This window comes from Anopheles marshallii, chromosome 2 (assembly GCF_943734725.1).
Source record: "Anopheles marshallii chromosome 2, idAnoMarsDA_429_01, whole genome shotgun sequence".
Taxonomy (NCBI): domain Eukaryota; kingdom Metazoa; phylum Arthropoda; class Insecta; order Diptera; family Culicidae; genus Anopheles; species Anopheles marshallii.
Window position 1 is genome coordinate 42,329,271 of NC_071326.1, and position 66,743 is coordinate 42,396,013.

The 66,743-nt window shown below is 43.6% G+C and overlaps 6 protein-coding genes across 6 annotated transcripts; 2 read left to right on the top strand and 4 right to left on the bottom strand.

The window, feature by feature from the left end:
• Window positions 1-3,343: 3,343 nt before the first annotated feature.
• On the bottom strand, window positions 3,344-5,359 carry LOC128708146 (serine/threonine-protein kinase VRK1). The gene is made up of 2 exons (XM_053803107.1): window positions 5,117-5,359; window positions 3,344-5,032 (listed from the first exon to the last, which is right to left on the bottom strand). Exons 1-2 carry the CDS (start codon window positions 5,357-5,359, stop codon window positions 3,344-3,346), a joined length of 1,932 nt encoding a protein of 643 aa, XP_053659082.1.
• A 17,695-nt stretch (window positions 5,360-23,054) lies between these two features.
• LOC128719871 (hatching enzyme 1.2-like) lies at window positions 23,055-24,222 on the bottom strand. Its single transcript, XM_053813511.1, has 4 exons — window positions 24,081-24,222; window positions 23,829-24,008; window positions 23,448-23,759; window positions 23,055-23,392 (listed from the first exon to the last, which is right to left on the bottom strand). The coding sequence occupies exons 1-4, from the start codon at window positions 24,220-24,222 to the stop codon at window positions 23,055-23,057; spliced, it is 972 nt and encodes a 323-aa protein (XP_053669486.1).
• A 90-nt stretch (window positions 24,223-24,312) lies between these two features.
• On the bottom strand, window positions 24,313-25,255 carry LOC128717985 (astacin-like). The gene is made up of 4 exons (XM_053811660.1): window positions 25,195-25,255; window positions 24,979-25,110; window positions 24,748-24,911; window positions 24,313-24,687 (listed from the first exon to the last, which is right to left on the bottom strand). The coding sequence occupies exons 1-4, from the start codon at window positions 25,253-25,255 to the stop codon at window positions 24,313-24,315; spliced, it is 732 nt and encodes a 243-aa protein (XP_053667635.1).
• Window positions 25,256-36,005: 10,750 nt separating this feature from the next.
• LOC128710047 (heterogeneous nuclear ribonucleoprotein 27C) lies at window positions 36,006-37,349 on the bottom strand. The gene has a single exon (XM_053805087.1). It carries the CDS (start codon window positions 37,230-37,232, stop codon window positions 36,006-36,008), a length of 1,227 nt encoding a protein of 408 aa, XP_053661062.1. The 5' UTR covers window positions 37,233-37,349.
• A 1,973-nt stretch (window positions 37,350-39,322) lies between these two features.
• On the top strand, window positions 39,323-44,149 carry LOC128707487 (DNA polymerase alpha catalytic subunit). Its single transcript, XM_053802440.1, has 4 exons — window positions 39,323-39,338; window positions 39,404-39,607; window positions 39,664-43,755; window positions 43,827-44,149. The coding sequence occupies exons 1-4, from the start codon at window positions 39,323-39,325 to the stop codon at window positions 44,147-44,149; spliced, it is 4,635 nt and encodes a 1,544-aa protein (XP_053658415.1).
• A 1,652-nt stretch (window positions 44,150-45,801) lies between these two features.
• LOC128710102 (nucleosome assembly protein 1-like 4) lies at window positions 45,802-47,016 on the top strand. The gene has a single exon (XM_053805144.1). It carries the CDS (start codon window positions 45,802-45,804, stop codon window positions 47,014-47,016), a length of 1,215 nt encoding a protein of 404 aa, XP_053661119.1.
• Window positions 47,017-66,743: the final 19,727 nt, after the last annotated feature.

Genomic DNA, 66,743 nt, shown 5'->3' on the forward strand with positions numbered 1-66,743 from the left:
AAAAAATAAAGAACGGACACCGTACCGTCTTTATGCTCCCCGGGGCCAAATAGAATGAAGTATAGAAATGGCGCGTGATGGCAAAATGGGAGGCTGTTTTCTTGTGCCAAGTGCGTGTTTAAAACGGCCGTTCCGATTCGTTCCAGATGCAGAGCGAATAATCAAAACTCACCTGAAGCGGTGAACGTCCTCCAGGAGTCATTCTGTTCGCTGGGACACGGCAAAAACAGCTTCCCGCGGTTCCGTTTTATGAGCTTGCGTTCCTTCACCTCTCCTCCCTGGTGGGTGGTGAGGGGAGGAATTCAGCCCGATTCACCCAGAATGGTGTGCAAGAATGTTTAATATTACAAAAACTTATCACCAGCAAACGTTCCATCGTACGCCTGACGATACAGAAAGGACGATAAGGATGTAGGATGTAACGGAGCCGCCATATCATCGTCGGTACCGCGCAAAAGTACGCAATGCGTTTTGCCAACCGTGTTACAACGTGGCTGGCCCGGGTACAATTCACCGGAGAGACATACATTATGCTTTATGCACAAATCGGTTCCCATCCACCCACCGCGGCTGATTGGCTTCCCCATGGAGACATCGACTACTAGCTGCCGATAACGAGAAACGAGCATTGTTCGCTGGTTTTTTTTCCCCCGGTTTTGCACAACAGCATCCGGACAAACCCCCCAACACCTAGTCTACACACATACCGATCAAGCTTGACGGGATGAAGCACCGGCAAAGAGTGTAAACGGATTGACGGGACCCTCCGCCATTAGTATCATGTAAAAAGTTTCCACCCTTGGTAAATCCAGCTACGGCAGACGGTGGTGGTGGTGGGGCACGAGTTTTAATCTAGTCCAGAGTTCAGGAATCTCCAAGAGCTGACGACGATATTCCGCGACCCCAAAGAGCCCAACCGTTCTCTCAAGAATCTCTCAGCCGCACTTCCGCCAGCAACCACACGCGAGCCCAAAAGCAGCAGCAGCAGCAATATCCCCTCAAGGCACTCCGACCACGAGGAAGATCCGACATTGGCGCACAAGGATGATACAATCCCTACGGTTTGTTTACGGATACAAACTCTTCGCCCCATGTTTCTGTGGTTTCCCTACCCCAGGGCACTGAGAGGCATATTTTATACGGAGGAAATTAAATACTTCCGCACTTTCATCCCTTTTTTGTGCGCTTTGGTACATTTCCTTAGCTTCCTCAGGGAAAGGCTTCCTGTCGGAAGTGATGGGGCGGTGAGGGAACAGGAACAAATCTCCAGCCGACGATCCTGGTGGTGGAGTGCGAATACTGTTGAGATTATGCTGTGTCAGTTTGCGTTTGTAGTACGATAATGTGATATGGGTTTCGGTATGGCCAAAAGGGACGGGTATTTCCCGCCCTGTCTCCTTGGGGGATTACCGAGGGTAACCAAGGTGGGACAAATTTACTCGCGTTTTACACTTTTACGCACCAATTTCTTGCAATCCGGTATTTAATCCCGACATTCCAGGATGTCCCTTTTTTTGCGTTGGCAGGAGCGCACAGCACACATCAAACCCATCCACCAGTACAACCTGTGTCAAAAAAGCGTTGGCAAAATGGGTTTTATTAAAAGCTTCAGATGCATAAAAAGCCTTTTTTCACCACATCCACATAAAGACTTCTGTAAAGAGGTACGGAATTACTTACAGTTTTGTTCAGGTTACTATAAGATGCTACACCACTGAAAGTATAAAATTATGCATTGTAATCTAAATATTCGGAAAAAACGCCCTCAAAAGGCTCATTAGATAGGCTTCTATTTACCCATCATTTCCTTAATATGAATTAATTTTTCCACTGTTGTTTAACCACTTTGGAGTCGTGTAGTAAAATAATTACAACGAACAATTATGTCCGTTCATTTCCGATTTCTCTACCATGCTCCCCCTTTCCACCAAAAACCCGAACGCTTCACTTAGCGTAACGTTAGGTATTAAATTTTTCCACGTAATCTCATTAACTTGCTGCGCAGGCGGAAGTGAAATTAAAAATTACATTTTATCCCTCCTCAAACGATAACCCGTTTAACAACGTCCTTTCTTCGCATTGAACCCCCCACACAGGGTCTTTTTCCGGTTGCTGGGCCTAGGGATGCTGGCTTGTCATTGTCACCTTTTCTCTATTCTAACCCAATGGGTGCACACTATTAATTCGCTTGCTCCCCGAACAAACACATAAAACAGCAGGAGAGGATAAGGATATTATCCCATTTCCGGGTCACTGATATGGAGATTTTGGTGGTGAAGCGAACTTACCTTTGTCACGCCCGAGGAGCAACAGTTTAGAGGGCGCAAGCGAGAAAAAACCCCACTAGCACCGCACCAGAACGGAGCAGAACGTGTTGTGATTTACTATTATAATTGTTTTTTTTTTCCTCGCCCTGGTCGACATTCCTGGCAGCGGAAGATTCAGTATTAGGGGTATTCAAATTAAACTTATGTTGGAAGGAAGAAAAACTTATCATTTTCAAAGCGTTTAATGGGTATTAAATCGCTCGTGGTGCTGGAAAACAGTGATCGTCACATTTCACACAACTCATGAACGTGCCGTTTCACCAGTTTCTTACAAAAGCTTTTTAGATGGATCATCCTTACTTTTAATACCCTTGCTCTGTAAATGATTATATTTCTTTCTTTTGCAACTCTTTGGTTTAGGCCTGATCCAGCAAAGATGGTCGCATCTGACAATATGTTTATTTTACTTCATGAAACGACGAATTTGTGTTTAAAGGGTGGGGTACATTGTCTGTTTTTGTTAATCGTTCAACATTAATAGTGTCATGTAAAAATACATCAATAACTCATTTGGTAGTTCTAGAATTAAGTTTCCTCTAAGCTAACAGATTCTTCATTTACCAGAATGTTTACCGTTGAAAGAGCGCTAGAATTTTTGCGAACAATAAAACACCGAACTACAATACAGAATTATGAGTGCTTTTCTCGAATCAATTGTTTGGACTTTCGTAATACTAAACAGAACCAACGTTTCTCGTAGGATAAGCTTCCTGGGAGATGCATAATTTCTATGGGAATGATTGTTCCGTGTCTGCGCATTGTTACAGGATATTGCAACGGTTTTCCCAATTCACGCTTGCATGCTTCCTGTCCATAAATATTGAATCACTACTTTTGCAGATCCTCCAGCGAGCTGCGAAGCAAAACAATATTGCTGTTTTGTTCATGATTGTGTATACAAAACAAAGCAACAATTTAATTTATTCTAGCTTGCCCAATCGAATGCCAAATGAACAAATTACAGTAACCGTATACTTACAAAAAGAAGCGAATAAGAGATGGCTTGCTCGGTTAGTTCAATATTCATCAAACAAGTTCCGGGACACGTTGTTCTCCTCAGTAGCGGAAGATATATCGATAACATCCTGCGAAGCTTCCAGCGATTCATCATTTCTGCTTGAGTCCTGCGACATATCATGGCGCGATGCGCTAACAACGACCGTCCCGTTCCGCTTGCTTCTTGTATTGACCGACACATTCGCGTTCAGCGTTAGCTTGATGGTGATTTCCTGGGGAGATTCGGCTGGAGCGGTTCCCGTTCGTTTCTTTCGAGGTGTTTCGATACGTATGTTTATACCCTGCGCTGACGCACTCTGCACGATTGTGTGCGTTTTCTCCTTGCGCCGCGTTCGTTCTTCATCCAAGGTTACCTTTCTGTTATGCCTCCCACGGTTTGGCTCTGACACATCGGTGTCAGGTTTAAGTTTTCGGCTCGCTTTTGACAAAGCACGGGAAAGCTCCTCTTCCTCATCCGGTGTGTTAGGAACGGTGTCCATCAAAGCCATCGTTTTTGGGTTAGGTAGAAGGGGTTTTTTCATTCGTGCTTGTCCAGCAACGGATGCATCGGAACGTTCCATCCTTCGTTTGGATCTTTGTGAGAGCACGGGCGAATCTTCCTCATCCTCTGGTGTGTTTGGCTGTGTATCTGATACAGCGTGCGATCTGTTCACAGTGCGTTGCTTTGTATGCGTCATCAAGGAAGGACTTATGGCGGCTATCTTCTGTTTTCGCTTGGGAGTGCGAGTTCTTGGCGAGTATTCATCATCGTCCGGCGTGTTTGGTACCGTGTCAGCTAGCCCGTTTGAAACGGATGTATCCAGCGTTCTTCGCTTCTTTGTTTTTGTTTTGTTTATCGGTCCCGAAGAATCGTTGACGTTAGATGCACTGGCAATGCTCACTTCAAGCACTCCCGTGTTTGAAGCGCCAAGCGTTTTGAGTGCTTTTTCGAATATTTTACTACAAACCGTATACTTGGGCGTCTCGTTAGATCGCAAACCGTTAATAAACTCCAAAAACGGTTGCAACACTTTCGGCACCGATACATGCTTCCGGAAACTTTGCTTCAGCAAACCAGCCACATCACTCATACGTTCCTCCTTCATCTGCTGCACCTTGTTGCAATCTTTCAACAATTTTTCTTCCTTCCAGGGCAAACACCCGCCGGCCCATTCGATCATGTTGTAGGCCAATATTTCCAAATCACCCCGCATCGTCATTACACCCTGATGGGCGTCACGTGACGTATATTCGATTGTACCGTTGTGTTTCTTCCGCGGATCTGGCTTGAACTGATCTTCCAGCACGATCCGGCTAGCCATACCAAAGTCCACCAAATACAAGCGCTCCCGGCCACGATCACCCATCCCAAACAGAATGTTATCACCCTTCAAGTCCGCATGTACATACTGGTTCGAATGGATGTATTCCAGCACATCCAGCATCTGCATGCCAGCCCGACAAACGGTAGACAACGGCAAACATTTGTTGTTTTGCATGTAAACCGACTGCAAACTAGCGCCAAAGCGTGGAATCACCAGAAACCGATGCTTGACATTGTTCAATGTGTGTGATCCGCTAGCAAGGTAGTAAGGCATGCCGAGGTGTTTTAGCTTGCGCAGTTTCCTGTATCGCTCGATGTCGTCCACCTTGCAGATCTTGCGGTAGAAATGTGTCTCAACGAATAGTGGTCCATTTTCATGCGGTTCCTAGGATGAAAAGAGAGCGCGTGATATACGGAATGTTATGTCTACGATTGTTGTAATGAAACTCTAAACAAGCATAATACTTACGATCTTAACAACGTTAGGATACTCGGCAACCGTTTTCGGTGCAGAATGTGTAAAGCAGAACGCACAGTAGATCTCCCCGAAGCCTCCGGTACCGATCGATGGTCCTATCTTCCACGGTACATTGAACGCATCGGTTAAAATCGTCCCGAGTGGTATCTTTTCCGGCCTGGTGTAAAGATTGTTGGCACGTTTCGGACGTTTTGCACTATCTGCATCGGTCGGGACCGGCTTTCTTCGGGACATGCTTTACGGTTAAACGTTTATACTACCGGTGGATAATATATGGGACAACAAGCCAAACAAAAGCGGCTACCGAACCAATAAACTTCGTTTTTGTGATGCTGAATGGCCGCCAATTTGATGTTGAACTGTTTTGACATTTATGGCAGTTTGAAAGTTGACAGCGTATGTAGCAGCGCCATCGCCTACTGTGGATGCTAGCGACACTAGCCACGTTGAAAAAGATCGTTGGCACCGCGAACAATGCGTGCGCAACTTTAGACAAGTCTCGATGAAGATTTTTATTACGCTTATCTTAATTTAACACACTTTAATCTGAAACGAAAAACAACGAATTCCATTAGGTTGCAGAATAAATTAGTGCCCTATAAAAAATACACAAATAAATAGTGCGTAATGCCAAGCAAAAGCACCTTATTTCTTTCCTCAAAACGGGTTGCAATTGGTATTGGCTCATATTTTTGCACCGTTGCACGTAATCATACTGCTACACAGGAAAGCAACAACTCAAGCTTCGACCAACATAAATCACAACCAATTCTTAACCTCACAGCAACCTTCCCGCTAGAGACGTACACTGGTTGCACTAATAATCTCGTACCGACTCCTACACTAAGCTAGACACATCATACAATAAAGTGCAATTATTTCTCACTCTCCACTCAATTTTACGGCCGATGGTAACGCTAAAGAGTGTGTTTAGCCCAGACTCTTACCCGGTGCTGCACGTCATGGAAAACTAGCTCATGAAAGATGGTCGTTTTCCGGTCACTTTGGAGCTGTTCCAATAGACGAAGAAAATGGACGCTCTGTTGGTGAAGTTTTACTGTTGCCGTATGGTGCTCGGGGAGGTACATCCTTTGCAGCACATGTCTCATTGTGAAATCCAGTGCCAGTAGGAGCGCACCAGACGGTACGTCTTTCGAGTGCATCTATAAAAGAAGGTAATCCTTGAACCTATAAATGAGAAAGTACACTCCATTCCACGTCATTTTTTTTTGTTTTTTCAATGGAATCGCTCGAAGCCCGGCTACTTTAGCACATGGCATGCGATAGACATCAGCGGTGGCAAATCCGCACAGAAAGACGCCTTACGCTCTCGGGGGTTTCAGTTCATCGTAAGAACATTTCAGCAAACGCTTCAGAAGTGTCCCCGCAATGGCGAAGGCCAAGTGTTACCAACGTTGCACCAACCCACCCTACTTCATATCTCGATAGTCGATGTGTTCATAATGGACGTAGTCCGTATGGCCAGTGCGCTACCCCCTTCGGTGTCGTAAAGTTTAATCTTCCAACGATCGTCACTAGCACACTGGTCCAACCAGCGATCTGATCGCCGGTGAAACCAGATGCTCTCCGTTGGCGATTATTTTCCAACGAGTAAAGTGAAATGAAATTGGCAATGAGTAACTTTGAGTCTCTTTTAAAAGCAACGAATCTTTGTAAACTACTCGGTAAGGTACTAGGTTGAAAGGATTATAAAATAAATAAGGCACATGATTTTTACAGCTGTACTCGTTGACAAAAAGATGTTGGCGAGTCTCAACAGCGAACAATAAAATGGACATCATACCAAAATCGTTTGTGATGATGTAGTGCACTGCACATTATTTCATGGAAAATATCCCACATGTTAGAAGGGAGTTTTAGAATTCATTACACTTTACATATTACACACGTTACGCACATTTTATAGCCCCCGTATCGGGAAAATCTACAAAGAACACGATAGAAATGATAAAACTCCGTTTTAACAGCAACTTTTCTGGATTTTCAGCTGGCTCGCCTACGATATCAGTTTTAATGCAGCGAAAAAAGCTCTTTTTCTTATTCGACTTTGCGAGGAGCAGCGATGGGAATCGTACGCGCGTAAAAATGGGATTCTCCCGGAAAAATAATTCCACATCATGCGCTCTTATCGTGTACACTGCACTGGTGCGTAAATTCCAGGCTTCATGAGGTTCTCCCCCCTCATCACCATCGGTCCCATTCCGTACCAACGCTTCCGACGGTTGGTTCCGCCTTTTCCCTGTTTATCGTACGGTTGCCAGAGTTCCGACCATTGCATTCTGCCGCCCCCAAATCTCATTACTTCCGCCACATTAAGCCTTGTGTCATTCCATCATCATGTGCCATATCTTGTTTCTTTCCCCCGCCGGAACAATGCCATTTCTTTTCTACGCCACTATCAACCCAACTGTCGCCGAATGTACCGAGAATCACCCTCTGCATCTGATGAGTTGGCGTTTCTTCTCGATTCCAAGCGATCATCATCCTTCCATTCTTGCAGCTAAATCCGACACCAACCGGAAACGATTTGAACAAACTCCCCAAAAAACACTATGGCAGATTTCGCAGCCGAACTCGAATCAGATTCACAATTCGGTAAGTGCGGTAAGTACCGGGAGGAGGACGGCGAAGGAGCGAAAGAAGCCAGATTTTCGTTCCAGAAGCGGCTTTAGGCTTTGATTTTAATCAAATGCATCAAAACAACCGAACAGAATCTGCCATCTCCATCCGACCGGCTGACGCTGGAATGAATCGATTTAATAAAGGGGACGCGAAAATGAGCCCACTCCCGGTAAGCGAGCGCGTACTTGGTCAACGTTGGAAGCGGATAAAAGTACCATTTAGGGATAGGATAGAGATAACATTATCATCATCATCATCATCAACAGCAACATTCAACATTCCCATCGACAGACGGTGTTAACGCTATGGACAAAACATCCCGTCGTTAGCTGCAATATGAACTGTTGAGGAAGTGGAATTGATAAAACTTCACCAAACACGGTATGATATCCGCCTGTAAGACAAATGTTTTAGTAACCTCTCAGTCTTCAAGCAGAAATATTGTCATTCTTTGGTAGGTAATCCAAATTCTGCCACTGTTGGTGAGACTTTGTTGACAGATGGTTGTGTGTTTGGCCTGATCTGTACTTGACGGCAACCAGGATTATACGTTAACTTGGCAAAGAACTTTTTCCTGTGCTTTATTAATGCGTCCAAAGAACAAAAGTTCTTAGGAAACACGTTGTTACATGCCGTAGTGAAACATTAAATGGAAGACATCGCAACCAGAGCACACATTTACTAACTCTCCGCTGTAGACATCCCCAACTTCAGGTCGTCAATCAAGCAAGATTTGCTTCCATGCTATCAACCTCGATGCCTCGAGAGTAAGTCTGATGAGTTTTTAATTTCGTTGCAACGTTTTCGCAGCACTAGTGGCCATCCATTGGTTATCGGAGGCAGAACCCCCCTCCGCATGGATTAAGCCTATCAATCATTCAAGCGACAGTGCATGTACAAAAAAGTAAACGTCTCCACCGAGACGGTGATGGACGGGTTTCGAAGATTAAAGGATTAGGTCGGCCAAACCAAATGCCAGTTTTATTTTCCACCCGCTTCAGTCGTGGCCGATCGAATAGCAGTTTGGGGATCGAAGAGAAAAACAAAACCCACCAACTAATTGGCAATTCCTTTCAGTGTCTTTGAATGCGGTTCCGTCTACTGATGCCGGGCATAGTCTCGCTCCATGGCTTGATTCCTTCGGATGGCTAGTTTTACGAGCTCCATTAAGCCGTTGACAGGTTAATATAGTAAGACTATCAGTTGGGGTTGATTTTTGAAAACTGGTACATGAAGCACGGTTGGTATGTACCATTTGCCCTTCCAGTATTTTCCGTCCCACCCTCTCTCACACACACACACAATGAAAAGTGTCATTGCTTGTCCATTAGGTTTCCATCACTGAAAGCACCCATTAGGAGCTCCCGTGGGCGCCGTGCCAATCCCGGTACTGTAAAACCGGACCAGAATCCTAGGAATCCTCTTGTCCTTATTTCCTGAAACCGCCACCGAACCGAGTTTTAAGTTGTCTCTCATTACCGGAAGTGTCCTACAGTGGGCACCGTGAAGCGCACAGCATACACAAACCGTAATGTAGTATGGCTGCAGCAATAACCACCGCTAACGCCACAAGCTGGCAACAAGCTACACACCTACACACCCGGTCAGAAGCTAGAAAGGCGACAGGGTGTGGGGACATCATTTTACCACCGAAAGAAACAAATGCTGGGATCCCATTCTACACGCGTCCCCGGGCGTTCCAGTTTCATTTCCTGCGCTATTAGGGTCGTCAGCGTTACCCGGCACGGCAGTGTTAGTGTTGCGCGAAAAACAACTGGGAAGAGGTAAGTGTACACACTAGTCGTCGTTACACTAATGTGGCCCATTTCCTGGCTGCACCATCCCAGGGATGCACAGACTCAGGAAGTGTGTCGAGCGGTTCCGCTTCTCGGTTGGTGCAGTGTTGCTGTGCGGGAGGAGAGGCCCCGTTTGCCAATCCCCTACCCACCCCGGCACACCCACAATCATCAGAGATTATGATGATGGATGTAAGAAAGTTGTGCGAGCAGCCATCAAGAGTGTTGTGGTTTAAGTACGGCCCCCGTTCGCAGTTGACGATGGGTTTTGTGAGGTTTTTTTTTTGTTGTTGTTGTCACTATGTTTTCTTTTCCTCTCTCTAGAACTCCAAATAGCTGAATAGCTCATCAAGTGTGGCAAGAGATCTGCTGAGCACAAGGATGCCCGTGTTGGAAGCTTTGATGTCAGGCAGTACACTTGGAATTTCAATTGCTTATTACTTTAGCTGAAGAACGAACAAGATAATGAGGGTGAAAATAAACACTTTTTTTTTTGCTGAATACTCTATGTTAGCAACACATCAGCATGTTAGCTATCAAACAAATTGCAATGTCTGTTTAAAAGTATTACATTTAGAGTTTAATTTAGCAAACATTACAACGTTGTCGCCCACACAACGACTCCAAACGAAACCAGTTGCGTCAGCCAAAAAGCGAAACCGCCCCCGTCCGCCTGCCTGACACGGTCCTCATTAACCGATGAGGTCGTCTGCTACCGGACGGAGTCAGCAGGTTTTGTTTACCCATCTCTCGAGGACCTTCTCCATTTCCCAGCTGTGAAGAAACCCGGGGTGCATGTTTGCTTTTACCGTATTCATCAAATCGTTGCGCATTTCTAGTGTACTAGGGCCTGACGGGCAAATCAAGAACACTGCCCACGAAGCAGCGCAGCACACGGCCAATATTTGCTTGCCAAAGCGAAAGCGATTTATTAATATACATTCCGTCCGCCCTTCCGGACGGATCGTTGCTGGGAAACGGTGCGGTGAAAGCCAATGTTTGGATGGGGTATGATACGGTTCAAATCCCACTACAAGCCCTCCTCGTGATGATGATGATGATGATGAAAAGGGACATTTTCAATGCAAATATTGATCCATGCCGTCAGCGTTGGTTCCAGCGTTGGGTGGAGATTGTCGATTGATAGACGCAATTTTGGTGAAAATTTCGATAGGGCCGATGCCGCCTGCAAACGTTTCTGATGGATCTGTGGTGGCACTTGCGTGCTATTTTCCAGTTCATTACAATCGATTCAAGTAAAAGCCACCTAATGTAGAAGAATTATTCACAAACCGTAGCAAGGTCAACTGTTGTGCTTGGATTTGTATATGCATTGAGATTCGATTAAATTCGACGAGTAGTCGCATCAATCACGCATTCCAGGGTCTTAGATCGAAGCTCGTCTGTACGAGCGGTCCAGTTGGACTGCATAACTAAGGCAGACTCTGGTATAACATTACCACATGTTAATCATGCCCAACTGCAGTCTATCTGTGACTTCAATTATTGTGATCAATAGCTGAAGAGTCACAGTCCTGCTGCCTATGCTGCCCCACGTTTCGGAATCTATACCCAGACCGGGCATGGTGTTGAATTCATGGAGATGCAACACTCTACTATTTTAGTCTTGCAGAAGAAGCAAATTTTTAAAAAGTTCATCAACTGTTATACCAACCATTATTAGTATAACCCGAAGGACTGTTCCAAGATCCCATCCGGACCAATCCCCCGTACGCAGAATTGACTATCTAGCTGCGAGTAAATCAAAGTCAAAGAAAGCCAGAAAAGGCAGACCTAATCCTCTCGAGGTTGTTGGTCGCAGGTCAGGAAAAGTTTATGAAACTTTTAATGTAAAATATGTAACGACTGACTGCAGTTAGGTCTTTAGGAAGCTGGCTCCTCAACATCTTCATATTGCATAATCTTCCATAAATAATAAACAATCATCAAATAATCATAGTTATATCGATTACGTTCACAATACTATGCACATTGTAACACCGAAAGCACTCAATTCCATTCTTCTTCATTTGTGAAAGACAAACATGCATGTACTAATGGCCGTCGAAAGCCAAATACGCAACGTCAAGCAAACCAAATGGGGATACGTGAATTCGCCAACGACAAACCCCATATAAACACACTCACGATTTTGGTCCATAAATTTTAAAACAAAAGCCCGACCCCATTTTCTTTACTCCCTTATGCGCCCAACTCCGGACAATGTGTCACTACGAATTTTCCTTCGCCGAAAGAGGGGAACATCTACCGATTGCGTGCCTTGGTCTATGGGGGAAAAAGCGTGCCCCAAACTGCAGACACCTTCAACCCTCACCGAACTTTGCGTTGTAGTTAAGTCCGACAGTCGCAGGATTCGTTTCGTTGTCCCGGGGGCACCGAAACACCGTAGAGACATTCGATTCATCTTGTGAAATATTCTTTTGTTTTGCTACGAAATTGAAATAAAAGCAACCGTTCCCATACCACTCCCATCCGAGGTTCTTTGTTTTCCTCGGTCAGCTATGCTAAAGTCACCGTCCCAAACAAACATTTGTCCATCGGTAAGACAGACGTCCGAAGACAAAAAGGCTTGTTTATTTATTCTTTATTTTATGGGCATAAAACCCACGAAATCAAAGTTCGTTGATGCTGCTGTAGGCCCACTTCATTGGGGCGAAAGAAAAACTTCCGAGAAGAAAACTAGTTAAAAATGCATTCACTTCCCACTGATGATTCCGCTTCCAGTGAAAAGCCTGAACCTGAAGTAAAATGAAGTATAAATACAACACTGTAGGTACAGCAGAACAAACATTTACACACTTGTATCTTCGGGGGTGCCTTTTATCATCCAGCCCAAAACTCGATTAAAAACTCTTTTAGGAAACTGCTCCGTGCAGTCCCATGCCAAGTGATATTACAGATCCTTCCCCGAACTCTTTTTGAAAGCTTGATCGGCGAGCCGTAAAGGAAAAGCTTGCCGCAGTGAAGCAAACCATCTCACGCAGGATGAAAAAGGCAAGTGAACCCCCTCATCCTGTCCCGGGCACACAGAAGCACTGTTTTTGTCAGTTTCCAAATGAGCAGTCATGATTTGGCTTTCGGAAAATTGATGCGAGTTTTTCCCGACCCATTAGTTCGGTGGGATGCGGAATTAAACTGCCAAACCAAACACACAAAAAAAAAACAAAGGACAGAATCGCCATCCATTTATCATGATAAGGATCGTAGTTTTTTTATGCGTTATTCTGCACTGTTTCAATCAACAAAAGCTTGCGCGGCACCACCGCTTCCCTCATGCTGTTGCCTTCCTCTGCAACTGAGAACTATTTAGCCCATCAAAGACAGTTAGACTGTTCCCGCGTTTTGGGTATTTATCGTGGTCGACTGTCGGGCAACTTCTTTGCCAATTCCCGCTTTTCCATTAATAACCCTTCTACCCCACTCGGTACGGCCATCGGAGGCAAACGTGAAATGGGAAAAAATAATATTCCACCCCGAAAAGGAACGAAAACACGAAATCCGGACAACAAATCTAACCATCACGAAACTCTACCGTATGGCGGAAAACTTGGCTTTCCCCCTCAACGATTATTCAGCGATATTTCGGTTGGCATTCGTGGGTTTGTTTGTTCGCTAGCTTTTGCAGCCAAAGAATAAAACCCAGAACTTTGGAACCTTGGATTTTTGCAACGGTGGGAAGGGGAGCTCGGAAAACTCGGAAAGAACACAATGAGGCAAGCGATCGGACAACATTTGCATTTGACCGATGGCTACAAAGAACGGCGGTGTAATAAAACAAAGGCAGGAAAAATGCAAACTTTTGCTGCCGGTGCAAAAGTTCCATGATGGAACGAGTTCATACTATCTTCTGGTCGCCGCATGCTTACGAATGCCCAGGTGACACTGCAGCAATGGCAGAAACTATCCTTAAACAGCTTCATTGTGCAAAAAACAACAAAAAAAAAACGCATCCAACAAACATATTAAACTTTGCAACTAGACTCTGAAATGGAAGAAAGAAATTATAACACAAAAAAAACAGCAACCTCATATAGAATGATAAAAAAGCACACACACACACACACACACACAAGTTAGTTTGCTAAAGTAAAATACTGAAAATGGCACTAGGGGTAGAAAATGCCTCCTTACCTGTTCAGCAGATGAATGTGAAAGTCTTTGTGTGTGTGTATGTGTGTTTTTTTTTCATAAACTATACAGTTTAATTTCCTTCGCCAGGTTAACATTCCCTTTCCGACTGGCTGATCACAAACGCCACCCTCGGGTTACAGGGGTTTGCTGCATTGCAGTCGACTGATCGGGGTTGGGGTTTTCTTTCGCAAAGAGTTGCAACGAGTTTACAAAAGAAAGTGGGTGCAAGTTAGAGCTGTTTCACACCTGTGTCTCTGTAGCAGGTATTTGTTAAAGTTTTCCGTTAAACAAAAAAAAACGGAGAATGAAATGATTAACTTGACAAACAATATCGTTGTTTTACTTCCGATTTATCTAGCGCACTCAATAGACCCATTTACCCATTTCCCAGACTGAATCCCAGAGGCCTTAGGAACACTATTGAAATTTTCAGTACGACCTGGTCCTTATCATAATGATAAAAAACCTCCGTTTCATATTTTATTATTATAAAATAGTTTAGTTTTCTGCTTTGCTCCTTTAAACAGTAAGATATCTATCGATTCGTTTCGGTGGATGTTTTGTTTTTTTATTGGATTTTTTTTTCTTTAGAACGCCTGGCCGTATCGACTTATTTTACCACGCAACCGGATAGTCAGTCCTTGCTACGGGGGATTGGCCCGGATGGGATTTTGGTCCGGTCCGTTCGTGGGAAGACCGGCGCCGCTACCATCAGGCCACCGGGCCGCCCCTTTTTTATTGGATTGTTGTAGGAAAAATCGTAAATACAAGTATCATAACCTAATACTCAATAAATAAAATAATATAATTAAATCAAATGCACCAAACATAACTTAAAATGCATGATTTAAGAGAATTCAAAGTCTCAAGTCTTCTCTTTCTTCTTGTAGGCGTATTGACCTACTACTAGGTCTTTCCTGCCATTACCTGCTACGGGGGATTGGTCCGGATGGGATTTCAGATCCGGTCCTGTCGTGTCATTGACCTTTTTTTCGTGTCCTTTCATTAATTGTAGGTCATTACCGAGACACCAATAGACCTCCTGAGGTTGTTGTGCCGATTAAGAAGAAGTCTTCATATAATTTACTAATACCTGTCGTACGCTTATATTAGTAAGTTAATTATTTTTGCGTAATGAAAAATAGAGATGCATTTTCAGTCAAAAATCACCTTTTCAAGCCAAAACAAAAAAAAATCCAAATTAATTTAAATTCATTGGATTCCGAAGTTATTTGATTGGAAAACGACCTGATCGAGATAAACTATTTTTTATGTAGATGCAGTCCCCGAGATACGCTGTTATCCAAAAAAGATTAGAGTATCTTGAACTTCTGCGTATATCGAATCCTGCAATAACGTTTATACTTAAAGTTACTGAGTTTAAAGTTACTGAGACGACTTCCTTCTCTGCACTTTATTTAATCAGCAAATCAGGCGACTTTTGAAAAGAAATAGTTGACAAAAATTACAAACAAATGTTTCATATGGCAAAGGAAAACAATTTCAACTAATTTTTCACCTTTTGCTTGCGCCTTGTGCTACAAATTTCCCAAGCTATCAAACTTCTAAAAACCGCTTTTCTCCAAATTTGTTCCGAAGAGGAACCGTGTATCTCCGGGACAGTCTGTACTTTTAAATGAGTACAAAAACAAATTATGAGTACATAATATTTTCCAAACATATGGAAAATCATGGTACAGTGTTATATTAAATTAATAAAAACAAGTATTTTTGTGTCTATGTCCTCCATTGTCAAAAGTGTTCAGTGGACAACAAAGTATTTTCTTCAGTGGAATAACGATTTATCATATGATTAAACGACTAGCAAAAATCCATTTGTTGTCCCTACGGCTAGCCCTACGGTTGTTCATTGGAAACCGTTTGTTCGATAACCACGATTGGTTTATTGTTCATTCATTACTTTAAAAAAATCTTAAACTTTTACTAACCATGTATACCAAACACTATAACTTAAAATTCACAAGAAAAATATAAAAATAATAACAAATCCTTTAAGGGGAAAATTTTAAGAGTGAAGAACTGCATCGCAACACAGAATCGGACAATTTTATGAGCATTGCATAAAATCGACGAGCACATAAAAGTCAATCACAATCACACGACAGCTAATTTTATTACCGTCAAGAAATCAAACTTCAGTTATTGCTGTAACAGAAATTGCATTCCATTTTCACGCGGACTTCATAAATACTCGTAAACCTTAACTTCCCCGTGTCGCGGTCCGTGTGCTTCTTTAATTCCGAATTATTATTATTGCTCATCTGGAAAATGCCAACAAAAAAAAGTTACTACCACCAGCGAACCCCGTACGGAACAGACTCCCATGTAAATCATTTTCCTTTTTATCGTCACCACTCGCGAGTAAATTGGAATGGCACCACACAAATCCTTCCCGCCCGTCTTTGGACGGATTCCTTTGCTGCTTCGGGCCTCGAAACCAACCGGTATGGATTTTATGGAATGGTTCTTTTAAAGCAATTCGTGCAACCAATAGCGCGCAAGTGGAATGAAATTTTTATCGACACTTCGATTACTGGCCACCTTCCACTTGGTACTATATCGAACCGGATACAGAACCACCGCGACGAAAGACATTTTAAAATGCACCACCAAATAAAATCACCGATTTGAAAGTTGTTGTTTTTTTTTTGTTTGAGCCAACATAAAAGTTGATCCTTTTCCGGTTGGTCGCTCGGATCGAAACCGAAAGAGGAGACTAAAATCTCAACAGCCACACCACTACTGGAAGGTGTTAAAAGCGTTAAAGACACGCGTCCATAAAACTGCATATTGCTCTTCCCAACGGTGAGGTTGGAACAGGCCGAAAGGAAGCAGAGAGGAACAAGGGAAGAAGGGTGAAAACCAATCCCTTTTTACCTCCTCTCAAATCGATCGCAGCCAAGCACAATTGGATGCAATAATGGCGGAAAGCATTGGAAAACCGTTCAGATTTCCATTTCGCGGATATTAACTAAACGGTTGTTCCTTTTTTTGGGCAAACTGATTCCGCTATAGCACCTCCAGGGCAGGCTCGAATCTCGACTAGCAGTACAATTCTGCATCGGCAACTGCTGGCTGCTGCCGTTCGCACAAGAGATTGTTGCAAAGATCGGTTGGTGCTCGCCGGTATGAGGACGCTCGGTCTAATTCGCCGAGATCAATTTCTGTACGGGCGCGGCCAGATACCGCCCGATGAGCTTATCGTCTTCTGTGTCCACCGCACGTAGCGCATATATATTTCCGCTTTATTTTCTATTATTGCACTTTATTTCCGCAGCAACCACCAGCAGCGTTGCCTCGATCGGTTTCGGTGGGGGGATTTTTCCTTTGGAAAAGTTACCCTAAGCGCTACCAGCGGGGAAAAGCCAAACGGTGTCTAATGGCCACACCAACCGGCGTCAGCGATATCCAGCGTTGGGGGGAGGTGAAACTATCCCTGTGGAGCCTTATGCACGTGATCATTTTTGTTAGGCGAATGGGTGTGTTATTATTGCACGAGTGTTTTATGCATATCGTTGCACTTTCTCGCAGTGCAAACGTGGTGTGGGGGCCTCGGGGGAGGTGGAAAATCGTACTGTGTGTGCCGCAAGTAATGCTCCTTTTGATTTTGAGTATTGTTTGAAGTAGGTTTTAAGCACAATATGGCCAAACCATTTCTCTGCAACAGGCGAGATGATGTAGAGTTTTAGGAAACTCGTGGAAAATCCTTAATATAATTTTTTAAGAATAAAAATTGTTCAAGAATCAGTTGGAACATGTCGGCCAGAAGATACTTTTATACAGAGATTCAATATACTAAACTTGGAGTATTATCATTGGAGCCACTTATCATGATTGGATAATCAAATTCCAACCAAAACTTGTAGAAAAGATCTGATTAAAGGTCATTATTCATGCCAAATATTCTATCGCAAAAATATTTTTACTTGAAATTTTACTGCTTTGAAAAAAAGTTTTGAAACTTTAGAAACCATTGATAAGTTTCACATATTAAATTACTTAAGAATGCAGCATGAGACATTGTAACTTCCCAAAATTGCAGCTTGTAAATTTTATTTCTCTTTAATATCGCTGTTACTTGATAACATTTATCCCCAATTGTTGTATAAAACGTCCCATAAGTGGCACTATTTTCGTACCACACCGTTCTAAGGCTCATCTGTCGCATCTGGCACTAGCACCTTAGCCAGAGCACCCCATCCAGCAAAAGTTTGCCATATCCATAAAGTTAATGTGAACCCACTCGAACCCGATAGCAAGCACGGAACGAAGGACAAAAGCACAATGCACCGACGCATTCATATCCACGGTATATGCTACCCTGTAGCAATCGTACATTTCCAATCTTCGAATCGGTTCGCACGGCGAGCGAGCGGCTGCAGCACGTATGATAGTGTTTCCGCATGCTGCGAACGAAATGCAACCACTTCCGATTCTAAAACTTGTTCCCACCATGCCAAGTCTAAGAACGATGGATACAACAACGAAAAAAGCTCGAATAAAGAAAGGAAATAAAGCTCACCGGAAACGGAACTGGGAAGGTAAGAACCCAGAAAGGTAAAACACAACGTACAATTTGAACCAATTTGCATTCACCAAGTCACACAAAAGTGAGAAATAACGCTGCCCGCTTTATACAGGAAGGCGAATTAAATCCTCTTGCATGCAAACCGCTTGCCCGTACCCCCCCACACGATGTGGACAAAATGTCCTCCCCGAAAGCACTCCCGTGTGGGTGCTTTTGGCGTATTCTCAGGAAACGATCCTTGCCGAGAGTGTCCCAAACCCTCGGACCGGCCATCAATGCCGGTATTAAATTGTACTTTATGAGTAGTTCTGATTTTATCTGTTCTCACCCTTCACGTAAGGTGCCTAAAAGAGAGGTTTGCCCAATGTTGACGATGGCGTGTCCTGGCGACCATAATGTGCGCTTCTAATGCCAACACGGATACACGATAATCGCATTTATTTCAGCGTTTAGCACGTTCCCATCCGGTGAATAATTCGCCACAAGCATGAAGCAGCATCTTCGGTTGGTTTTTGGCGGCGGTGTGTGTATTCCAACCCGTAAGGCACAGTTTGCAAACTCAAACTTCTGCCATACGGTCATATACACGCCCTGCTTGAGGAATGGAACATTAACCATTACGTGTAAAGTATTGTGCCACTTGTAAAGTATATTATAAATGGTTTTTAAATTACATTCTGTTACAATCAGATTAATTTCCAGTTAAATTAAATTACATCCACCCCATACGACACAAAGAGCACTGAAATAGACATCACAGAACAGGATTCGAATGCGGATGAACCCGAACCATCCACGACACAAAGCTTCCTCGGAATAATGCAAACTCTCCCGCTCTTCAACATCACCATCGTTGCGCCAGCATGCATGGAAAACTAATCATGCTTGCCTTCGTATGCAAACAGTATTGCTTCCACGCAATCTAATGCCAGCTCCAACAAATGAAAACAACGGCACAACATAGTTGCAGTTTTCAATCGTCACAAACAACTGCACAGGCATGTAATTGAATCGATTTTCATCGACTTTTGCTGGTTTCGTACGATCCTTGCACAAACTTCCCCCGGATCCGTACGATTAGACTCTGGCAAAGCGTGAAATAGCTGTAGCTTTCCCCCACAGTTCATCGTGCCTTATATTTTAGACCAAAGCTACGCTTCCTTCCCGAAACCATTCGGTAAGTCATCGGGCGGTAATGAAGATTCCACTCCGAATGGAACCTTTTGTGTTGTCTTTGGTCCGGGGCATCCGTTTGCCGCGTCTACAGCTTCCCTGGACTGCTGCTCGCTAACCCAGCATAGCCACCAGCTGGGCCCCATGATAAGTGATACGAGCTTCTTACACCTCGATGCTCCACCCATGCCTAGGCTCGACGTGGACCGACACATCCCGCAGGAAAACAAAGGTCACAAATGTTGCTCTGGGGTTTTGTTGGAAGCTTTCTCGTTGGCAGTGGCAAATGATAGCAACTACCGTGTCCCAGCGGATGGTAAACTTTCCTTTCCGTTGGATACCACTGTCGCTCCCAACTGTTGCCCTTCGTTCCGGATCTGCAGCGCAATGTGGAGAAGTGCGGGAAAATGTTATCGATTTAGGCGAGCTTTGCTGTGCAGTGCAGGAAGGAGGAAGGAAAACGATACTAACTCGAACTTCAACCAGTGCTCTGTTGCCCCGTACACAATCCTTAAATCAATAGTGTATGCAAGGGGTTTGTACTTGTGTACCGAACGCCCGGGAAGAATTGTTTTAATAGGTGAGGGAAGACGCAGCTGCGAAAACTTATCCTAACCGCAACCATCGCGAGCGAACAGCAGATACACGAATAATTTAGTGTAATGTTTCTAACAATTGCTTTAATCTTGTTTTTTTTTTAACATCGTTCTAAAGTATTACGTTTAGATCGTTAATTTACACTCTTAAAATGTGAACGCCTGATGTGTAAAAACTTCAATTAAATAGATTCTTTCTTAAACATGCTGAAGACTCCCAATCAAATAGCAAACTCCTTAGTGATATTTAATTCAACAACAACTTGTGTTTGAGCGGCATCATCCATTTGCTAAACATAAACACCGACTACTGTTGAGCAAGTAAATCAACAGCATCCTGCCAGTACGAGCACTATGCCCCTGTACCGGTAGACATTTTTCCGAGCAAAAGTTTTCCGAAACATGGTTCCGGATACAACTACTCATTCGCGTCCGGGCCCGCTACTGGTGAGCAAGGGGTAAGACAAGCCTGTTCGGTTCATTTAAGTAAGTTCAAGTAAACATTTTGCTGTTGTTCTACTCAACCCATCCGCAAGTGTAGGTAAATTTCCCTCACGATTGTTTCGCTAAAACTGGCAACTTTATCAGCTCTATTTGCAAGACCATTCTTCAGCAATGTGTAGGGAAATAGACCGATGTTTGTCAATGTAGGAGCATGAGGTTTTTTTCATCAAATAAAACTGCAACTACAGATAATAAGGCTGCTTTCCTACACGATCTAGAACCAGTTGCGTTTCACCGCCATAAGCACAAAAACAGCTGTTTGAAGCAAACATCTACGATAATAAGCTTGTAGACATAATTTTAAACGTACCTTTCACGTTGGGCAAATAAGTTGCCCAGTTCAGTTCCACGCTGTGTTTGAGTTTCGTTAATATTTCTACACAACACTATTGGGGGCACAGAACCGGCGCCACTGGAATGTAAACAAAACACTGGAACTGTCAGTTGACTGGCGAATGTTCGAAATCCAGCACATTCGAATTTCGAATCCGAATTTAGTTTACGAAAAAAACTCGAATTATGAATATCGATTTTCCTAGTAGACAGGTAACGTTTGTTACTTCACTTCATCTCATGTTTTTGAGAGTGAATTTGCACTAAGATGTTGAGGAAATGCAAGAAATTAATTTAAAAAAATTGTCTTAATATTTTTCATTTTAATTGTATACTAGTTTTCTTATTTTAATGTAAAGTTTCAAATTTCAAATTGCGCAAATAAATTCTCACCCACAAAGCAACTCTTATTTGGATTACGCAAACCTCTGGCGAATGCATCCACAAGGAACGTTTCTCTCAAAACAGAAGTGTACCTTTAAACCGACACAGAATAGTACACACAAATTGTGGTTTGATGAAACGGAAGAAACAAATATCGTGTACATTTCCGGATCTGGTTGCAAACCCTCGGGACCAGATTCTCGCTTCCTTGCGAAAGGCGACATAAAAGGACGAGACAATAGAAAGCCTGTTCATCATTCGATTGTTTACGATGTTAGCGACGGTGTGAGTCGAGTGTTGATGCTAGCTTTGTTGTTGCGGAAAATTTATGACAAATTTTGATCTATTGTATTGCGTACCTCGGCACCCCCGTTCCATTCCCTACCAGACCACTGGGAATTGACCGAAGGGAATTTCAACGCCCGATATGTAGCTGTTACGCATGGCAATGGACTTTTCATGCATACGACGTGTTAATCATCCCACTAACAACCCCCTGGAAAACCCCATCACCGGCGTTGGTGGTGCTTTGTGCACAGGAAAGGGGTTCGGTTCCCGTTAGATTGAGAAAGGATTTAATTTCAGCATACACATGGACAAACGTAGCGACACCAAAAGATCCTTTGGCCGAAACCTTTTCTGTCCCTGCTTCCCGACCTCCAAAAAAAGGTTGCTTTCAGTGTGAGTGGAGTTTTCATTTAGCACACAATTCACAACACCCCCAATCCTCCCCTAGAACAGAGACCGAACATGTTTTCCATATTTGTGAAACGACCCAACCAAAACGTAACAGATAAATTAATAAGACTTTGAAAAGTTCCCTTTCTTTGGGTTGTAGTTTACCGGCACCGTTGGTAGCAAGATTTCTACCGGCATTCAGATTGACCGTAGGCGGGTATTCGACATGAAACTCCAATTCATAACATCCAAAATGATAATTAACTCCCAGATTGCGCCCGTCCGGGATTCTTTGTGGGAGGGGGGCGTTTGCCCGTTCAGAAATCATCGTAAATTCATTGCGTTCGGTAACGCGTCTTTCGCACGGGAAAGCCTATTGGAAACGAAAGTATAAAAACCAGTGAAAAGTTTGGAAAAGTTGCTCAAACGCTGTGCTGTTTGCGGTTTGGATGAATATTTGCAAGAAGCCAGCGCCAACGAGGCATTCAAGTGTAAATAAAATGTTAACGCTACATAATAACTACCAAACTTATTTGAGTTCTTGGAAAAACATAGAGCGTTACTGATAAATGAATTCAAACTACATGAAAACCATCAGATCATCTACAGAAGCCCACTTTTTTTTGGCAAATTCACCAACTCGTCCAAACCACGCTTGACTGCAAATGAAGGTAAAATTTGGTAGAAACTGTTAAAAACTCACCTACCTGTGGTTAATTGAGCTTGGGGCCTGGACACACCCAGGATGTACCAATGGGAAATAAATAATCACTTCAACTGGAAAAAGGTAACTAGCTGAACTTTTCCGGTCCGAAGCATTTCCTAACCGAAGGTGGGGTAGCACCCTTACTGTTACAATTCTCAGTAGTTGAATGGACGGATAACTTCGTTGCATGGTTTCACACCCCACCGAATGGTAGTTATTCTGCCAAAAACTTATCCGACACAGACCGGAAAGCGTTTCGGGTTAACGTTACCATTTATGCCTGCAAATGACAACATCATATTCTTGCTTTCTGAAGAAATGGTACGGCCACCAATGTGTCCTTTAATTTGCAGTTGAATAATAAATTTTGAATACAACGCATCTTGACTTGTAAACCATTTGTCTCGAAAACTATTCAGTAATTCCCATTGCCCCGCATTACACGCCGATACCGGAACCGATCCTTACGTCCGTAAGCCTTCGCAGGAATCCAGCGTGACGGAATCGGCAATGGTTCTCTTGGTACCTGTACACCGCAGTACATGATGTTGATCAGCAATGCGTCGTACCAGGACAGCGAGTTCCTTTGCCCTAGCTCACCGTCCCAAGGCACCTTGGCACGCATCGTATCCAACGTGTTCGGTTGTTTTGAAAAAGCATCCCTCCGGTAGTGCATGATGCTGCCAAGATCGTACGGCACATTGAAAGTGGTCGTGTTTTCTGAATTAACCAGATCGAAGTTACTCTGTAAAGCTGATGTGCAAAACAATTAAAAAAGCATACATTCGCGTATTACTGTACCTCATACATTTGTCAGGTAACATGTTCTCGTACAGGATGGCAACGTAACGGTCTCGATCTTGTCGGTTATGTTCATGATAGAAGCCGAGTGTGTGCATCAGCTCGTGCACTGGCGTTGTGAGCGAAGTGACACAGCCCGATTGCAGGTTTAGTACGGTGCGTTCAACGCCTCGACCTACGTCACTCCAACACCCGGCGTCGGAATTGTCAATCGAAACGTAGGCAACGTCCTGTCCAGCCCGGCGTCTACGAAACCGGACGCAGGTGTGTCGTTCGAATTCCCCCATGGCTCCATTTATGAACTCCAGCTCAGTGGAACCTGTTTCGATGAGAAATCAAATCCATGCTATAAACCCGTTTGATACTAGCACTTGCTGTTAGTACTCACTGAAGCTTCCATCAATCGAATAGACGACGGTTGCATTCGGCCAACGATAAGCCGCATCCGGTGGTCCCGCAAGAGCATTCTGAAAGCGTGGTCTTGGAAGCCTCATATCGCCACCGACAAGATTCCCAAGCTCCCACGGTTCCCGATCCGACATGGGATCATGGTTTCGAACGAGTGAGTCTGTTATTAGGTGCAAACGATGGTAGTTTTCCTATAATTTCACTTTAATGAAGAAACCACACCGTCCCCTACCTACGGATGTATCGATCACACGGTACAGCGTGCTGCCAAAGATGGAAAGATCGATCGGAATCAACTCGGAGGTAGCGTACAGTGTGTTTAACACAGCCAACCACGCTAACCTCGACACCCAGCTCCCAAATAATGTTCGCATTCTTACAAACCAAGCCAAACTGATCAAACAAAGTTGTTCTAAGCTGAACTCATGCGACTTCCACTTCCAACAACAAACACGGTCCATTGACTACAGGCAGTAAAGGAACTGTATTCCTAGCACGTCATAGTCGGTAAGTCGATCTCTTTGACCCAATGCGATGTTATTCCAGGGATGGCGTGGGACCATGGTGGGCAATCGGCCCGGTGCGACACTGTACATCTCCGGCGTATAATGCATAATGCTTTCAAAGTCGTAAGGCAACGGGAATGCAAGATCCGTCCAAGGTCGAACGATTTCGTAGCTGTATTGAGCCACGGGATGCGGCATTACGTTGTCGTACAACACGCACAGGTAATGATCGCGATCGGGTCGCGTATGTTGATGCAGCAAACCAATCACGTGCATCAGCTCGTGCAGTATCGTTCCGGGGTGTTTAGTGCACTGTTGCGAGAGGTTCATGTACTAAAAGCAAAAACAAAACAATTGAGCATCGGACCGTATCCTATAGTGATCTCGCATTACCGTTTGTCCTTGTGGCTGGCGGCCTGTATCTGCCCAACATCCTGCTCCCAGCCGGTTAGATACTACGAGGTAGTGGTTTTCTGAGGTTCGTTGCTTAAATCGTAGGCAGGACTGTGCGGCTAATAGCTCCATTGTGCCGGCTATGCTCGATAGTTCAATTGCATCTAGAAATGGGAACCACAAACATTCAATGGCAAGTGAAGGTTGGGTTGTGTTTTTCAGTTTCGGTACCAAAAACTCCATCATATACGTATGGTATCGTAGCATTAGACCATCGGTAGTCCTTAGGCAGAACGCGTTCCATAACAGTACCATATTGTCGTCTGAAGGGCGTACAATCTCCCAAATCCGAGATCTGTTTTTCTATCGGAATGTTTCAGAATTGGCTGTGTTGTATTCGTAGTGCTTTAAGTATGTTGTGTTAACCGAACCAAACTCCATATTTACCGGTTTCTTTCGGCGACATAAACAGGAAGAGACTTACAAAAACTGTCGTACTACGAACCATCTTTCACCAAGCTCACTAACTCAGGTTGCGAGTTATTTTCATACTACACCGAGAACACAAAAACAGATGGAGTCAGCTTCACAAACACACTCACCTATGTCATCTCTTCGGGGCACTACAAGAGGAATCAAACACACACACCGCCAACCGACACATAGTACAAGCTGATGATGCTTTTGATTGAATTTGTTCATTTTGTTTTCTTCATTAAATAATTTCCATACAAACAACCAGTTGTTTTTTTTGCGAATACTTTTTCCCTTATTCTTTTTTATGTTTTTGTTTTACTCATAATAAACACATTACATTAGCGCTTCTCAGTTACTTCTTGCCTTTGCACGACCGCTTTGCAAAGCAAAAAAACGGAAAAGGGAAACAGCATCAGTGGAGCACGTGTCGGGAAGGAAGGGAGAGATAAAGTCGGGAGAAACTATTTGCTCGTAGGATTGATACCTGCACTACAACAAAACATGGCCCACCGATGGCGAAAGATGTGTGTTGGTCATGTTCATCCTTTGACTATTGTTTGGTGCTCTTGCTAAACCATCTAGGTGTACTAACAGTGTTTCTTTGCTATTTCCGTTTCTTTTGCTTGTATTTCTTCCACCTGTCGTCCACCAATGTGGTATCATTGGGATGTTTCGTGTGTTTGTTTCCGAGCTCATTTATACAAACTTTTACACTTCTGTTGATTGTGTTTTTTTCCCCGCTTCAGTGTATGGAGCCGTTGTTATTGAGTACTGAACCAAAAAAAAAACACGCTGGCAGTGGGCTAACGCAACTCAAAACCCAGTTTTCTGGCAAAAAACCAATCTGGAAACGAGACCAGAAAACTAAACCTAGCCTTCTACATCTGTCGTAAATATTTCGTCGGATAAGGTAGGATCTTTGGTGGTACGTCACACACATACGCGTGGTTCGTTACCTTTGAGGTGCCACCGGTTTCGGCCGCCTAAAACTAAGCACTAACGATTGTGTTGCCGTGAGAACCGAACGCATCGTGCTACCACCGTGTGAAATGAGTTTGTGGCTCTGCCGTCTAAAACTGTTCAACGAACGTTCTGCTGCATTTTCCGGCCGGCATTCGTTCTGCAAAAGTAATCGTATCATTGTCATTACTGCCCTGAAAAGCCAGCCGCCCATCAAAATCCCACCGACACCGGAGGGCTTTATTGTTGCTCCATGGATATATCTGTTGTTCGCCTTTCTGTCTTAAGTTTAATTAAGTGTACTGGATTTTTTGTTTTTTTGTTTTCTAAAATAGTATCATGTTTTAATACACATCTCATTCATCAACATTTCATCGTTTACCTGCTAGTTATCATAGTTTAAAGGTGTTTTAAGAGTACATTGATATTGTATTAGTGTTATTATTACCTTATATCATTTACTTGTTAGCGATTAAATACTACTAAATATTGGGTTTCCGTGACACTACTACGTTACATCATCAAAGCACACATCCTCCGTGTTTACACACTATTCATTGTTTCATTTGTTTTATTGATCATCGTTTGTGGCGGGGGAGAGACAAAAAACACACACGCACGCACGCTCGAATTAGATGAACGAGGTGGAAAATGGTGGTAGCAGTCAATACATGAATGCAAACGTATGCAGTTTAATGTATTGCTCCCAATACACAATACAGAGAATCTCCCCTTTCTACGCAAAATGGTGTGTGTGGGTGTGTGTGTGTATATTATATCATCTTAGTCAAATCTTAAAATATGCGCTCGATGCTAGAATCATTCAGCAGCAACACGCACACACAATTTACCAAAGCTTCCTATGTTGGTTGTTTTTAGCGAGTGTGTGTGTGTCGTAATCTACTTGCAATCAAGGATCTAGAACCATCGGAGAGATTTTTGTGTTTCGCAACTTCTATCGATCGAAAAAACGTGGATTTCAACAGGGAAGTCAAGTGTTGTTGGCAATATGATCGCCTTCGTATTATTTCTTCCACTAAAATGCTCGACTATTGCGCAACTGCTTTACAGCTGTGCAGCTCACTTACCACTACCGAAAGCTAGGCATCATATCAATTCACTCCATACTACTACCGCTTTCCACTTATATTGGGCTTATTATTCTGCTCTGTGAATTATTCGGTACTCTCCGCCACTCATTACACCACTTCACTTTGTTAAAGTTAATAAGGCAATGTCAGAAACGAAAATTATGTTCTCTCGTTCTCTAAATCCATTAAATTGTGTTTAGCTTCATTCGTTTCAGATTTTGTGTCAATATGTATAAGTTTTTGTTGTGTATGTATGTTTGCTAGTTTTTCTTCTCTATGCTTAAGTAACGTTAGATTACATATATATTATCGAGGGTGAGTGTGTTTCTTTTTGTTTTCAAAAAATGCGTGTGTGTGTTTCATGAGCGTGTACGGTACCGTGTCACAATGCTCGGTGTTTTCCAATCGTTTCTACAATTTTCATTCTTTCTGTTTTGCATACAGTTTTATTATCTTTTCCTCTTTTTGTGTTGTTGTTTAACGTTCCTTTTTCATGTTGTTCTTCGGACAGTACGTTGCAGAGGTTTGTATGATAAAACACACAATACAGACAAAACATACTTTCGCAAAATCAACGAAAATGTTCACCATTCCGCAAGCAAAGTCCAAATGCTTCTTTCCGGTTTTATTGTAGCGTTCGTTTTTTTTTTTTTTCATTTCCTAGTGTTTACGGATAGCGTCCCTAATACTTTCCTTCCCAATTGGAGTGGCCTTCCCGAGTGACTTATCGTAGTAAACAATAGCATTGTATAAATGTATAACTTACTAAGATTACTGTTTTCAGTTGTAGTGCGCCCTCCCCGCGTGACGGTACGCTCAGTTCCCTCTACGCTCATCGGCAATCACCGCACAGATAAAGATTTTAAAACGATCGCTTACAGCTAGTAGAGTTAACGGGGAAAAGTTGAGTATAGGTAAAGGAAATCATCCTCAAACAGCTGCACCTTCCCGGTGGAGTGCCGACTTCCTAGAACGTAGTAAAACTGATCTCGTTCTGCCCGAACTCGACCCGACTTTCTGTAAAGGTCGACGGCATTAGCAACTATTGACAGGGTTGTTAGTAGTATTTACGTGTAGCAATGGAAAAATATATCTCTGCTTATAACTCTATAACGCGCTCTTGGCCTTTCTTACCACTTCTAGCATCTAGCAATTGTAGCAATTGTCCGAACGATACCTATCATCCTTCCGGAACGCTATCGTTCCGCTTAGTACACTAAACATCCGTTCCGACAATGGGTCGAAGAAAAATTGTGGTAATAGTAAACCGTCCCCATTAAAAGAGAAGTGAGATAAACGCTCAACGGAAATGCATACTACGGGACGACCTAGTCGGAACTAATCCACAGCCTTGCACACACAGAGTGTGTGTGGTCTCTAAATTCTAACCAAAAGTGTTCAAATCTGTGCCCTACAGTTAAAGTTTTTTTTTGTCCGAGCAATCCTTGTACAAGGCTCAACTAACACAAAATTAACCATCGGGTCGGTGTATGTGAAATGAACTTCAACTTCATCCGCAAACAACGTTTTTTGTTCCAAAGGTACTTTGTTTCTCATTCGCAGTCCCTTTTCTGCAATGGGTATGACAAACTGTTAATGTTGTTTAATTATATCAATGAGCATAACCAGCGACAAACAGAAAGCTAGTGTTTAACAGGTTCAATGTATCACTGTTTACTCTCCTAAGTGTATTGTTCTGCATTGTGGGCCAAACGCAAATGTATTGGCATGTTTGGTTCGATCGATCGCGAAACTAATCAAGATATTACTTAACCAGTACCTTTAACCATTGCCTTGATTTCTTCTTCAATAACAGGGTTGTAGAATTTATATTACCACTAGACTTTAGTATTGATTTTCTCGCTTGTTTCTCTAACTCTTACATAACATGTTTCGTTTGTTGCGGGAGCTTTAGCTTGGGGGTTTCATCAACAAGTTTTACATTTCTCTCTTACGCACGCTTGACTGTTTCGTATGCACAACGTGGTTGCGCGTTCCGTCTTATTTTAGTGTTATTGATTATTAGTTTTTTTGTTGCTCGCTTGTTTTTGCCCTATTCTCCTTACTTATTACGGTTTCTTAAATTCAAAATTGATATTAACCAGTCTTTTCAATTTCAACTTACATGTTTACCATTTTGTCGCTATTTGTTTTGTTTTTCTTCTTCTTCTTCTTACCACATCGCTAGAATCGTTTCAATTATAGGGGTTTTTGTTTGTTTGTTTGGTTTGTTTTGTTTACTTGTTTCTATTTGCTTGCTTAAGTACTGTAAATGTTATTTAAATCGTGGCGTTTCTTACGTTGTATGCTTCGGCCTTACTCCAAATATTAGTCGCTATCCTCCACACCACATTTCACATGCCGCTCTCTTCAGATGTTTGTTCTATGGAATTTCGCCTTCCCTTCCTAACGTGCCTAACTGGCCGCCGTGTTCTTGCTACATAAGTTTACCGGAAAGAAGCCATTGGACCAAAACTACCATCTGTTGTGAGTTGATTATGTTTGCTGCCCTGGGATTTGCGAGAATGTAAAAACACTAAATGCGGCACCACCACCTAAAAGCAAACAAAAAAAGATAGTCAATTGAAAAAAAAACGAGAAAAAATAAACCAAACTAAATGACAAAAACCGCTACAATAAAAGAAAAACATACAAAATAATAGGAGACATGCCGCAACGGCAAATTAATATTAAATGGATAAATTTATTAAGTTCGATTATTTAAATACAAAAACAAAAGAGAAAAAAAAATATATGGTGTTCTTCCGGTAGAAGCGAAGAAAAAAAAAGATTGAAAGAAATAAACGTAAAAAGATTTGTAACCCTGTGGAGCAGAAACGTACGTATGTATTCGTTACTATAAAAATAATAAGAAGAGCTTTCACTTTGAATTGTCCATGCTCGTCGTTTGTAAAACATTTGATCGTTTGATTCATCGTCATTGTTTGTTTTCTATTTTCCATTTTTTGCGCTTGTTTTGTTACCTTTAGAATGAATGAATTATCTTCCATTCAATTCATAACATAAGCGCTAGCAACCGTCCTCCCTGAGAGGAGTGTACCTGTAGTAAGTTAATATTTAATTAACAAATAATTTAAACAAAAAGTATCATTAGTTTGAAGTACGGTATCCTAACGTAGATTTCTTATTAGTTAAATATTTTCCTTCTTGAAAGTTTCGTTACGGTTTGTTCTATCTGTTAATCACGAATTCATCATTATCTAATTAAAATCTTATCTTATCCACACGATTTGCAATGAATTGTGTTTTTGTAACACCCTTATACGGAGGTGGTTCAGTGTCGCACATTTCATGTGGCTGTTACACATTACAATAGCAAGGCACACTCCTCTCAGGATGAGTTTATGTAAATGAATTTCACGGCCGTTCTCGATACTATGTATCAACGAAGCAAAACGAAGGAAAAATACGAATAGAAATTAAAACTTCAAACCAAAAACAAAAAGACTGTGTGAGGACTTTAAAATAAAGAAGAAAAAAATGATACAAACTCGAGCATTGTATACGTATATGCTTGAATTATAATGATATATATGTATATTTAAGCAATTATGGGACAATGAAAAGATAGCAAATTACACAGACGGATAAAAAAAAAAATTAAGAAAATAATCATAATGCGGGACACATAAAATTATACGCCAACTGTAGCGCGCTTAGCATAACGAACTCTGGGTTTTCCTCATAGGATTTTTCGGGTAGCACACACACACACACACACACACGCTCTCATTCTTACTTTCCTTCGATTGTTACATTGTTCCTTTTTTCCGCTAACCTCATCTGTTCAGTTTACAACACTGTTACACATTTAGGAAGAAAACAAGCACTACACAAAGAGAGAAAAACAAAAAATACAAACATACGATAGAGCTGCTTATGGTCGAACAAAACATACTTAAGCGTGGAACGAGTTCCACTGAGCGCAACAGCACACAAGATGGAAGAGTCTTGGCGCTGACTTTGCAAAAGAATTTACAAGTACATTAATCGTTTGGCGGGAGTAGATAAAGGAGGCACCGGAAGTGCAGGGCCTAGGGGACGATGGATAGGAGATGGGAACAAGAACAATACAATTATCCTCTTAACTATGAACTTTTGCGCACATTAGAGGAGACCTAGAGGAGAATATGTTTATGTGTGCATAGAATTACTTAAACAAAAACACATCAAAAGGACGTAAATTTAAACAGTGAAAAAAAAAACAAATATCTAACATCAACACTCGTTTTCACGACGCACCGTGTGTGTGTACGGGGAGGTGTTCGGGGGGAATGGTATTCGATACCTTTTGCCATTGTGGAGGAAACAATAGGGAAAATTCACGCTTCTTTTTTTAGACTTTAAACGCGCACGCACGCCACAAACACCTTTGCCTCTTTCTTGTCTGCTCTAAATAATCTGATCTGTGAGGGGGGCTTAATTATTGTTTTAAGTTACTTGTCGCATTTGTTGTTGTTCCTACACTCTTAGCTAGCTAACTAAAACAAAAACAAAAAAACAGGGCTTCCGTATTCGGCGTTGTCCTCCTTACTTAACTCACTTCCTTAGCATTTCAACTTAAATCTTGGTTGCGTCTACCTACTAAAAAAACACACACATTATTACGAGGGGAACCCGACCGTCGCCGTCACTATTTTAAGGCTTTTTTGTAGAGTTTTTTGTCATTTTTACTTTCGTGTTTTCGACTTTTACCAGTAGCATTACTAACTCAACGAACTAACCTTACACAATCGATTCCATTTGTATCGGCTCTCTCTCTCTCTCTGTCTTGCACACTAACTTAACGATCACACACTCAACAACTCTACACCTACAGTTAGTTACAGTTTAGCGCTATTTTAGTTTGATTTTTAGTTTGTTCTCTAATCTGTTAAAAATGATCAACTTGCCTCAACGTACCCTCCTCCTCTCCTTTGCGGCCACAAAACCAGGGCAGGAGGAACAAATCTTACACGATCGCGGGCTTGATGAGTGCAAGGCGTCAACTTACAAAAGAATAAATTCATACAGTTACAGGTTTTCCATTCTACCACTCCTGCCTACAAGAGCTGTGTGTCTTTAAGCGTTTGCTACCATTTTACTAACGATAGTTCTGCTGCAATCCCCCTAGATGGAATTAAATCAAACCGTAAAACCCTTGCACAACCGGTAACCCTGCCTTCTTTGCCGCGATAGATGCTCTCTGTCCTGTGTGCTTGTTCTGTTGTGTACGCATTTATCTCCATTGCTTTGTTGTTTTAAACCTCTTGTGTGCGATTTACCAGCTATTAACCGTGCGTAAGTCTAATAAAAATAATCGTGAACCTTCGCGCATTGAGAGGTCTTTCTTTTGCCATATTTTCCTCTTGGTTTGATTTTCTAAAAGTTACACAATATCAGTTCTTGTTCTTAAAACGCACGATAGGCGCACGCGTGTACCTTATCATAAAGTGTTTTGTATATGTTCTTCGTTGCGTGGGAATAGTAGTGTTTTTTTCATTTCTTTTTAAAAAAGATGTTTAATTTTTTTAAACGCTTTTATCCACGCTTCCACTTAGATGTTAACATTTTGTGTTCTTGCAGTAGTAATGTAGTTTAGCTATATTGGTACATTGTTTAAAAACGAATCGCTTACTCGAAACCTGGCAGGCAAACCTATATATTAGTTAAGGGGCTTGGGAGTTAGGAAACGGAGGACTGAACGTGTCACGCAAGGATACTCACGGGGGAAACAAGGAAAGGTTGGGAATAAAAGCATATGTGGTTAGGTGCCGAAAAGCAATCCTGCATCTTCCGCGCACTGTAATTACATTCAAACACGACCATTTGGGACCTTCGTGGGATGGGGGAGTTATCTCAAATGTACAGTAAGTGGTTCCGTATCTATCCGAAGGCTATACGATGAATTAAAACATAAAAATACTATATCCTTATGCTCGAGAGGTTAACCAAATGTTTCACTATCATTTAAAAAAAAAACAAAACAACAATGCGCTTCCGGTGTATGTGGGCTTGCTCTGGATACTTGAAGTTAATGGCTATTATATATCTCGCCCTCGCTCTATAGATATCCACTGCACAATTTCTACCTCCTTTTAATCGTACACTTCCTGACAATGTGGTATTGGCAAGTGGGAGAAAGAGAGGATTGCTTAGCATTTATTACCTTTTTACTTGCAACGGTTAACCCTAGCTGTAAAAGAGAACCGAAAACAGTTTTTAAAACGTACCGAACTGTATATCAGAGAGCGCACAGCATTGTTTCCTGGAGTGCGCGTTACGCATATAGTTTTGTTTATCCTCCCGTAACCTGCAGAGTGTGTTCGTGTCCGGTTTAACTTGCGGGCGTTACGACCGACCTAATCATCAAGTTCGATTACCCCTCCTATAATGCCAACTATATAAACTATGCATCTAAGCAGTGTTGTTTGTCCTCCTCTTATCAAACCATATCTTGCGTGTGCTACCCATCGATAAACGTAGTAGAAAAAGAAACCTTACCACACAACATTAATTGGAACGGAAAAGAAGATAGGGAACAAAACGTACGACGCACGCCTGTACCTAACACATGCCAAAAAGGAACTAACATGTATGTCTAAAAAGAAGTTGTGGTACTGTGTGTGTTTTTTGTACAAAATACAACTCTCTCGTGGAAGCTCTAGCCATAGGAAACGTACAATAGGGGCGCGCTACAGTGGTGCGTGTGTGTGGGTTGGTTGGTTGGTTTGCGTTTTGCGCAAACGGTTCAAAATCAGGAAGAAGCTATCGTACTATATTATATAGAGCCGCGTAAATTAAAGTAAATAAACCTTCATGGAACGATGCGAAAAAGATAGAAAAGGAAGAAATTAAAACTATGAACGAATGGAAAGAAACCAAGGTTTTGCAAACATTTCACGTACAATTTCATTCGCCTTTTTCACCGTAAAACACAAGATGCTACCATACTTTTCTTTTGCAATACACTTCTTCCAACAAGCTTTCATCATCCATCCCATTCAAATAATTCAGGGTTTACTCTCTTCTTTCTCTAAAACGAGCTGTTTTGTTTTGTTTGTTTTTGCAATGCTTTGTGTCGACATAAATCGCTGTGGCGTGTTGAAAATGGATACACTTGTTCTATGCTTCTCGACCTACACTCCATAAAAAAGAACTCTAACTGTTCTATACACACACAACGCTTCACTACTCCTCTTTGCCCTAGCTCGTACTCTGATTTGTGGTAATATTTCATAAAAAAAAATAGCAACACAATTAACTCCAATAACAAATTTTCACACTCAATTACGGATTGACGCTCGTCGGTGACGGTTTGCACGATTACTATTTTTAAAAAAAGTTCCAACTAACTTATATGCTTTTCTCCTGTCGCGAGTGTAGAAGAACTCGTTAAACGATCGAGTTTTTACTGCAAAGCCCCGCGTCTTTCTAATCCTCGATCTAAATTAAAACAATACAAGAAGAGCTAGTTACTTTAATACATTTTCCGTTACTATTTCCACCAGAACAGGAAACAGGCTACAATGCAACAAAAGATTTTCAACCCCTAATTCAATGACGGTAAGTTGTATGTGTGTGTGTGTGTGTGTGTTTCCATGTTTAGCATTCGAAAGTTTTTATAGTATATTTCACACATCACCACAAAAAAAAAACATTACTCTATCTAGCCTTGTGTGTTTGCCCTTCCCATTACTTTGTCCCTACCTCCTAATACGATGTGTGTATATATTTTTTGTGTTTAAAGTTTTACCCTCCTCTCTCAACCACGCTTTAGCTCTTCCTTTCTCTTTCGTTCTTGTAAACTACTTAAACATGAATTTGTGTTTTGTTTGCTTCCTCATCCATTCGAAAGTCGGCAAAAAATTATAGTTAGTAATTCTCTCTCTCTCTATCTCTCTCTGCATAGCTTCGCTTCATCCCATTTCTACTTATCCTTCCTTCGCGGATTTTTTTTTAATGGAGAGGATATTTGTGAACATTTATATGTATATATGGATGTGTTTGTTTCTGTATAGTACTAGTGTTACTCTTATAATCTTTGCTAAGCATCTGTGTGTTTTCCTTTTTCTTGTTTAGTTTCATCTTATTAGAATCCCTCATCTTGTTTATATATGCTGTTTACCGCTCAGTTTGTTATATGTATATATAATTATTTATAATGTAGAGTTTGTATTTTACTCCATCTTCTTCGCGTTCTTAGTAGCTTTCCGATTTTTTCTTCTTTTGCTTCGCTATAATTGAATGAATACGATGCTCGCTTTCTGTATTGTGGTGGTGATGGTGTACCTTTTGTTAGTTGTGTGTGTGTGTGTATGAGCTTTGAATGCAACAGTAGTTTATAAAACAAACCATCAAAATTCCATCTTCATCGTCATCGGCTCTACCTTTAAATTTCTTACTTCTGCTATATTCCGATGGAATTCCGATACTCCAGGGATTGACTGTGCATCGCACCGATAGATAATGCGCGCCTGTGTGTGTGTGTTTGTTTGTGTGTGGATGTGCTCTTGTTGTGTTGTTCTTGCTATCGCTTCTTTTCTATACGTTACTGCTAATAATGTTTCCATTCCATTCGAATCGTAAAACTGTGTCTCTAAATGTGTTCCAATCTCATCATCATCAAGCTGCAGCTACCAAACGCTAACGACAATCGATTTCTGATGCTGTTGCTTCACCGAACTCACACCCACAGCATCAGAGAAAACATCGAACCGCCGCTCCAACTTAGAACGCCTGATAGGGTGGCTGCGAAGTGGCATCACTGCCGGCACCGTACACCGAACGTGGCCGATTGTTGTACGTGTTCTGATCGTTCTGGTAGTAGTTGTAACCGGTCGCAGCGGCAGCGGCAGCAGCTGCACCACCACCGTAAGCGGCCGAACCGCCACCGTACTCCGAGCCCGGCTTCGATGGTCCACCGCTGTTAGGTCCCGCCGAAGCACCCGGACCGGCCGTCGGTCCCGACTGTGGACGCGAGTACATGTCCGCGGTCGAACCGGTAGCCGAACCGGCCGTGTTCGGTGGCATGTTCCACGAGTTCCAGTTGCCCGAACCGTACCCTCCGGCACTTCCGGCGCCCGAGTTGTTGTACATGTCGTACGCACCGTAACCCTGCGTTTGCTGCGGCGTTGCATACGAATTGCCCCACTGCTGCGGCGGCGGTGGTGCACCCCAGTTCTGGTACGCGTTGGCAGCGCCAGCCGCACCAGCACCATACCCAGCGTAACCTTGCTGTGGCTGCGACGAACCCCAGCTCTGGTAGCCCTGGATCATGTTCGATTGCATGTTAATCGGCGGTCCACCCATCTGCCCGTTGCCCATCGGCGGTGCTTGCGGCGAACCCCACTGGTACGAGTCCGCGTTCATGCTGTTGCTATTGTTTTGGTTGCCATCGCGCGGTTCGGCCTTCTTCACCTCCACCTGCTTGCCGCTGATGTGCACGAAGTGGTCAGCGGTGGCCCGCTCGACCGCACTCTCGCTCTCGAACGACAGGAACCCGAAGCCGCGCGATTTCTTCTTCTCCTGATCGTACATGATCACCACCTCCATCACGCTACCGTAGCGGCAGAAGAACGAGCGCAGATCCGTCTCGGTGATGTTGGGCGGCAATCCACCCAGGAACACCTTCGGGTAACCGCCGGTCCGCTTCGGCTTATGCTGCGAGCGCGGATTGCACGGTTTCGGATCGATCGTGCGACCGTCCAGCGTGTGCGGCCCGTTCTCGAGCGCCCGCTCCACATTCTCCGGATCGGCGAACGTCACAAAGCCGAAGCCGCGCGAACGTCCCGTCTCGTTGTTCTTCATCACCACACAATCGATGACCTCGCCGTACCGGCTGAAGTAGCGCTGCAGGTTCTCGTGGCTCGTCTCCCAAGACAGCCCACCGACGAACAGCTTGCCCTTCTCATGATCATCAAGTTCCGCCGGCATCATCTTCTTCGATGGATGCATTTTCCTGGCCCCGGTGCCGCTACTGGTGGTGCTACCTTCACTGTTGCGATTCCGTGCGCCCCGGTGCGGATGAGGATGGTGGTGATGATACACGTCGCTGCCTGAGGGATGCGTCGTGATGCCTGGATCAACTACTGCGGCAGGCTGTTGATGGTGCACTCTACCTTGTTGTGTATGTGTTTATGGTTATATGGGGCCGGTTTTCCCGCTACGAACTCGTTCGCGAGAAAGATGTGTGTTTATTCACTTACTGCACACGGCGAGATCCGGTTGTTGCGCCGCAATATGATGCAGGGGTCAAGGATGATCCGGTAACCGGCGTGTTACCATCCAGCCACATCAATTCGGGTTTCCACAGGGAGGCGGCACACCAAAATGGACGTCCGGAAGAAGGACGTGACACAAAGCGAGACACGAGGTAAGAGAGAGAAAAAAGGAAGAAGAGCAACATAAAATATCTTCACATCCAAGTATGTGTTGATGCATGCACGAATTTGTGTACATGTGTATGTGTGTACGTGTGTACGCCCGGTAGATAGATATACGACGAGGAAGGTGATTAACCGCATCTAGCGAGCGGTCCGCCACAAGAAGAGAAAGAAGAACACACCACCGAGACCGCACAATTCCGCGTCACACCATTACGGGGGAAAACCCCCGAGAACATACGTAATCGCGACATAAAATCGAGCATAATTTTGATGATGCTTCACACAAAAAAAAAAACAGCGTGGCCAATGCGTGTCCAACTTTAGTTCTATCATACTACCATCCCACACGATCGCTTCCACGTTGGTAATCCAACCTTTTGCACCGTACCCCCCCTTACCGTTACCGGGTTCCGGAGCCCAAAAGCCGTACCAGATTGGTCCAAAAGTGTAACACCGCACGGATGCACGGAAGTGACAAACGAGGGTGATAATGTACGGGTGCAGGAAGAAGCTGCTCCGAAAAAAAAGATCCAAACGTACCGAAAATTCACTTCTTTCACGATCGACAAAACTCAACTATGCACACCGAAAAAGGCTAATGCGACCACCAAAAACGGAAAAAGTACAATCTCACGCTTGCTTTCACGGCTCGCGGGAACCATGTTCCGGATGCGCCACGACGGATGACGGTGTGTGCTGTCGTACACGCTTCGTATGGGTACCTGGCACTTCTTTCGCTTCCCGGGCGGCCACCGTACGTTTTACTTACTTTCTAGTATTTCTAGCGGCTTCTTTACGTTTTAAAGATTAAAATTATGCTTAGCGTTCTGGGTTTAATCTTAATAAGATGCCTTAAATACTAATTAGAAAACTAAAAAAGATTAAACTTCTTAGAAATCTAAATAACATTAAATGGTGCTGACCATCGCTTTTCCCTTTTCACCTTTTCGAGGTTAGCTGCACTGTACAAGCTGCTCGATTCGAGCACGTTTCGGCGAGGCGAAAGTGGGTTGTCGCGAGTGCCGCATTCGCTCTCGAGCTGTCGAAAATGGTGCGGCGTCATCCGGGCGAAATGTGTGGTAGGGCATATACTTTTCACCGGACGTCACGTTTATCGGACAAAATTGCAGCATTTTTTTGTGAAACTTTTGAATCAAAAGAAATGGATAATTCACATTTTCAAACTTTGTAAATGGAAGATGGATATTTTGCTGGATAAACGCTCGATAAATGAAAAAAATCAGCTTTATTCTACACACAGTTTTAAATAGTGAAATTGTTAAAATTCTGCTTGCTTTTTCAATCGTCTATCTTGATTGATTAATAATAGTACTTTTTTGCCACAAATTGGGTGGAAATCGTTTTAAATGTGGAAAAAATCTTTTTCACCCAAAATTCAAATTTTAATACAACAAATTTAATTCCCAACTTTCAATCGATCCATCCTGTTTGATGTCCCATTGTGATTCGAATCACACGCGAATGGTTTCGCGCCAAAACAAAACACAATCGTCATGCAATGCAAAACAGATCGAGTTAATTATCGACCCTCGGTTATGGACGTACTGGCTATGTCTTCAATGTGAAGAACATTAAATTCTCTACGAACGTGCACATTAACCACCCAACGTTGCGGGGCATTGTTTTTTACCAACAGAAATGAGTGAATCACCCGGTAAGTTTTTGCTGTAGAAATTAGAAGTGAATTGGTATTAAATGCCTATTTTACAATCGTGGCAGGTTCGGAACAACGGTCGAAGCGAAGGCGCATCGATAAGCATGGCCGGTTTGCCGCACTGGAACGGTTGAAGAAACAGAAGGAGGTCGGCACCAAGAACAAGTACGAGGTGGATAAAATTGAAAATGTGTACGACGAGGTGGACGAGAAGGAGTACGCTAAGATCGTCAACGAGCGAATGCACGACGATTGGGTCGAGGATGACGGTGAGTGCCGGAAGGATGGTCTTGTTGACATAACCCACAACGGCCTTTTATTGCAGATGGTTTTGGATACGTGGAAAACGGGCGTGAAATCTTCGACGATGATGAACTGGAACCGCAAAGCGCCTCGAACCGTGCGGCAAACAAAAAAGGCAAAGGAAACAAACGTGTCCGCGATGGTCCTGGTAACGCTAGTGAACCAGTCACCGGGAGGAAATCGCTTAAAAAATACTTCAACCGTGAGCAAGCGCCCAAAGCGAAGGTGGAAGATGATGATGCGTTGGCAGATATTTTGGGAGAAATCAATTCGGAAGGCGGCAATGCAAACGGTACGGCTTCGACCAGCACGACGGAAATTCGCCCGTTGCTCATGACGAAAGCGGTACCAGTTAAACCGAAAGAACTTACAGCTGAGGAGGAAATGAAACGGTACATGGCAAACTTGAGTAAGAATTTGAAACGCACAGAGAAGAAAGCGGTAGTCGAGGAGGACAGTGATGAGGAGATGTTGAAAAATGTGATGGCCGCATCGGAGGGTAAGACGGTGAGCAAAAAGGCTCCAGCGCCACAGACTAAGATGGATCAACCACTACCGAAGTCGGTAGCAGTGCGAGTCGAACCTGTCACTATTAACCAAGAGTCTGTGGCACCAACGGAACAGGTTCCAAAGAAACCGGAAACACCCATCCAAGAACTAGCGGTTGAGAGCCATTTTCTAGATGATATGGATGATGAATTTGCCGAAATGTCAACAGTGGAACCGACCGCCGAAAAATCAAAACCCGAAGAAAACAAGGTGGAAGAACCGGACGAAGTCATTCCGAAGAATTTACTAAACGGTTGGGATAGTATATTTTGCGACATCGAAGACGGCAAGAAGGGCGGAGCGGCCGACACGGAAGCCGTGGACGGTACCGGCGAAATGGACTCCAGCACAGAGATGAAGTTTTGGTTCTGGGACGCATGGAACGATCCGAACAAATGCCAGGGTGAGCTGTATCTGTTTGGCAGGATTGCGTCGGGCAACCGCGATTACCAGTCAATCTGCGTACATGTACAAAATGTCGAACGGTGCATTTATTTGCTGGCCCGCGAGACAAATACGGAAACCGGCCAACCGGTCAGCTTGCTGGACGTGTACGATGAGTTCTGTAACGATATCAGCACCAAGCTGAACATTACCAAATATCGGACGAAAAAGGTGACCAAAAGCTTCGCCTACACGAGTGCCACCAGCACGCTGAAGGTACCGGTCATGTGCGACTATCTGGAGGTACGGTACAGTGCCAAATTGCCACCGCCACCGCTCGACAAACGCTATCGTACGATTGCGCACATTTTCGGCGCCAACACGAACGTGGTGGAACAGTTTCTGCTCGAGCGCAAGGTAAAGGGACCGTGCTGGATGGTGCTTAGCAACGCAACGCGCCGTGAAACGAAAACCAGCTGGTGCAAGCTGGAAGTGACCGTGCCGGACATTGATTGCATTAAGCTTGCCAGCGATACGGCTATGCCACCACCGCTCGTCTTTTGCTCGATCAATGTGCGCAGCACGCTCCGAAACAACACGAACGAGATCGTGATGATCACGATGCTCGTGAACGATCGGTTCTCGCTTAGTGCACCACCACCGAACCCGCCGTTTAACCGGCAGTACTGTGGCGTCACCCGGCCATCGAACACGGTTTGGCCGCTCAATTTCAATCCGGTCGAATGCAAGGCGAAGGTAACCAAATGCGAAAGCGAACGAACGCTGCTGAGCTGGTTCCTTTCCACGTTCCAAGTGATCGATCCGGATCTGGTGGTTACGTTCGATTCGGAGGACTTCCAGCTGGATCTCATCTGTCAGCGGCTTATGACGACCAAGATGACGCTCTGGAACCGTATCGGACGGTTGAAGGTGAAGAGTCCGGCTAGTCGGCGGGTGGACGATTTCTTTGTGGGGCGTATGATCTGCGACGTGAAGACGTCCGCGGAAGAGTTGATCCGGTCGCGTAGCTACGACTTGAATACACTCTGCACGGAGGTGCTAAAAATTGGAGAGGGCGAGCGAAAGGACGTGCTGTTGGATGAGATTCCGGCCATGTACGAGCAGGCAGAAACACTCGTCCAGCTGGTGGGCCTTACGATGCAGGACAACTTTTACACGCTGAGGTTGATGTGCGAACTGAACGTGTTGCCCCTGGCGCTGCAGATCACGCAGATAGCGGGCAATTTGATGAACCGTACCCTGCACGGTGGACGCGCGGAACGGAACGAATTTCTGCTGCTGCATGCGTTCTACGATAAGGACTACATCCTACCGGATAAGGTCACATTTCAGCCTGGAGGGCGTAAAGAGGGCAAAGGTGGCGCTCCTGGTGAGGAAACGGCAGAGAAGCGTAAGCCCAAGAATAAGGCCGCATATGCCGGTGGATTAGTGCTGGACCCCATCAAGGGATTCTACGACAAGTTTGTGCTGCTCATGGACTTTAACTCACTGTACCCGAGCATCATTCAGGAGTACAACATCTGCTTTACGACCGTACTCCCACCGATGGTGGATGAAGGCGCACCAGAAGGTGCGGATGGAGAAGTGCTCGAACCAACCATACTTGCCACGAACGAGATTGCGATCCTGCCGAGACAGATTCGAAAGTTGGTCGAAAGCCGACGCGCTGTAAAGCAGCTTATGAAGGAGCCCGATGTGTCGCCGGAGCTGGCCATGCAGTACAACATACGGCAGATGGCATTAAAGCTGACGGCAAACTCACTGTACGGGTGTCTCGGCTATTCCCGGTCGCGGTTCTTCGCGCAGCATCTGGCCTCACTGATCACGCAAAAGGGACGTGAGATCCTGATGAACACCAAGTCGATCGTGGAGCGAATGAACTATCAGGTGATCTACGGCGATACGGACAGTATCATGATCAGCACGAACATTACCGACTACGAGCAGGTGTTTCGCATCGGGGCAAACATTAAACAGCACGTTAACAAAGCGTACCGGTGTCTGGAACTGGACGTGGACGGCATCTACAAGTATCTGTTGCTGCTGAAGAAGAAAAAGTATGCGGCGGTGTCCATCAGCAAGAAGGCAGACGGTGCGTTTGTGTGCAGTCAGGAGCTGAAAGGTTTGGACATTGTGCGGCGTGACTGGTCCCGCATTGCGGTGCTTGCGGGCAATATGATCCTCGGTCAGATACTGTCCGATGCACCGATGGACGAACGTATCGAAAACATTCATGTACGGTTGGAGAAGCTGAAGGATGATCTACTAGCGGGCACGCTGTCGTTGCAGTTGCTCGAAATTACCAAGCAGCTAACGAGATCGCTGAACGAGTATGGCGATATTGGACAGTTGCCGCACGTGCAGGTAGCACAGCGCATGAACAAGCAGCGCAACCGGAACTACAAACGGGGCGACATGGTGAACTACATCATCTGCCAGGATGGTACGTCGGCACCGGCCATGAAGCGTGCGTACCACATCGACGAGCTACGCGATCCAGCCAATGCCGAACGGTTGAAGGTGGACGTTGAGTACTACCTGGCGCAGCAGATCCATCCGGTCGTGTTTCGCATAAGTGAACCGCTTGAGGGCACCGATGCCTGCCGGCTTGCGCTATGTTTAGGGCTTGACCCGAAAAAGTATCGCGCGATAGCGAACGTTGGCGGTGGTGGTGGCGGCGGTGGTGTCGATGGACAACAGTATCAAGATGGCGAGAACCTTATCAAAACGGCAACGGAACGGTATCGGTTGTGCCATCGGTTCGAGTTTACGTGTGTTGCCTGCAAGGGCAAAAATCCCGTAGCGAGTGGATTCCGCCCATCGGCTGCCGGCCGACAACGGTCGGTGTTTGAACAGTGCGCTAATGAAGAGACGGGCGGCTGTAAGGCACAACCGGTCCAATATTTGCCGGCGATTGTGAACGAGCTAACGCTGGCCATTCGGGCGGACATACGGCGATTCTACCAGCGATGGATGGTGTGTGACAATCCGATATGTAATGGCAACACGCGACTGTATTCGCACGTGGCGACCAAGAACAATCCATACTGTTTGCTGTGCCGGAACGGATTGCTTGTGCTGCAGTACTCCGAGACGGATCTGTACAACCAGCTGTGCTACTATCTGTACATGTTCGATTTGGAGCAGTATAGTCCGAAATGTAAGGCTTGGAATACACCGAAAGAAGGGTGAATTAATTTCATACTAACAAATTTAATTTTAACGTTTCAGTAACAAAAGCTCTGTCCCCGGATATTCGCAACATGTATAACCGGCTGAAAGAAACCGTTGAGCGGTTCCAGCAGCGGTCCAAGTACGGTATGGTTAATCTGTCCAGCTTCTACATGGAATATGCCGTCCCGGCACCGAAACAATCGGATAAGGTTGGTGAACCGTTGAAGTATCTGTACCCAGCGAAGGATATTACTGCCATGCTGGCCAAACGACTGGACGCCGTAGACGGAACGGGCAATGCAGTGAAAAGTGAACCGATGGACCGTAGCACGTCACTGCTGCACGAGAAACTGATACAATGGAAGCTATATCTGAGCTAATGGGTGAAACGGAATATTGTATGTAGGTGCTAGCGAATCGGATTAAAATAAACTTATTTCATGTACGTTTGCTTAATTAATTAAGCTGCGTTTGGGAGATTTTTCACATGGTCGGACATTCGATCTTTCATTAATGATGTTTTTTAGCCGCACTGGTCCCAAGCCGTACTGGTCGTACCCGTAGATGGATTTGGTCCTATTTTGCCTGTGTGTGTTGCTATTTCCTATTGTGGAATAGTTGTGTCAATCAGTTATTTGTCGCTCGATACAAAGTGTTCTTCACGAAACTGTTTAACAACTCGAAATTCGTTATATTTTGAACCAAAAATTTCAAATGAATGCCGGCCGGCTGTCAAATGCCACAAAATCACAGCCAGTTTTAGGCGGGAAGCGAAAAAATACTGTCGTTATTTTAATTTTTCCCCCATATTTCTTCTTTTAGCTTTCTACTGGGCTTTATTTGCCCTTAATAAATGTTCAACAAGCTTTACTTAACATCATTCTCCACGTGATGATGGATTTTGCGCGGAAAAATGAATAAAAGAATACTCAACCCCTGAAATGAATCATTTAAACGCGTTCGTATTTACGAATCTGTGCTCGATTATCCGGGCCTTGCTGGACGCATGTCCACGGATAACCGAACGGTTTATTCTATCGTCTCCCGTCGGAAGCTGTCTTCCATGCGAAATTCTCTTCCCGTGTGTCGTTTCACCGTCCTAGCAGCAGTATCCAGTTTCCCAGCAGCCACGGTAATCGGTAAAAGGTGTGTGCAAGGATTTTAGTTAGTAGGCATTAATTTCATTCCCTGAGCAAAGCTCGTTGTCGAAGGAAGGAAGGAAGTCGCAGGAACGATCGACGATTCGTAAAGGTTTAGTGCGTTTCACGATACCGCGTGTGAGTGTGACACGACCCGGCTAATTCCGGTTCCTGTTGGGTGGCGTTAGTTCTAGCGATTCTGGTACGGTAAGTGAAGGAATGTGGAGTGTGGTGATGAGTGTGAAACGTCGTACGAACCCACCTCTAGCGTTCCATGTGCTTACTTCAGATGATTTTTTTTCGCGAGGAAAGGCGATGGTGTTTGCAATAAAGTCGAATGGCGACAGCACACTGGGATGAGATTTATGCAAGTCGTCATTTCGATTATTGCAAATTTGCTGCATTCAGCATATTGCTGAGAAAAGATGGCAAAGGCTCACTTTTTCCGTAGCATTTTGCTCAAAGAATGCGCCACGAACAATGAATATACGTAGCAGAACTGATGATTCCGCTGTTCCTAACCTCTCTTTTTGTGCAGAAGGCGATTGGCCGAAGCGTTTTTGTTCGCTTGCTTCATGTTTTCCAAGGCCTACCGTGTATGTGTGTGGCAGTAGACGAAAAAATCTAATGCGTCATAATCGGGAATGTGCAATAATTCTCCTTGTACGGTTTAGTGTTGCAATACGGTCGTTGCTGTGATGTTGTGCAGAAAAACATATTTCTGAGATCGTGTTTCTTATGAACGTTAGCGAATTGATTTCGTCACCGGTTGGGAGAAAGGAGTAAAATTTCTCATGGTCGAACTTGTTGCCTTGTTCTGAAATTTGCATTGTCCTTCTTTGCTTACAGGTTGCGGAGTAATCACACACTGCACGAATAAGAAATCAGAAACAATGACAACCGGAGCTAAGACGGAATCCGAGTGCGAGGTGCCCGACTTTGTCGATGCGCCCGGCTATCTGGACCCGTTTTCGCGTCGCTATATGATGAAGCAGTTCGTCGCGGCATTGCCGGAACCGGCCCAACAGCGCGTCAAGGCGCTCAAGCATCTGCAAGTTGAGTACACCAAACTCGAAGCCAACTTCTTCGAGGAGGTGTACCAGCTCGAGTGCAAATATCAGCAATTGTATCAACCTATTGTCGACCGGCGAAAGGATATCGTGGCCGGCAAGGCAGAACCCACGCCGGAGGAATCGAGATGGGAGGATCCACCGCGCAAGGACGAGAATGAAGAAGGCGAGAACGAGGAGGAAGACGAGGAAATTAACGATAGGTTGAAGAAGATGGCGCTAAATTACCACAAGGAGCTACCTACGAACGGACAGGGCATCCCGAACTTTTGGCTGATGGTGTTCAAGAACACCGAAGCGCTGGCCGAGTTGGTCCATCCGCATGACGAGCCGGTGTTGGAATTTTTGCGCAATCTGAACATTGTCTATGAAAAAGATCCTATGTCTTACGTGATCGAATTCCATTTCGATACCAATCCGTATTTTAAAGACACTGTCCTGACAAAGAAATACTTCTTGCGCTGCAAGATCGACAAGGACGAACCGTTCAGCTTCGAGGGCCCGGAAATTTACAAATGTACCGGTTGCCCGATTAATTGGAACCCGGGCAAGAACGTGACGGTCAAGACGATAAAAAAGCAGCAGAAGCACAAACAGCGCAACGCAACGCGGATGGTCATGAAAACGCAACCGACTGAATCGTTCTTTAACTTTTTCTCGCCACCGCGCGTCCAGGAGGACGACACGCTGGATCCGGAAACACAGTTCCTGATCGGACGTGACTTCGAGGTTGGGCACTTCCTGCGGGCACGCATTATTCCGAAAGCCGTCCTGTACTACACCGGCGAGGTGATGGATGACGAGGACGATGATGATGACGAGGAAGAGGAAGAGGAGGAGGATGAGGAAATGGACGATGAAGAGGAGGCGGAGGAGGAGGAGGACGAGGATGAGGAGGAGGAAGAAAGTGCACCGAAGCCACCGGCGGCTAGTAGCAATCGGGCGAAAAAGGCGAAAGGTGCTCGCGGGCAGGGTGGCGGCGGTGGTGGTGGCAGCACGAAAAAGGGCGAACAGCCACCCGAATGTAATCAACAGTGAGATATCGGCGAACTGGTGGGTCAATTCATGGGATATCAAAAACTGCACGTGTTTTTAAAAAAACCCCAATCATCCTATTTAAAGCTACTACTCCTCTATTAATTATCGTCTACTTGTTTTCGTCCTTGAAACGTTTTTTGTCCGGGATCCTAAAGATGGATGTGTTTTGCATTGACGTGTTATTGATAAGGTAGGAGGCGTAATGGCACTCCGTTCGGTAGTAGAAAACAAAAGCATCATCAGCAAGCAGGGAATCGGAAGGCCAAGTCTTCAGAAATTGTTAGTTCTATCGACTTCAGGAAAACAGGTTGAAATTGAACTGATACAACAACAAAAACATTCTGCGAGGAGAGGAAGATTACAGATGTTACGAGAAAACAGGATCATCGAGAAGCGAAACCTACTTCTTCTATAATTATATTTGTTCTTTATGGTATGGTGCGTCATGTCCGGAAAAGAATCTTTGTATTCCTGGTATCGAAATACTCTAGCATTGCTAAGTTTCGTACGAAGTTAAGTTGTCTATTATTCATTTCTACATTTACTGTCGTTTACGCATACAACCACACACATGCGCTCATTTTCAAGCAGGCTTATGGTATGCCACAGACTCGCTCGCACGATCGTTGACGGTATATTAATTTCAAATGAACAGGGTTAGCAAAAGAGTTTTTGTGTGTAAAAGCGCATTGAAGCACAGACCGAGAGCACACATGGGATGCAGCGTGTGTTGCGTTCTTTAAAATGCAGCATTCATAGAACAGAAAGCTAAACATTTAGAAATCTGGCGCAGCCACAGTACCGTTCTTTTTTCCATTGTAATAAATCGTGAAGATCGACTTAAAGCAGAACAACACGTAACGAAAACTATACACTAATAAAAACTTGTATTTATGTTATCAGGAAACAGCATAGAACTTTTTCTATCGCCTTCGGACGCAGTGCTTTATTTTTGGCTGCATTTTATTCTTAGCGAGACGAACTAACTATTTTCGAAGGATTTGTTTAGTAATCAGTTTAGACACGCTTTTTATAAAACAGTGTTGGGTTTTAGCAAACTGAACATGTTTAGCATTTCGGCATGCTGCAACCAGTTTCAACGGGTGAGAATTGCATCGATATAATCTTTTAAACAGGCGTAAAACATTGCATCTTTACCTTCGGCTTTGGCGGTATAGTGTTATGAAAGCCAGTATACGTTTCTAAGCGCAAAGAAAACCTATGATGGAACCGAATAAAGTGTGGAGTAACTTGCAAGGATTTATAATATGATCATTTATAGACGAAGAAGAAGAGACGAATGTGTACAAAAAGAAGCAGCGGTAATGAAAAATTGCTGAATGTTTTAATTTGTGTTCACACACACACTCGAAAGCTGACCCGTTCATTATTTTATTATTATTTGGTTGACTGCATTTGGTATTAATGCTTAATTGCTCAGTTAGATTTGCTGTTTAACTAACAAACATCAAAGATGTTTCTACTGCAATAAATGATTTCATAAATTCTCTTATTTGGTGAATGGTTTCCCGTAACTCGATCCATTTGTCCGTATAACCAACATGCTTTATATGGAAGATCTAGTTCAAAATGAATTTTGCGCTCAACACTCGTACTGTTTTTGATGATTCAACGTTTTTCAAAGGTAGAAAAATTTAAGAAATAAAATTTATCAGAAAAATAACTTTCGATAATCTCTCCCGAAAACAACTTTGATAAGTTTGGCTCAATTTCCAGTAGATGGCGCTAGCGTGAAAGCTCTTTTGAGATAGAATGGCGCTCCGAGGTTGAAGGCAACGATTTCCTTTCAAAGTGACCAATGTGTTAGTGGTTCATTGTGGTAATCAAGCGAATGGATAATTAAAGCTGTAAGAATAAATAAAAACGAACAAATCTGCAAGTAATTACATTTTCATGAGCACGCAGCCACGCGATGTTGAACTCTAGTGGAACTGAAGAATCCACCGATCCAAATCCGATCTCTTGCCTCCTCGTCGCGCTGGTTGATTATTTGCCGACCCGAGATTCGTTACCCCACTGCAGCACCGATCGCCATATCGCAAAGTAGTAGGACTTCTCGTCGAAGTTTTCGGTTGGAGTAATGTTGTCGGATGGTCGCCCGCGATTCGCGTTTTGCCTAATTGGTTATTGCCTCTGTCCCTTATTCGAGAATTTGTAACATGTCCCGTGATTTGGAGCTTACATGAGCTGGCCAACCGGTGAGGTTCAAAATGGTGGGCCAAGCAGACATGACCTTTACCGCCTTTATGATTGTATGTGTTGGGTGAGCTGGGGTTCGTCGCATCTGTTCGAGCAGCTGGCATAGTGATTGTCAAGAGACTCATAAGCCTCAGCTTTCACTAAGATGTATTGTGTGATGTCGCGACTTACCTGTGTATTCACATGTCCAGGAACTATTAATACCCCCTCCCATTGAAGTAAATTCTACTTGGTCGCCCCGATATCACGTTGTTTGTGGTGAATGCCCGTGTGTTTCTTAGTTTACGGGTGTGGGAGGCTCAAAACCCCCTTCAAATCGGATACTCTTGGGGGTTAGTAACCAAGATGCCTATGAAGATCTTTCCTTCGATTCAACAGAAATAAGATACGCAAGCAGAAAGGAGGAAAATTGGACATTTGTAATTGGGGCGCCAATATCTTGATGATAGTTTTAATTTTTAATCTTATTTTTTTTTGTTGGACTAATTAGTGGGACTTCGCAATAAGTGATTGTTCATAATGTTACTATCGGTGATTGATTTATGCTTGAAGTAATGTAACATTATTCGTCTGTTAGCAAAGGGTAGATTCACCTGAACTATTTAATCATACCTTCATTACAATTCCACTCACATGCACACCGTAGAACCGATTTAGTATAATTCCTGTAATGTTTTGCACGCTGTATCCATCCTAATGATGTATCTTCGAAGATGTTACACTCATCGTGATATCAATTCATTACTCTGCCCGGTTCCGCACACGTTCATCGGAAGGATTGGAAAGTTCGTGAGATATTTCGTTAAATTATTCATCACGAAATCTATATAGCGCTGGATGTGGTTCGTGGAGATGTGACACAGCACATACTGGCCCTACGTACCAGCGGGTCTGATTGCAGTAACTGCAAATTAACGATTGACAAGAAGTTCGGCAGCATGTACCATGCAAGGATGAGGATTCAATTATACCACAGAGAAATTTTAGCACACGCTGAAGCCCTGATTGAATGGTAAATTGGTAACTTTGACAATCTTTCCCGACCATTCCGAAGCACTCGCGGTACCGGTTCCCGGTGTGGAGGTCTCTTTTTATTCCCTTCCACGGTACACCGAAACTCGTTAGGCGCGGTGTTTAGAACTCTAGTTTTCCGAGCAAATGCAGTGGTTTCGGGTGCGTTTGACACCGGCAGGCAGGCAAGTTTACCGCTGTCAAAGTGCCGGCACTCTGACAAAGTTCGCAATCGAATTAACGTAATCCACGCAATCCGCCTGTCAGCATCAGGGCGGGTCCAACTCGGTGGAGGGATGAGCCGGAGAGGTGCCGTTGGCGGTTGACAAAAACCGCAAAAACCCACATCGGCGAAGATGTCGGCTTATTGCGAACATTCCTAGGGCATGTTCCCCAAGTCCCGGGCACACAGTTTATTACGCAGGATGGCAGTTGGCTTGTTGGTACGGTGACTGCTCGGTAGGTGACTTCTTCCGACGACTATCACCATCCGGAACATGTAGCGAGTGCGTCCCCGTTTCAACTTGTCCCCGGTGGAATGTAATTTAATTTATCCAAGAAAACTCACCCAATGGTAAGGCGTGTAGGCGTCGCTACCGGTGACTTCTCGCCGGGACACGGACATGGCGGGAGATTAATACTCCTTCAGGAGTCCGGATGGAGCGCTTTTGCACTCGTAACCTATTCGTATTCGGTTGCGCAAAGGAACACGATCCAAATGTGCTCGTTTGAAATGCTCGCAACGGAAGCCAGCCAGCGTTCCTGGACAAGCGTTGCCAGCTGGGTGGTGTATGGCGTGACGTTCAGAAATCCGTGCTTTCGTGCTGCAATTGACGCTTCGCCGTTGGCCTGATGTTCGATTTTCCAAGATGAAATAAATAACCATAACAGCGGGAAACGGGCGTGGGGCGGATGGGACGGGACAGAAATTAGCATTCCCTCCCTGACAGGACAGCGACAGTAACGGCAGCACAACGCACTGACAAGCGATGGAGGGAGAATTTCAATAAATATTTTAACCGGCACAAAAGTCGATCGGACCGATTGGTCCTTGAGAGTGATGATGGGTTTTGCGCTGTAGTGCTCCTCATCTAAGAATATTTTGATGCTTTTATCAAGCGAAACAGTGGTGCGGAAGGTGCATGGAACAAATGAATGATGTACTTGTCTAGTGTATTTTGTATGCTGAAGGCGAGCGAGATGGTGTTTCCGTAATAAGCTGCAGAGATGCTCGAAAATTGCACTATATTTATGAAGCAAAACACAGGAACTTGAAGCAACTTGTCGAGGATCAAATAAAATGTTTTATAAAAACAAGGCAACTAATTTTAATTTTAAGAAAAGTTTTACGCATTTAGATGTATGTGATGTATGAAAGGAAAACTAAGGAAATGTTAATAGTCGTAACAAGTCCTTAATACCTTTGCCCTTAAAAATCTTGTTTAGTAAATGGTAGCATTAGTTTTTTTTTACTTACTAGCCCTAAGTATGGTTATTTATATATTTCCCTGAAAGTATGCAATCCGCATAACAAAACACTCGTCAAAGTTGAACAAGTTGTATGACTGTAGCTTGTTTTTTTTTAATTTATTGCTTAACAGTATGATTAAACTATTTCAAAATGCTGATGAACACACACACAGCCCGCCCGGAAAGAATTCGGAAAAGATAGGTAAAAAGTATAAAAAATGACTACTATTTGTGAAAATAGCATATAAATGCTCATAGTTTTGGGCTACACTGTACATGGTCTTATCCCCGACTGCGGCTGTCGGATGATAAAAGACGATGCACTAATAAATTGTACTATTAATTGAAACCATTCTGCGTTTCTGCAAACACTTGCCTCTCAGCTCTTTGGCTGTGGTATCGAATTGTCGCAGTTTAATTGCATTGATCATACAATTTTTAATTGATTCAGATATACTAACAACACGCCAGACAAATCGTCACACTTGCCTCGGTAACGGACAACCCGAGCCTGTGGACAGGTGGGGGACAGAGAGAGAGAGAGAGAGATAATTAAAAATAAATCCATTTATGTATTTTCCTGCTGGTGGGACCATCTTTGCAAACAGGATCGTAAGAAGCAAATTTCTCGAGGTGGTTTGTCTCTGTGGAATTATAGCGCTCAATAGCCGCTTCTGGATCGACGTCTAGGAACATCGAGCCCCCATGAACTGCGTACTGTTGGGAGTAGGTACAGGCCAATGTTATTAGTGTTGCAGTACGATACCATTCCACCCAAAACCTGTGCCTCGTGTACGAATCGATGCAACGAAATGCTTTTGTGTCGTCTAATTGAAGTGCAGCTTGGTTAGCAAGATCCAATCGGAACACAGAAATGGCAGCTCAAGAATATACGAGAATAGAGTTGCGTATAATTTAATCCGACAGTTGCTAGAAAGACCAATCGTTCCTTTGGAAGACACTTTTTTTAAGTGCATCACGTGCAAGTGTCGCTTCGGTAAATTACCCCCAAAATGCATCCAGTCCACCTGCTTGCGTTTGGTTGAGTTAATGCAGCTGAAGATGAAACTTTGCATGCAAACAATATGTTCCGACTGGGTCAAAACCCGAAACCAGTGGGATACGAATTTGCCGTGCGTGTAGAAATGGAATCAATAATTATTGTTGATCCACTGTCGGAAATACCTGCGTCGCCTGAACCCGCTCGTAAAGCTCCCACCCACTTCGTTCGTGTGCATTTGTTCGCCCAGCTGCGGGATGGATGAGCGTTTGATAAAGGGCTTTTGAAACTCGAGAGCTCCCGCAACGCTGTGTGCGGTAGTCGACGGGTTCGATGTCCATAATTTCCTACACTTCCAGAAGTGACCAAGCAGGAAGGAATGCCTTCATGCGAACTCGGGAAGCGACATGTTGTTGAATTGCTGCTGCTTCGGCTGCAAGCAACTGTACGGCAGATGTGTGGTGTGCTAGCTAAGTTTGTGGTCGACTATGTCCATCCGTGTGCACGAAAGCTGCATGTGCATATTTTCCGACTACCATTTGGGAAGAGAGAGGGAGAGAGATAGAGTGAAAGAGCGAAAGAGAGCACAGATTCGAGACATTGCTGAATTGCTGTTTCTCCTTCGAACTGTACGGTTGTCTACGAATCAACCTGACGCACGAGGAACTGCCGCTTTCACATAGCCTGCGGTTCACATCGATAACCTCAAAAGCCTGTCGGACAAACCGCCGGCCCATGCTTACGCTTTGTTTTGCAGGATAGGCCACATTATTTATGTTTATTCAATAACCAATTTATTTCCGTTGCCCGACACAATCAACACGAGCGTGGAGTTTCGGATGTGTGGTACCGGACGGGAGGACGGAACGGTGCGTCGATAAATATGGGAATCATTTCTTCTTGTCCACGGAAATGCTCTTACCCACGCTTCTTCCATTCCGTTCCGGGGTGGGGATTATGGTTGTGGTTTACGGGTTGTGGTTATGGGAAGTCGTGTACTGCTCCGTTTGTCAACTTCACTTTTTGGAAGGGTTTCCGGCATTTTGCTTGGTGGCAGGATGGGTGAAAGATTAGTACACGAATATCGTGTGCCGCCAGGGTTTTTAGAGGTTGTTCTATTTTTGGAGCCATATTTTCCCTCCCACAAAGCCATCCGTTTTCCCCTTGACACGATCGAACTTCAAGTTTGCCATTTGAAACTCTTTTGCCGAACTGGATTTGGGAACATTGGTACGGTTGTGATGGAACTGGTTCTTTATGGTTATCACCCGGCCCGTTGCCAACTGTGGAACAGTGTTTTCATTTAGTAAACCGATATCGACCAGGCATATAGACTGTCATCCACCCGGCAGAGGATAGCATTGGGTTAGGTCAGTATGAAGCTTTCTGCGCCAGCCAAAGCGCTTTTTGGTCTGCCCCACAATGCGTCCACAAGCAATATATCGCCATCGTACCAAGCGAGCGAGTAAAACGCAAAACAAAAATTGTCCACAAATCCACCATAACCTAACATGGGCCGAACGGTACGTATTTCGTGTGTCCCTGTTGCAAGTTTCACCGCCAGCTTCAGTTTATGGCTGGAAATGTGCAATAACTTCCGGAAGAAACATTGCCCCCGTACCCGCAGCCCAAGCGTCGATGCTTACCGTTGAAATGAACGACGGCGAAGGTTTATGTCGTCCAACGGGCAACATGGCCATGAGCCGGGCAAAGAATGTTTTGGGATGTAGCGTTGATTGTGGGTACGGAAGGAAATTAGATCATTTCGTCATTCGTTGAGCAGCGATCGAACTATTTGCTATTCGTTGAAATTATGCCAGTAAATGGTATTTCTTGGAATAAACGATGGGATGGTGGAAAAAACAAAGCGAGGGAAAATGGCAATTATTAATGAATGAAATCATCTAACCATTTGCAAAACTGTTAATCAGCAGTTGTTACTGATGATGCATGACGCTTTTGCAATTATTGTTTCACCCTGAGTTTGTTAGTATGAATTGTCAAAGCCCTTAAGTTATGAGTAGTAAGTTTTGATAAATCAACTGTCAATTTGACTGACAGCTGCCCAGAGGCCCAGAGTCGACCCAGACTGAGGATTCGACGATAGATGGCGCTGAAAGAGACTGCGATTGGTGACACACGAGAATCCTCGATCGCTAGGGAGAATGAACGAGTGGCCTCGGTGGAAAGGACTCGGTCGGCGAACGGCACTCTACCAACGAACCCGGTACCATCGAGGTGATTTTTTAGCTTCGAATAATAAAGAAAGTTGCAAGAATACGCGATCGTCTTTTATTGATTAAAATTTCGGGTGACAAGAGTCGGTTGCCGCGGTGGCAACATTAAGATAATTAGTTATGAAGTCCCCCCCGTTTCCAACGTACATTGCAATACGCCGGAAAACGTTGTCAAATTCTTTTGAAACGAATGCACTGTGTGCGCAAGTCGATGGGTTCGATGTCCATAAATTCTTACACCTCCAGAAGTGACCAAGCCGAAGGAATGTCCGAGCCTTCATGCGATGGTGGGAGAATTATTGTGGGCATTATTTTATTTTTGTGACGTGGCGTAACTATTTCTTATTGCAATTTCAGCTAAAGTTCAATCATGTTTTTGTGAAGCACACTTTGTAAATATCCATTGCATAATGGTTCTCTTAATAACGAACTCTTATGTTTCGGAAAATAAAGTAATTAATAAAGAGGCTGTTTTCAGTAAATCGTGATAAAACGTTAACTATCTTTTCCCCCGGAATTAAAAAAAAAAAAACGCAATCCAAAGTATATTACAATATGTTGGCAAAAAATGTTTTCAAACGAATGAACTTTCCCTTTCAAACTGAAAACACCCGAAACCTCACAGTTGACACTACGAGGCCCATGCTCGATGACTTTTGCAGCACGGGTTCACATAGTGCTTTCGTAGTAGCTGGCTTGAGTTCGATGGTTTGGAGCAATAAAGTGGCAATCTGGTGTTTGGAATTTTGGATTTATAATGAACAGTGATTTCGTCCAGCCATGAAACGCGTTTCCAGCGTTACTTGGTGCCTGCATCACTGCCAAGCTTTAGATTCAGTACTGTAGGCGAATGCTGCCGGCTATGTCCGGCGGGCTTTTCCTGTTTGGATTTGGTGTGTTGATTTGTGAAATAAATTATCTACCCATCCTCACCACTGCTTCTTGCAACGTTTCGCCAACGCAGCTCGTTCTGTGACATAGCTGGAGGAACGGACTAAGATTCCCAGGAAAAGAACCTTCACGTCGGTCACGCAGTTAGCGAAGCCATGGCTTTATGCAAAGTACGACCGATCGACCCTCCTACACGGGATCGGGATTCACTTGCTGTGTTTACTTCTTAGCATCGGACTAGATATTCCCCCCAGGGCATACTCTTCCTTGATGGATGCAGCCTGTTTTCCCTGCCGATGAACCATCCAACGTCTAATTGTGCCCTTTTGTTCACTGCCACTGTCTTTGGCGTATTTTGTCACACCCCACTGTTTGCATCCGAGGCGATGGCAAGAAGAACGTTTCCTACGTTTCTGACGTGTGGACAACACCGGCGACACGCTTTTCATCGTCACCATCGTGTGCCCGATGTGTGGTTGTATGGGTGGGGACTGCGGTGGCCAAAGACTTGTGAAGAAGTCTTTCAAGAAGCACGGCAGAGAACAAAATGTTACCTGGGCTGGAATTAATTGGACGACATCGTCGACTTCGTTTGTACTTTACCGTCGTCGTCGGTTTCATTGACAGCGGTGCCCGGACATCGTACGAATGACGATGTGACCGAGCCCGGGTGCAAGGCACGTTCATGGTTGTTGACAGTTTTGCAAACGTACCTTTCGGGAAGTACACTGTAGGTATTTGTGTGTGTGTGTGTGGGGTAACACCGAGGAAGCACTGTAGTTTTAGTTTGTGTTATGAGAAATTCGATTGATTGCAATAAAATCCAAAATAAAAATTACATTAAACTGCGTATATTAAAGATTGCTTAGCTGTCACTCTGTTTAATATAAATTGAAATTTATAATTCTTACATGCTACAGCAGCAAATATTGTGTACTAAAAAATACAACAAACTTCAACACTTTCTAGCAAGCTTCGTTGGTAGGGTTTGTGTGTAAAGCCAAAAATACCCTCTTCTCCCGTGTTGTCAATGACGAGGACTGCTTTTGTTTTGCGTTTACTCCCGGCAGCCTATGACAGGTGGAATGGCTGGAGGTAGTTGGAGGCTGCTTAGGGCATCATCATCGGCGGCAATTGCTTTCATCATGCTGTCAAATTTCAAAGAAAGCTAGAAGAACCAGCAACGAGCAACGAGTCCCGGTACGATTCCGGCGGGAAAGTCATTCATCTTCCACCGCGCGTTACCCGTTCCAGAATCTTCCGGAACGATTCGGCAGGATGTTTCCAGATGTTTGTTCGCCTGTTCCATTATCGCTGTGCACGATAAGGTATCAGCCAGCGAAATTAGGTTTGCCTGAATGGTCTGTCCTCAATTTCGGCCTGCCCACATCGATGCGCTGGTTTTGACAAACACGGTACCGGTTGTTACCATTTTTGGACCTCATTGGCTTCACGAAACGTCCCAAGAATTTGGCACCGAACGTGTCTTTCCAGCCCGTGAAGCAACCGATAAGTCATCGTTGCGTCAGGTTGCTATGGTATCGTGGAATCTTGCTTGCATGATAATTTCTCCCACCGTTCGCCCACCGTTCCTCACCGAAGAGACAGAGGTTCCCAGATGGGCAGGATGGTACCGTGGTACACGTTCGTTCAAGCAAGCAAGTCCGGACAATAATCTCGACCAGGCTGGTTTGGTGGAGGTGTACAAATGATGCTTTTCGCGCTTGATTTGATTTTGCTTGTGTGTTGTGCTGACACCATTGTTTGTCGTGGCTTTTTTGCCGTCTTCTTCTTCTTTTTCTTCTTCTTGTCTGGACGCCACAAACAGGATGAAGATTTCGTGAAAGCAGTTTGATCCTGGCTGTTTTCTTTCCGCCTTCTTCGCTTTCGAACAAACTTTAGCACGATTTGTATCGCCTGTTGCTCGAACGTCATGTTTTTTTTTGCTTATATCGTGTCTTTATTTTTGGTTTGTTTTTCTTGCAGCGAAGCTTTACAGTGCGAGAAGCGAACGTGAAGCCGTGCTGAACGGCACCGGCACGGTTCGCAAAACGGATGAACGGATGGACGAAACAAACATTCTTCTCGGAATGTACCGAAACGTGTTCCTTTGGGAGCGGGATAGGTCCGGTTGATTGGCAATGGTGAGCAAATGGTTGAAATTGAATTGGAAAACTTTTAACGCTCCCGGGGCCACCGGCTTTGGTTTGGGGTTTTGATTGTGACGGACGGTTATATGTATCGGGCGATTGGTCAATTGGTAAGCGTAAACGAAGATGCCTGGGAGCGTGGGAGTATGAAAACTGCCAAACAACACTAACCGCCCTTGGAAAGAGGACGGCAAGAACCGGAGGGGATGCGATTCCCGATCTTACCGCTATGGGTCGCATATGAGTGGCTTTACTTTCTGAGCCATGCCACCGGGGGAGTATTAGTAACTCAATCCAATAGCGTTGATGAAGCAATGTGAGTTTAATATACAGGAAGAAATGTTGGGGACCGTCCCCGTTTGTTTCGTTTTTCGAGAGTTACTTATTTGTCATTGGTTTTGTGAAATATTTGATAAAACTCGAGGCTCAATGCAATTACCGGGCTATTGTCATTTAGTTTATGTTAGATGATAATTGTTAGTGTTTGTTTTAGTTTCCTCACTTATTTAGCTTAGTTACGCTTTTATAGTATGACAAGTGATCGTCTTCCTCCGTTTCATCACTGTGCATCATCAGCGTTATTGTTATTGACTCGTTTTTCTTTTCGTTTTCCCTGTTGTTTTCTTTGCTCACTAAGAAGATTACACCATGTTTAGGAAAGCCTACTGGTAGATCAATTTCACGTTTTCTACCCACTGGGAGATGAGCTTTGTCGGGCGAAAAAACTTCGTCAAACAAACGGAACGTTCATATGGAGACGCCTGGTTGTTCACGGAAAAAATGGAAAAAAGAACGATTCTTCACAAAAACATTACAATCTACTGTAGGGGAACACAAAAAAAAAAACACTTAGCCTGACTTGACTAACCTATTGCGCTGGGGTGAAACATTGTTCGCATTTTATCAAATATTAAATTTACTTGTTATAAAAGTTTAATGTGTTGTTACATGTCTTACCGAATCTACTGGAAACTATAAAGAAATTAAATTTATGATTTACCGTCGTGGTTCGAATTACAAACATTTTTTGCATATTTTGCACAACAAATTATGTAGTAAATTTAAATTATATTGGTCACACCATTCTAGATTAATCGAGCATAATCTTCTATTTTGTAAAACGAATGAGAATTTATATAAAATAGCTCCAAATACTTAAAAAAATTTCATGAAATTAAACAATATATTGATGCAAACTTTGGACACTTTTGTAACTATATCTAATAATACGGACAATTATGATTCCAATTGCGGGCAATACCGAAACTTCGTCAATAGAGCTAACAAATCACATATGTTCTTTACCAACACTACTACAAGTTAATTCCTAACTTCTCGCTAAACTTAAAGACCCATTTCGATTTTTGTCAAATTATTGCATCTTAAAGGTTTTTAAATCTTGCAAACGTTTTCTGTATGCAATTACAATTTGCTCCGGCTGTCCAGAACATAAAACAAGGTAAAAACTCATGATTCGAATTCTGGACAATATTAATAAGATTCTTTGTAAAGTTCAGAGTGTAAAATGGTAAAACACCATAGTTTTTACATTGATAATCATATCGACAATGGATCCCGATGTGCTTCGATGCACCTGGCCCGGGTTAAACGGAATTACACCGAAGTCTGCTTGAAGCAAAACTACTAACAAAGCTACCGGTGGTTAACTGGGTATTGGCGACAGCTATGAAATATTTATTTATCACGAAATTAGGACCTCACAGATGTCAGTAACTTTATGAATTGATTATATCATGCCAAATATGTAAAATTAATGGGCGGTGGGAATATGGTCTGGGTATGAATTTATTCAGCTAAAGAACCTGAAGAATGTTCGGAATTTTGAAGCTATCCGTAATTCGAACGTGAACGATATTTACCACTGATCATGGGATATAAGAAGAACTAACAGGTAACGTCATAATAACAGCAGACTGATTTTCGTAAAGATGGATTGCAGCTTTGTGGGAATTGGCAATGAAGATACGATCAAATATGTTTGCACGTCGGCATTGAAACGGTTGCATGCGTAGGTTGAGCTAGAAGCGATACGGGTTGTACGGATACATGTGGTAACACGTCGAGTGTGGCTTTGTTTCTTAGAACGTTCGGTACATTTCTCCTATGATAGTTCAGGGATAGAAAGAGAGGTAGGAATGGTTATGATGTTTAGTTTATGGGAGGGTAAAAATATGTTCATTGTAAGCTTTACGTTGATGTGGTTTTAGACGAAAGCAAGACTCGATAGTTACTTTTTCCTCGTACGAACAAATAGCAAGATATGCTTTTCGACGAAATCCGACATTTCCGTCACTAGGAACCGTGCACAACAGGTAACGGAAATATATATCTCTGATCCTTCTGAAAGCATTGTGCGATGAAGAGAAATAATACATAAATAACTCAAGCTGAAGTTGAGTGATCAAATAAATTATAAATTTGATGGACTTCAACTTAATTAAAGTAGGAAATAACTTCATCACATGAGTCCCATGTAATCATCTAAAAGGCAAAATATTATAATTTAAATTGATCGTTAAAAGTACCGGTGATGAGTTTATAAGAAATGCCAAAAAATGTTAGTCAATTTTTTTTTGTAAATGTTTTATTTTCGTTTAAGAGTAGAATTGCAGAGTGACCTTTTTTGAAAATTCTCATTGAATCACAATAAACAATATACTGACCAACCAGGAACTGCACGTTGTAGGTGGACTTGACATCGAAAACCATCAGAACAAAGCCCAACAGTAAGCTCTTGTACGGCTCCCATATTCGACTAAAAGCTTAGACCACACATTGAGATTGGTACAGGCAGACAAAGAGAAAGCGAAGGCAACAAAAAAGAGCTCCCCAACACAAAAGGGAAATGTGACTCATTATTTATTTAGCAGGCAAGTGTAATGGGAAAACAGAGGAAAAACTGGAGCACAAAATCCTTGCCCAATCCGGTCGTTTCGTTTGGCGTGGTGTGACAAAACGTATATGCCCTGGTGCGGTTTCACAAACAGTGCACAGTAGTGTTCCGTTGCTGACCATCAAAACATCGTCCCGTGTGCTCATCACGATGGGCCAAACATCGAGCCGGTGCATCAACATCATCATTCCCGTCAGCCAAGCACAAAACGGCCAGCCACCGGAAGTGAACGTTAGGCGAAGGAGAACTAACGGACATCCCATCCTTGAAGTAACGTTGATCCGAACCGTAACCACAAAACTGACACCCGGATCCGGATGAATTCCGGTCCGGGAGTTGAACGCTTGGCAGAAGATTGGTAAGATTTATGCACTGGACATAATACGTAACATGTGTCGTTCGTTACGTGCTTCTCGGTTTGGAGGTGCGCCTGGCGGTGCGATTAGAAACAAGGGGGTGTGGCCCAAGGTGTGGCCGATGCATCCCCGAGACCGATCATGCAGATCGAAGTGAACGGCTGGCGAGGCAAATATTTCAAGCTGTTTTCTTACTTGTCAGGGACATCTCGTCGTACGGTCGTTTTTTTTCGCTTGTCGTTGCTTGCGTTCCACGCTTCCGGATTTGATCTTTGCATGCTCCGGTGAATGTTGACCGGTACCGGGAACCAATCGTATTGATATTGCACAATACATGCTCCCTTCGAACGTACGATGCCATGGTATGAATAAATCAACATGTATGCCCGCTGTTTCTCATCAGTGAGAAACGTTGGGCCGAACCGAATGCCCACCGAACTTTTTACCATTTTTACGGGAACTGCTTATTTGGCTGTTGAATTTTTGATCTCCCGCACCCCGTATGTTTGGTTGGATTTTTCGGTAGGTACAGTTTGTAGCCACCGCCTTCCGGTGCCGAGATTTCATTTCTTAGCATCCACTCAATTCCACTCGCTTGACCCTGTGTGAGTGGTTTCCTTGCGATTGAACGACGATTTGGTTTCGTCGATCGTACTGCTGTCCTTGTGCGGATCGGAAGGGCATCTCAGCGCCGGTCACAGTTGCCATTTCGGATCGGCTTTTGATTTATTTTATGTCGTGTCCTGTCGCAAGTTTCCAATTCAATTTCCCTTCCTGGCAGGTACGGGTGGGGGCATGGGCCGTGTGGGGTGTGTTGGGAGGATGAATGAATGCACGTCAAGGTTCCGGGCAGAAGTCAAACAAATTGCTAAATAGAATTCTGAAGGATGCAGCGAATTGATTTGTAACAGCGCGCTAAATCACGATGGTCGCACCCTAGTCCACAGCGGCGGGAGAAATATTTCAAATTTGATGTGATGACGTACGGTACCGTGTGCTGGTTTGCTTCCGTTTGCCGTCAGATGGCAGCACCCGCATACTGTCAATTTCAGTAATCGATCGAACCAACGCTGTGGATGTATTGAGGAAGATTTATGAATTTCTTATGCACAAAGAAAAACAAAACGCTGCAAATTACTTCCCGTTAACACACAGACGATGATTAATTTCCGTTCAATAAAAACTTCTTGCCAACACGTTTGGTCGACTGGTGGGTGCAGTTTTGACGAAACTTTTGACAACTGACGCTACCGAAAGCGATCATTAATAAGCTGGTGGTGTGATTATTTGCGAAAAGATGAGGTACGCTGTGCTTCCTTTCAATTGGTATTAAAAGAAATCAATTAATTAATGAAATAAATTTTTAACAGCCCCGTTTCCTGGAACTTGTACTTGTAAAACCGAAGTGGGTGAATATTCAATCACAGATTGCTAGGCGTTGGTGAAGTTTCATTCATTCATTGGTTACGCACAACATACATCCCATCCAACGCAGGGCATAACCGGAAGGTTGAAAAGAGAAAGCCCCTGTAGAGGAAATTCAACAAATCAAATCAAAACCGACAGCACCGTGAGCATGTGTACACTTTTTCTGCGCCATTTCGTCATGGTTTGGTGTTTAAATAATTGTTCCACTCCAGTTGACGGGTGTGCGAGGGAAGGAATTTTTTTTCCCTTTTATGCGTACATACAGATCGATGCTTATTGGCCGGGAAAACGGTGGCATCGTGGTGTTGGAGCGTACGGAAGCGGCCGGGCTTGTGATGTTATTATTTTGCCATCTGCTGTTATCGTCATTGTTCGAATGTTTCTGCTGTACCGTGTACCCACCTTCACCCACTCGCCACACTTTCGAATGGCTTTTTTTCTACTCGCTCACCTTTCCAGCATCATTATCGGAGATTACTGGAAAATTTGTTGACATTCAGCGGCCTGTCCTGTCCCCGTCCTGTGACGTTTGGTGAGGGAGCAAAACAAAAAAGAGAAGAAAAGATTGGGCGCAACACTGGTGCTAGTACTTATGGAATTTTGCAACCCAGTACGGTTGATTGGCCCGGCATTCCCGGGAACTAACGAGCCTGCTGGTATCCGTTCGGGCATGGTGGTTGCGTCAAAATATCTTCTCCCATTTCTTTTTGCGCGCCCACACTCCCTCGCATACCAATTCGTATTGGTCCAACCTGTTTCTCATTAAAATGATGCATCGGGCCGGAAAGATTGTGCTGCGTTGCGCCAGAAATTGTTGAAAAGTTTCAACCCCCATTCTGCCACAGCACCTTACCCCGTACACTTACCGCCTGCCACTTACCACCGTTTTTGGTAGGGCTAACTTTTAGTTTCGCAATTTTCAACCCTGACCGTCATATGAGTGTGATGGCACGTGACAGCGTTTGGTGTGAAGTGTTTCCATAAATGGAATATGTCTGTATACGCAATCCATTTAGTTGGCGGTACGGTTCGGAATCGTGCCTTTTGTTTCCAAGTTTTAAATTACCCCCGGTTATTATTTTTTTTTTGTAGAACAAGAGTTAGTTTATTAACTGCCCAAATCACACAAATACTTTCTGTCAGTTTTAGTGCTTCCGGAGAAAAATAACTCGAAAAGCTGTTCCCAAGCTCAGTGCATTTAACATTTTTACCATTTATGTAGGCGAACGAGCAAAGTGCAGAAATTTTCGCATCAAAGGAGAAAAAAAACCAGCCACGAGTGCGGGTGAGAGAGTTGCTGCTGAGTGGAAATCGTTGAAACTGGTTAAACTTTCCTTCGTTATCTCGTGATTCAATTTTCCCTCCGCCTTATCACATTCCACCCGGATCGGATTTTCACCATTTGAACCGCTGACCGTGTTGGGGGATATGCTGTTGTATGGAGAAATGTTTTGCAAAAGTGCAGTGCGAATTCCTTCTCTAATTGCTGCACATTTACAGTGTTCAGATTTCCGTACATTGATTGTCCGGCAGGGACATTGTGCGACAGGGCAGTTGGTGGTCGGTGGTTCCATACTGTCGGAATGTAACGTGTTTGCTTTACATCAAGTGAAAGGAGCGGCAAACGTTACAGAGGTGCAGCAACGCCACCGCTGAAGGTTTTTGTTAAATGGTTGGCATTTTAGTTTTGTAGTGCAATGCCGTATTGTTGTGCTTAGTTTGTAGGATGGTATGCAACAATTTGGGCAGATGCAAAGTGCACCCGGGCCAGAGTGCTTTTATTCCATTCGTTCGATGGTATTATGATGGAAGGCAAAGTAACGAGCTGTGTTATTTGAAGTGGGTCCGATGACTTTTGAAGAATTATCTTTTTTTTTTGGTTTTACTGTGATTAGTACCATGCATAGAATGTTTGTGGTTTTGTTATAATAAGACCCGACATTTAATTTAAATTCCCTTTTCTATAATCTATATACTCATTATATACTCATTATTGCATTATTTACTTCCAGCGGGCTAAATAATAACATATTTTTCTTATGGAGTACGTCGTAAGAGTGATTTCTAGATCTGGCGATCAATTACCATAACGATCGGAAGCTGCCGTATGCCGCTGATTTCGATTTATTTCCAGGGTTATAAAGCGCCCTCTGTTGATAAATATATACAGTCGGGTGTCGTTGTTATCAAACAGCAAGGCTTTTAAATATTTAATTCATTCAAATATTACTGATAAAATGAAATGTAAGGACAGTGTTAGTACAGACGTTGTCCTTTCCATTGCAAATTAACGTTTTCACTGTACACAAACAAAAATTAAGACACTCCCAAATCAATGACCCAATGATTCCACATTACCCACTATTTAAAATTAAGTTACTGCAATATTTTTTCAAATCAATCGCGATAAAATGCTGCTCATTACAGTGAGGATGGATCCTGTAACGAATTCGCAGAATCAATCACGGTTTGCAGAACAACACACATGTTTGCTGGTGCATCGAAAAGAACACGTAAATTACATTGTTGCACCTGATGAAGTACAGCGCAACGTGCTGGAATCGTGCAGAAAACATTGATTAATTATATCCTTCTTGGTAGCCTGTTCTGCTCGTAGCGCAACCGAAATGAGCTGACGGATATGCTCCCCGGGCAAAACCGATCACGGTCTGTAACAAAAAAAAAAATCCTGATGCACAATCGTTACAAACTCTGCAAGAAATAGTACATTAGATTGTAACCGTAGTGGAAGATCATACACAAAAAAATCCCCTTTTTCATACGAACGATGTAGTTGTAAAAGGATGCTTTCAAAAATACCTCACAGCAACTACATTGACGGGTGTTTAAGTTCCCTTTTTTTGTGAGTAGATCCGACAGAATCCTTTTTTGTTCGTTTCGTCGCTTTATTTTGCGGGAGGCAACATCGTACTCGAATGTCCTACGGTGAAACGTACCGTTTGTCGCATTGCTGGGATTCATTGCATTCTCGGACAAAAATTGTTCATCGAAAGGACACTCGTTTGTCGTTTGCTGAATGAAGATTATGATACAAAAAAGAAATGCTCGTACTTCCTATACTGGAAGTACTTTTTCTTTCAAGTTAAATCATCTTTTGACCATAATAGTTGAAAGCAGCTATTGTAATGTTCATCGTTAGTATGCTTTTTTGTGAGATTGTTTCAAACGAAAAAAAAACATTTTTTTTATAAACTTGTCGTCAATTTAAGTAGTTTAAGTAAAACGGCTAACAAAAATTACTAACCAATCAAATGTTTTGATTTTGCGAAAATAGCATAAAACACATTACCAGGAAAAATAGTTTACAGCAGAATAACAGCATAATAGCAGTAAATACTAACTTTAAACTCAATTACTATCGACATTCGCTGTGATACTTCCTAGAATTGAATAGTATTTCCATTTCTTGCCATCCCAGTAAAAGTGGCTTTTCATTCTCAGAAATCTCTTCATACGACAATTCACACAGTTGACTTTTGACATGTGCAACGTTGCCCTGTAGTATGACCCATCGTCTGTTGGCAGAGCTTCCGCTGACAGAATAACTGAAGACGAAATTGCATGTTGCTGATTTAAGGAAAAGGAATCCCACAAACAACTTGAACGTCGTAAAAGCATTCTACCGTATGCTTGATGCGCTTTTCAGATTACGACATCAATGGACTCGTTCCCCAAAACAATTTTCCATACTGCTCCCCACCGCTGGTCAGGACGTTGCTTGGGGAGGAGAAACGTTCGCAGGATTCGATTTGATTTGATAGATTGCAACGACTCAATAGGAAGATAAACTGTTCATTCTTGCCCATGAATAGGTGATAAATGTAATTCAATTTGCCCGTACTTTTCAATTATGTGCAACCATAAATGGAAAAGGGATGTACAGGGTAGCAGTTTTGCATTCATCGATACCGTGATACCGTTCAGCGGACTTTTGTACCTAGAAGCTGTTGCGGTCGACTTTCTCCGGTTCGCCGTACAGTGCAATATGCTCTATTTTTGGCTTGAGAAGGAAAGAAATTACAAAAAGAA

Excerpts from the sequence above, each read along its gene's own strand:
- LOC128717985 (XM_053811660.1), bottom strand. The coding sequence starts at position 25,255 with ATGGTTCGTAGTACGACAGTTTTTGTAAGTCTCTTCCTGTTTATGTCG. Across the intron at positions 25,111-25,194 it reads TATGTCGCCGAAAGAAACCG|AAAAACAGATCTCGGATTTG; the intron begins GTAAATATGGAG and ends ACATTCCGATAG. Across the intron at positions 24,912-24,978 it reads CGTATATGATGGAGTTTTTG|ATGCAATTGAACTATCGAGC; the intron begins GTACCGAAACTG and ends TCCCATTTCTAG.
- LOC128707487 (XM_053802440.1), top strand. Across the intron at positions 39,608-39,663 it reads CGATTGGGTCGAGGATGACG|ATGGTTTTGGATACGTGGAA; the intron begins GTGAGTGCCGGA and ends CTTTTATTGCAG. Across the intron at positions 43,756-43,826 it reads GGAGCAGTATAGTCCGAAAT|TAACAAAAGCTCTGTCCCCG; the intron begins GTAAGGCTTGGA and ends TTAACGTTTCAG.
- LOC128708146 (XM_053803107.1), bottom strand. The coding sequence starts at position 5,359 with ATGTCCCGAAGAAAGCCGGTCCCGACCGATGCAGATAGTGCAAAACGT. Across the intron at positions 5,033-5,116 it reads ATCCTAACGTTGTTAAGATC|GAACCGCATGAAAATGGACC; the intron begins GTAAGTATTATG and ends TTTTCATCCTAG.
- LOC128710102 (XM_053805144.1), top strand. The coding sequence starts at position 45,802 with ATGACAACCGGAGCTAAGACGGAATCCGAGTGCGAGGTGCCCGACTTT.
- LOC128719871 (XM_053813511.1), bottom strand. The coding sequence starts at position 24,222 with ATGCGAACATTATTTGGGAGCTGGGTGTCGAGGTTAGCGTGGTTGGCT. Across the intron at positions 24,009-24,080 it reads TGTGATCGATACATCCGTAG|ACTCACTCGTTCGAAACCAT; the intron begins GTAGGGGACGGT and ends ACCTAATAACAG. Across the intron at positions 23,393-23,447 it reads GAACATGTTACCTGACAAAT|CTTTACAGAGTAACTTCGAT; the intron begins GTATGAGGTACA and ends TTTGCACATCAG.
- LOC128710047 (XM_053805087.1), bottom strand. The coding sequence starts at position 37,232 with ATGCATCCATCGAAGAAGATGATGCCGGCGGAACTTGATGATCATGAG.